The sequence below is a fragment of the Prunus avium genome, chromosome 3, assembly GCF_965620075.1.
Source record: "Prunus avium chromosome 3, drPruAviu1.hap1.1, whole genome shotgun sequence".
NCBI classification, from domain to species: Eukaryota; Viridiplantae; Streptophyta; class Magnoliopsida; order Rosales; family Rosaceae; genus Prunus; species Prunus avium.
Window position 1 is genome coordinate 27,256,572 of NC_142286.1, and position 70,627 is coordinate 27,327,198.

The following is a 70,627-nucleotide window of genomic DNA, read 5'->3' on the forward strand; positions in this document are numbered from 1 at the left end:
AACAGTGCATCAGGGCTTTGTTTAAGGATTCTGCCAAAATTTTGGCAGCATGTACCTAGCACCTACCACAATCTAACCTATTAAAATCTCAAGCAATTCATGCATTTCATTATTCCCAACCAAGCAAAGTGTACAAAACAAGCTGAAACTTATTATCTCAATACATTCCAAATCCCAACAGTTCATGCATAACCATACCACGTTTCAAAGTTCCAACAACATGAGCCTCAGACTATCCAAAAGAAATACAATCCCAGCAAAAAAAATTGGTACACACCAAAGATCAGTACAACCTATGTTTTTTTTATAAAAAAGAAAAAAAAGAAAAAAAAAAGAGGGTATGCAAAGATACCAATATACACTTCTGCCATGCCTTGTCGCTGGAAGACTCTGTAGGTGCTCATGCTCAAGCTTTGATGATGGTCAGGCACAAGGAGAGACTGAGGCAATTATTGAAACATTGTAGATGAACAAGGGGGCTTCTCTTTTAATTGCCTCCTACTTCTTTCATGCAAGCATGAAACTTTCTGAGATGACTTGGGGGCTCCTGCCAAGTGCAAGCCACAGGGGGCTTCATCCTAACCCATCAAATCCATGCCAAGCAAACAAATTTTCTCTTGCATTGACCCAAGCAGACCATTCAAAAAATAAAAATAAAAATAAAAATCCGCATACCTAGCCATTTTTGAAAGAAGTCAAATTTTCAAGTCATTATACTTCCACAACCAAACTCAAGCTTTTGCTCCCAAAACATGCTCATGATAGCAGCCAGAGACAATACTCGAGCTGCTGTAAATGGTACAACCCAAGCCGCTGTAGCTGTTACACCCCAACAACCATAGCTAGCACCCAAGTTGTTATGCAAATAATCTTATAAGGATATATTACTAAATCTGGCTTTAATGCCTCCATCACTTGCTAAGCCTCATCATCAAAGCATCACTATCCAATTTGGCATGCTTTCACTACAAAAGAGCTTAAGGAGGTTCTGCAATAAAGTTTTTGTGGGGAGGACTCTGTACTCTAGCAATATCCACCCACTGAGGCTCACGTAATAAAGAGGAAATTGAAGCATCAATTGTGAAGGTATCTAACTACGCAATTATGAAGAAAACAAGCATCCAAGCCCTTGTACGAATTAGAATTGTTGAGCAAGCAGGAGTGTGCATAACTTCTTCCAGCGCCATAGACACTCATAAGATGCCCATGTTTGTCACTGCCATATCAAGAATGCGCCATACCAGTAAAGCATGCCACATGACATTGAGCCCAAGTTATGGAAAAGCAAGGAGCAATTTCAATAGCTCTCAAGATATGAAAGGAGGATACAACTTCATACCATGCCGCTGGAGGTTGCTGAAGATTTTAGGCCTCTGCAAATTTCATGCTAACTCCATCCAAGCATCGTAAAGTCTCAAGTATCAAGCTACAATAGACATGCTAGCCAAGTTATTTCAAGCAAAGTGAAGCAAAATTTAAGAAAAGAAAGAAAACCAAGCAACAAGCTACAAGCTAACATGCCATGACCTCATTACGAAGCCTATCTACTTAACTCTCTGCATCAATACAAGTACTTCATGCGGCCACAAAAAGACAAGTGTCATGCCCTGCATAACAGAGACTTGACAAATCAACAAACCATGCTTCAAGCACTAACAACGTGCTATTTTCCTCATCTTGTTGTGGGTCTTCTTTATTTCCAAAGTACAAACCAATAAAAACCAAATTCCCTATGTCCTTTGCTAAACCAGCAAACCTGAAATGAAGCCAAGGATCAAACTTCAATAGCCGAAAAACACAAAACACTTTTGTTCAACCTTCCTATCTAGCCTCCCTTATTCAAGCCCATCTTTTACAGTAGAAAAACTTACGAGCTATTGCATCATGCCAAGCAAACTCACTAACCCAAGCCACATGCCAAGCAAATTACAATATGCTGGGAAAGCAATCCAAGAATTATCAAGATCATTCAAATAGGTCAAAGCCATAATAAAATGTTTCAAGCCATTTAGACACATGCCTAAACCCATGCCAAATCATTGCAGTCAATACACTTAAGCAAGGCTACCATGCAAGAAACTGAAAAGGACCATAAAACTTCAATTTCCTTCTTCAAGGAGCTCCCTGCAAACAAAAAGGGAGCGATGCTTACGACAGCTCTCTCTCACGTTTCTCTTCCGGCAGCTCCCAAAAGAAAAAGAAAAAGAAGAAAAAAGGGGGGTACAACTCAAGCCCAAGTGCAGTCAACTGTGCTAAAGATCGATACACCATGCAGTTTCAAAAAGCTACTACGCACCGAACTAGCCAGCCCCTCCACAACAAAGAAATGCGACCTGCAAGGCAAAATAAAGACAGGTGTTGGAGAAGGATGGTGCTGGAAAATATAGCCTTAAAACAAAAATTATGCATATTCACGGTGCAAAGAAGGAGAATTGGGTACCTCAACTAGATCACAGTGCATGACTAAAACAGAATAGAAGAAGCGAGGAGAGATGATCCTTCCAATGTTTCCACCACGCACCAAGCGCCATTATCAGTAGCTCATTTGTCATGGAGAAGGTCTCGTAGCTTATGGCACTGGCTCTCCAATTCGTGTTCCTTAAGGCTCAACGCATTAACAACGACTCTTGCTTCAGGGGATCGGGCATGCATCTTTATGCTACAAGCAGCTCGTGCTCTAAAAACAGCATGTGCTATAGCTTCTTCTAAGTATCAAGCGAGAAGTCCACGAGATGTCCTAATAAGACACACGCTCAAACCCCTTCAGCGCACTACTGTAAGGTCGAAAATGATGTTTCCTTTGCAACCTTCAATCATTCGCAAAACATATTTGGTAGTTGGGTTTGCCCACTCATGATCAAAGCACTTTGACCAGCCCTTAGTGATGCTGCAAGGGTATTGAAAAGAATCGAGAAGCCGCTGGAAACATGCATTTCTTCTATACAGCACCTGGAAATGAGAGTAGCCTCCAAAGCCTACCCAGTGCCTATGATCAAGTCTTGGCAAGTGTTTCTAAGCGATGAAGTCTCTTCTTCAACCCATCGTGCAAGGGGAAATAGGCCATCACTCATCACAGAGCTCATTATGACTTATTATGTAAATCCCTGCAAGAATTGCCAACAAAGAAGGGCAAAGTGTAAAGCTAGTTCTCTGTGTTAAAGCCAAGAAATCTTCACACTAGCATGCAAGCCATATGAACTTTACATGCCAAACAAAGCAAGCTATCTCATGCCAAGCGAAATGCATAAACAAAAAATATTTTTGAAGCATCATGCAATCTATTACTCGAGCCCATGACAAGCAAAGTTCTCATTCCATGCTCAATCAATCATTCCAGCAGACCCTTTCTCGCAAAGCAAGTGTTACAAACTAAACACTATTTACCTCATAGTAACCATTTTCACAAAAACAAAAGAACAAAATCCCTATGAGTTACACAACATCCTTGCAAACCCATCATACACATGTTTGTGTCTACCCCTGTAAAGCCAAAAAAATAAACAGTTATCCATGACCAAGCTCTAAGCTCATAAAAAAGAAACCAATGGTGCTTTCCTCAAGCTTTCAACAGCCTCTGATCTTATGTATTAATCATGCGGTTGTCTGGTGCGCAAATTTCACGGCCTGGAGTTCCGGGCCGAGGGGACGTGCGTTAACACGGGGTTTTCTGCTTTTGGGTGCGGTGCGGTTGTGCGCGGGCGTGCCAGCACGGTTTACCGTGCGTTGATGTTTTGGTGATCCTCATGACTTGGCAGTTTGGCCTGGCCTAGATGGCTTCTCCCTCTCTGCCGTCCACTAATCGTCTTTTATTCTGGAAAGTCGTTGTGGGCCAGGGGCAAAAAACGGCCGAGATTCCTTCTCGCTCGTGGAAGAAGACGACATTTCTTCGTGCGAAGCCGAGGAGGAACTGCAAAGTGATTGATGAAGATGGAACGACCTGGCATGATGACTTCAAAACGGTTGTATTCGTCCGGCTGAGTACCGTGGTTGCGTCTACGGCAGAAGCGACGGCCCCCAATATGGCCGGAGTGACGACCCTTAATTCGGCCAGAATGACGGCCGCTTACCGTGGGCAGAGGGATGGCCGCTTACCATGGCCGAGGTGACGGCCCTTAACGTGGCCGAAGTGCCGGTCCTGGCCACGCCTGGCTGCGCCTATATCCAGAAATACGGCCCGGCCACTGGTCGTAATGACGGCCTTGGGTTTACCCTGCCGCACCTGTATCCTGAGTGACGGCCCTTACGTTTATGAAGGCCGGAGTAAAACCCTGGTTTTTAGGCTAACACATCTGTGTACCGTTTCGGCCTCGACTGGCCGTTCCAACCCTCTGTACAAATGATCTCTCAAAACATGAATATAGGGTGGATCCCCCCTTTTCTGAATGACCGAATGCATGTCTTTTCGCTTTATATTGACCGCACCGTTTATTTGAATCGCTCACCTACCTCCCTCTTTTCTTTTTCTTAACTTTTTTATAATAGGTCCTCGGTGCCATCTTCTTTTGAACTTGCGCCGAGTGGTAGTCGTCGAGCTTCGACCGCCCTGATTTCTTCGATCTCCTGAGCATCATCTGTGAGTGAGCCTTCCCCTTTTGGCCACGTTGCCCGACAGCCCGAAGGACTGGAACCCTTCTCTCTAATAGTTTATTAGGGTCATGGCCGTCGGCCAAGATATAGAGAGGCATGACCATGACCGGATTCTCTGAGGCGCGGCTGGCCCAAAAAACTTTGGGGAACAAGTTGTGCCGCTCGCTAGGTCCCCCTGGTAGGCACGGTCTTGGGTAACCGGGTGCCTCCGGTTCCCCCTGTATCACACTGTCTTTGGTGACAGGCCGGATGTGCTCGGATTGAAGCCTTTGAAGCGGTCTATCCTGTTGCACGCCGTTTTGCGGCCTCACATGCTGGGCCGTTTGAACGTAAAGCTCGGCCGTCATAACCGGGCCGAGTTGTTTTATAGAGACGCCGTGGGTTTGGCCGAGATAATCTCGGTCGGTTAGCCATCGAGGTATGGTCACCTGGTTCTGCTGATCTATACCATGGAGGGAACCTGGGCGCGTTTGTATTGTCGTCTGACTGGCCGAATCGTGCATTTGTAATGATAGTGCAACGGTCATGCCTTTTTGCTCACATTGTTGTGGTGACGCTTCGGTCAAACTGCTCTGGCCGGACCGTGCCTGATCGGCCAAAGTATGGGTTGGGCCGAATTGCTCGGCCGTAGACACCGTAGGACTCCCCCTCAAAGCCTTGGCTAGAGCGTGGAGTGGGCTACATGCCTTCTTTGCCGGTTGGTTTGGCCTGGGGTTCGCCCTTGTAGGCTGGGCCTGCCCCCAGCTGTTGGCCGGTCGTAGAGAGTGCTGGCCGTAACCTAATACCTCAGCATGGTCAGAGACGCCGAGACTGGTGTTTTTGTCACCAGGTTCGACCCTTTCGTGCTCTCGGCCTCTTTCTCCAGCCCCAGGAGACAATGCGGGCTAGGCCGTCGGCATCTCCTCTTGGAAAAGTGTCCGCAACTCGGAGGAGAATCTGTCCATTGCGGCCGTGAAGGATGTTTCTATCCTGTAGGCCTGCTTGGACATCAGTTCTTCCATCACTGCTGGTCTCTGTATGAACCTGGCCATGCGGTCCGTCGTGATTGGAATGCTGGCTTCCATCATAAGTTTTTGACAAGTGTCCCACTGGGCGTGCCAAAAGTGTCTGGTGCGCAAATCTCACGGCCTGGAGTTCCAGGCCGAGGGGACGTGCGTTAACACGGGGTTTCCTGCTTTTGGGTGCGGTGCGGTTGTGCGCGGGCGTGCCAGCACGGTTTACCGTGCGTTGATGTTTTGGTGAGCGTTGGATGGGTGAATGGTGCGCCTGTTTGATCTGTCTTCTTGGTCAAACGATTGTAGCCGAGAGAGGAACTGGTCTCGGCTGTTAGGTTCACGGCCTGAACTACAAGGCCGTTGAGTGGTGGTGTTGGTGGTGGGTTTTGGGCGGTGCTCCGACGCGCTGCTCAGGGAGCGACGGTCGTGTGATATATGGGGTGAGTGAGCGAACAAACAGAGATGGTGCTCCGGCGCCTTAAAATTCAAGGGTCGTATGATATATTGATGAATGGATTCTGCTTACAACCTAACACTACTCCTAGGAAAGCAAGTAAAGATATTGAAAGTGCATTACAGAAGAAAATAAGTTGCTCCGTGGGAGGCTTGTTTTGGTGTTTGAACCCTTTGAAAGTAGCTCGAGTCTTGTATTTATAGGAAGAGTCCCTGGATGAGTAATCGAGGCTGAATTTACGCATAGTGGAGTCTGATTAGCGCAGGTGGGCAATCCAATCGACATTTGGGATCGTGAAGTATGGTGATGAGACCCCAGAAATCCTGGTGAATCTCGGCCGCCGCGCTCAATCGTGGGTTTTGAACCTCTGGCCGTGGAGACGCATTTATTGCCTGGATAGCTGGTGAACCAACATCTCAAGCTGTCATAATCTTTGTGAGAATGTCCACGTCTAATCACTCTGATCTTCATCACCAAATCCTGACTTCAGTCACTTCCCACCTTCCCTCATGCATTAAATGCTACTTTGTGGCCAATGGGTTTCGCTGCATTAAACAGGCACTACTTCATTAAATGAAGCCTGGGACCCTGCTGTCACGTGATGATTTGTCTTTAATGCCTTGGCCGCAAATTTGTTCGGCCTCGGCCTCGGTCTATGCTTGAGGCCGAGATGATCGTGCCTTAGCATTTCCTTCTTTTATTTTTAAGAAGGCGAAGTACCCTGGCGAGACGCTGCGTTTCAGCCTCTGTAACTAAGTGCTAGGGCCGAGATAAAGGGCTCCCTCGGCCTGCTCATGGCCGTGATTTATTAGGCACAAACAGCGGTTACAAGCATATACTTGTGATGCAACAATAAAAAAGGGGCCAAGAACGTAGCACACGCAAAATATGCGCCAAGCACGACAAGCCAAGCTCACGCCAATGGGAACGGTTAAGTAAATGTCCAAGCAGCATGCAATTTATTACTCAAGCCGTTGGCAAGCAAAATTCTCAAGCAATCCCATGGCCAGCAAAATTCTCGTTCCAGGATCGACAAGCAAATTCCCATGGCAAGCGAAATTCTCTCTAAAAAATGCAAAAAATTCAAGCATTGCAAAACATGCAGTTCATCAATTTCTATTTCCCATAAACGAAGGTCCAAGGTTAATCAAGCATGTGTTCACAAGAAGGATGAGCCTAGGCCAAACACCAGTCTATGTCTATTCCTACAAAGCCGAAGAAGGACCTGAGATTCCAGCAAACAAGCAGAGCTACTTACCGAGAGAACAAGATGAAAGTCTAAATGCTCAAGTTACGAAACCGGTGCGCTTAAAGTTTCCAGCAGCGAGGAACGAGACACAAGCTTCTGGCACCTTCCCCTGCCTGTGCCAGAGACGTATACACCTACATAGAAAAAAGCACATCGTGCAAAGTTCAGCCTTTTCACCAGCACAAAGAGGGCCAACACATGATAAAAAGGGGGAAGGAAAATGGAGAAAAGGAAGAGATCCAATCCATACTAGTGATTTCTTCTTGCAAATTTTGGCACTCTTCCAGGAAACTCGCGAAAGGAAGAAATCGAAAAGAAGAGAACCCCCAAAACTAACGCGAGCCCTTCCTTGCTAGCAACTACGCTGTTGGTACTTTCGTCGCGGCAACAACAAAGAATGGATAGGTCGAGAGGTCTCGCGCTTGGCTGCCAAAACAAGAAAAGAAAAAACCCATAAGGATGAAGAACCCAATAAACCCCTCAATAGATTCAAGAAATTGCAAGAGAAAAAGGCATACCTTGTTTCACGAAGGAATCCCCCTCAAATGACGGCCTCAGATGCACCAAGAAAGAAGGAATTGGGAATTTTGGAAGAAGAGTCTGCACATAGACAATCCCTTCCAACAACGGCAAGTGGGTTTCTTCGCGCGGGGAATGATGGAGTCGAGTTTGGCTTGAGCTCCCTTCCAATGGTTGTAGAAGGGCGGCTCTCCTCGATCTCACTCTCCCTCTCGCTCTAAGTTCGCTGGAGAAAGGAAAAGAAAAGAAGAAGAGAGTGGTAGAGAGAGGGATTTACTCTGATGCACATAAAGAGGAAGGAAAAGAAGAACATAATAATAAACGAAAAGGAAAAAGCAGGAAGTTATTATCTGGGACATTGCAAGTAATTGCTGGAAGCCCATCGTGATGCATGCGGGAAGAGAAGGGTCACATCACCATTGTGACTTGATTTTTGGGTCGAGTTTAATTATTCGGCCCATTCCAGCACCTATCCATGGCCCTAATAATTAAGGGGGCTAATGTTGAGGCCCAAAAAATCAAGGGTTGGGCCCAAATAAATTCCCGGCCCAGTGCGACACCTTATTAAGAAGAAATCCGATTCGAAGCATGCGAAATTCTTCATGCACACCTTATTAAAACTAACTCACTTCCCCTTAGGACCTTGTTGTTGATGAACTTTGTGACAAACTCCATGATGGATGAGTCTTACACACACACACATAAATTTAACCAAATAGACAGAAATGACACAAGTGTTTATAGAGGTTCAGCAAATTGCCTACTTCCTCTTTGGTGATCTCCTTGAGAACTTTTACTAATGAAGATAGGTTACAACTTTGGTTTACAAAGAAGGAAACCCCCTTAGAACACTACCCTCACAATCTGTTTCTCTCTCACCCTTGCTCAACAACTTGATACACTTAGAGAACTCTCTTGTTCTCCCCTTGGTATTTTTCTGAACTTACTAGTTTCCAGCTTCTTTACAACTCTCTCTACTTTGCACAAACTTATGCACTTAACAACTTAATGTTCTCTTGCTTCCTCTTCCCTCTTATATAAGCCTTTGGACTCCAAGATAAGGTATCATTATGTTCTGCACGTTCTTGCTTTAGTTATCCAACTTTAGACACCTGTTTTGGCAGCTCACAAAGCAAGTGAACAATGGCTGCTAGCTGCCATCTACCTCTTGAACCAAGAGAGTATTCACTCATTGAAGCAAGTCATCAATTTGCCAAAGTGTTTTCCCCAACTTTGCAGCTGCTATGCCACCTTCTATTACCTCAGAAGTGATCAGAAAAATCCTTGCAAGTCGGTAGAAAGTGATAGCACACAAAGGAAGACTTGAAAACGCGTAGGAAACTAAAACAGCATCGTCGGGGCGACCGGTCGCCAGGACTAGACGACTAGTCGCTTTTACACAGAATCGATTTTTGCTCCAGACTTCGATTCTGCCTGAAACCGACCGGTCGCCCATAACCTGCGACCGGTCGCTGGTCTTGATTTTTGTATCTTTTAATTTAGCCATTTTTCTCAACACACTTAGCCCACTTATTGGATAACTTGGCTTTCCATATTAAAAAGCCCATACAAATTGAATAAGGGAGTCCAAGGCCCTCAGCACTTGGCTGAAGCAGAAAACCACGAAGGGACTAGGAGGATCACATGTGCAGAATTGCTGGAAGGCTCCAGCGCAGGCAAGGGAACAAGTTCCAAGCTGAAACATCCGAAGGACCAAGGGATAGTGGCGCAAAGGGGAAGATGCCATCCTTTGAACCAGCATACATACCCGTTTCCTTTCTCCATTAGATCTGGCCATGGAAAGAAGAGGAAAGGGGAGAAAAGAGATATCTGAAAATAGGCATTCTTCAGAGGCAGCCGCGGGAAAGGGGGCCTTGAGCTCCCAAAATCCCTGATTTTATGCAAAGGAGCAGAGTAAATTTCACCACAAGAAGATGATTGAAAGGATGAGGAGAGAAAGGAAGGGAAAAGCTTGGCAAAATAGGAGGCAAGTCATTAAGGTTTCTTGAAAACAAATGACTTCCAGCGGCTATAAATAGGGCCTCTTCCACCCAACGAGGATCATCCACAACCAGAGAGCAACCTTCCTCTCTTACTTCAAAACCCAGCAATTTTCGTGCTTAGTTCATCTCCTCCCTTAGCTTTCCCCTTTGTCATGCTATTATGACATTTGACAGAGTCACTGTCGAGCCACCGGAAATAGCGCCCAAGCCATCTTTTCCTTTCCTTCCCTCATTCCCAACCAAACCTCTCTTCAAAATCCCTTTTCTTGATACCCATATTTCCCCAGGAACACTTAATTTTCTCTTTAGTACTAAACTCATGGCAACTATGCTCTCATGCCACAAGCTTCTCATGCCAAGCTAAGATTCTATCTGTAAACACCAAGAAATTATCTGTAATTTGTTGTTATTCTCATTGGTGAAGGTAATCAAGGTGTCTCCTAAGGCCTTACTACCCTTTCGAAGCATCCTTGGGGCTTAATTTTCGAACTTAGACACAAAGGGGCAATTTCACACATCTGCTCATCCTTTACAGCAGCCCAAGCTCATTCGTCTGGCTGCTGGAACAAAAAGACCCCCACACTGACATAGCTTCCGGAGCAGGGATTGTTCTAGAGGAACCATTGGGGATCTGACACTGTTATTCTTTCCAGTTAGATTTCCAATGCACCAACAACAGGGCTGAATATGAAGCTCTAATCATCGGCCTCGAAATGTTGGTAGAACTAGGAATCCAGTCTGTAGAAATCCTAGGAGATTCTATGCTTGTGTCGAAACAAATTGCTGGAGAATACAAGTGTTTGAATCCTTCCCTAGTTGTTTATTTAGTGGTAGCCAGGAATCTTCTGACAGAATTCAGGGAAGCTACTTGGGAACATATCCCAAGAGAGGAAAACTTTGCAGCCAATGAACTGGCTCAGATAGCAACAGGGATACAAATGCCTGAGGATTGTGTGCAAAGGATTATCAAGGTAGGAAAGAAAAGTCTGCCATCTGTTCTGACCAGAGGAATGGAGATAGATGTCAATTATGCCATAATCACTGAAGATGACTGGAGAACTCCCATCATAAATTACTTGCAGTATCCAATCCTGCCTTCTAAGAAGAGAGTCAGAATCATGGCTTCAAACTACCTTATGTGGAATGAAGATTTGGTCCGAAAAGGCAAAGATGAGGTATTGCTAAGGTGCCTGGGAAAGAAAGAATACATGAAAGTCATAGGAGAAACCCATGAAGGGATCTGTGGAGCACATCAAGGTGGAAGAAAAATGTGCTGGTTAATTAGAAGATATGGCTACTTCTGGCCAACCATGATGAAAGATTGCATTAACTATTCTAAGGGATGTGAGGCTTGTCAAAGGCATGGCCCAATCCAGCAGGCTCATTCGGTTCCTATGAATCCAGTAGTCTAGCCATGGCCATTCAGAGGATGGGCAATGAATCTCATTGGCAAGATCTATCCAGCCAGTAGTCAGCAGCATTGTTTTATCATTGTGGCTACGGACTATTTTACCAAATGGGTGGAAGCCAAACCCGTTAAATCTACCACATCTCAAGAGATCATCACCTTCATAGAAGAACAGATTATACAGAGGTTTGGCATTCCAGAATCAATCACAACAGACAGGGGATCTTCTTTCATATCTGGAGAACTGCTAGACATGGCAGAAGCATTCAAATTTAAGCTACTTCAATCCACTCCCTATTATGCTCAAGCCTGGACAAGCAGAGTCAAGTAACAAGGTGATCATCAACATTATCAAGAAAATGCTTGAGAAGAACCCAAAGCAGTGGCATGAGAAGTTATCAGAAACTCTATGGGCATATAGGACTTCAAAAAGAGAGGCAACTGGCATGACCCCATATGCTTTAACTTATGGTCATGATGCAATTCTTCCTATGGAGATAGCAGTCCAATCTCTCAGAATTGCCCATCAACACGAACTGATTGGAGAAGACTACTCTCAAGCCATGCTACTAGAACTGGAGGGATTGGATGCAAGTAGGATTGATACCCTCAACAAACTCTTAGCAGGAAAACAGGCTGTGTCAAGAGCCTACAACCAAAGAGTTAAAAACAAAAGTTTGGAAGAAGGAGAAATAGTCTGGAAAGCAGTTCTGCCCCTCGGAACACACATAGCTGCTTATGGAAAGTGGTCACCAACTTGGGAAGGGCCTTTCATAATTAACCAAATCCTCAGATTAGGGGCATACAGATTGTAGGATCGAGATGGAGAGGTTCATGCTGCACCAATCAATGGCAAGTGTTAATGAAATTTTATCCAACTATGTGGGATTCACAAGCTGTGCAGACAGATCCTGGGATAGAGGGGCAACAAATTGAAATTGTTGCTTAAAATTTCTTGTTCAGTTTTGTTTTGTTGTAGTCTTTTAAGTTTTCTTTTAGTTTGTCAAAGGAAACAAAATTCCACAAAATAAATAACCTTTATTTAAATATAGTCACTTTCGTGACTAAGCTGTTTATTACAAGACTGAATTTGATTTTTGTTTAAAATCCTAATTTTTTTGAGTGTCTCCTGCAAACTAGCTTTCTTGATAGAAAGTTCCTTTTGAAGCATCACCCCTTGGTGGATTGAAGCCTCTACAACTTCCAAAGCTGGCCTGGAAGCCAAAACCATGCTCTGCACAAGAAAGGTGGCCTTGGTCTTGGAACTCAGTCCAGCACCCAGCCTGCACTGCACCTCCCCGCGTTCTGCCAACTGTTTTTGACGCTCCTCAATTTGCTTCTCCAACTTGTCTGCAACAGCTTTGGCCTCTTTATATCTTGCAACCATCTGGTCCAGTTCAGCCTTCTAATTTGCATAATCAGCCAAGTTGGCTTCATGAGTGGCCTTGCAGAGCTCAGAGGTTTTGAAGGTGGGCTTGAGATCCTCATAGCGGTCACGGAGGTTGAGCACATCTCTGGCCAAACCGAGGCTTATCTCAAGTATAGGCTTAGGAGCCATGTTCTGTCTGTACAGTAGGTTCAGATCCTTCATCAATTGATCAACAGCTTCTCTATTTTCATCCAGTTCTAGCTCAGTGGATTGCCAGATTTTCACCCTCTCCATTGCCTCATCAACCGCCTTGAGCCTACCCTTGCTAGGGGTGGAACTGAGTTTTTCCAATCTGTCCAGTTGGGCATCTAAGTCCATAGCTTCAAACTCTGCCAATTCTGGATCAACAAAGGAGGCTGTGGTAGATGAACCAGGAAAAGATCGGATGGGCATATGCAAAAAGGAATTACAACTTAGCAACATGCAGAAACAGGAGAAAAGAGAGTCATGACACAGTGATACTTACAGCTGCAATGAGAGGCTTCGGAGGACTAGTCATCACTGCCAATGTTCCCGCAGTTCTGGGCACTTCCACCTAGGAAGATTAAGAGTTAGATAGACAAGGATGGGATAGAACTGCAGGAAATTGACATAAATGAATTGTAATAGGGAATTACCACAAGGTCAGAAACAGCAGCAGTGGCCTCTACTTCAGATTCCAAAGCTGCAACTTCCACCCCAGACTCTGAAGCTGCAACAGGAAGTTCTGCCTGTTCCACAGGCTCTGATTCGAATTGCTCTGATTGTTCATCAACTGCAGTAGATTGTTCTGCCTCTGCATCCTCAAAAAGAGCCAGTTCCGAGCTGGTCAGTTCTGTCCTTGGAATGACCCGTTGCTTCTGCACCAAGGCAATACTTTCTGCTATTACCTCAGCAGGAATCTCCTCCTAACAAATGAACAGAAGTCAGAGGCTGAAAAAGGGAAAAGAAGAAACAAAAATAATCATGCGGCCAGAATGAAGTCTCACCTCTTCTTCGAATTCTTTCCCCTTTTCTTTCAAAGGGATCTTTTTTTCTTTTTCTTCTTCTTGCTCCTTCTCCTGCTCAACAGCTTCGAAAGCTTCTTGCAGCTCATCATCAGTTCCAGAAGTCTCGGTTGGAGCAACCACAGTCTCATCAGATTCAACTCCACTCCTCTTTCTAAGTCTTTTCAACCTAGTAAGAGGAGGAGGAGGACTTTCAGCTGCACAAAAAAAAAAGGGAGGTTAGAATAATGGGCAGAACAAAATAGATTCAAGAAAACAGTGCTAAGTATCAGGATCCTACCAGAGACTTTAGGTTGTGCAGCACTGCCCTAAGAATGAGTGCTTTCTTTTCTTTTTCTTCTAGAAGGAGTGGCCTCAACAGGTGGTTGTTCTGCCAGGTCCTCATCCTCTTCACCAGAGGGAGGCTCCAAGTCTCCAGCAGCAATGACAGAAGAAACTGCATAGGAAATAAACAAAGTCAGAAGTCAATCCAATAAGAGAATAGTCGTCAGAGGCTGATACGGACAGAACAAATTTATTTAGGCATTACAACAAAGGCAGAATAGGAAAAATAGACAGAATCCAGAATCTACCTTCTACGACTTGAGCATTGATATCTTGCATGGTCTGCACCATAAAACTCTTGGCCTCTGCCTTTGCACAAACAATCCCGGAAGACCAGCCATAAAAAAGAATCCTAAATGCGGTAACCGAGGCAGCAGACCATGAAATATGGCTTTCCACCAGGCATCAAAATCGGCAGAACTGCAGGTATTCGGCTCCCGGGATGGAAAAAGGGCGTCTGCACTATTATTAATATTATTTACTGCGCATCTAGCATCCTTATGCACTTCCAGATCATCTGAATTCCTCCAGGAAGTGGCCCGATTGCAGCTTTTGTAGGATTTGAACGGGATAACCTGAGGACAGCCAAGCTGTGTTGTACAGAAGTTAGGATGATATACTTCTGCCCCCAGATGATAATTTGGAGGCTTTCCACCTCCATGGGGAAGGTCCCTCAGAAGGGTCACACTCAGGAATTTCTTCCTAAAATCTATTCTGGCAGTTTCCTCTTCTGGTTCCTTCTCAAAAAGTCAGTGTCCAGGCTGGAACCAAGGATACGTTCTTCTGATCACCACCTGCCACTGAGCTGCAGATCTTTTAGTACAATGCCTGAAGAACATCAGGTACTCTTCAATGGAACGCTTGGGCACTTCTGCCTCCATCAAGGGAAGAGCCAGAACTTGATCTTCAGGCAAAACTATGTCAGGAAACCGGAATTCTGGGAAGTACACCTGCAGCCAGATCTGGATCATCCAGAATGAGCCAGGAGCAGATAAGTTTAGGGGATTCTCCAAGGTGGCAGTATGCAGATTCTTGAAAAGATGCGCCAGAACTGTAGGCCCAAGCCCAACATCAGTATGGTTGTGCAGTGCTTCTGCCAGGTGCCTATATTCCAGCAGAACTGCGGAAGAACGATTCGGAAACACGAATCTGTTCAGCCGGTACAGAAGGAATATCATGTGCTGCTGATCCTTATCTTTCTCCACACTGAATTTTCTCAAATAATTAGAGAACGAGCAGTTCTGGTTGATGGTGGCCAGAGAGATAGTGAAGGGTTTGGCCAACTTCTCTTGGTTCTTCCTTTGATGATAGTCACCAACAGCGTCAGCAGGCCTTCCGTGGGGCCTGAACCCAAAGATCTGGGCCATGTCCAGCAAGGTTGGCGCCATTGGGCCCACACGAAAATCAAAGGTGTTACTGGCAGAATTCCAGAAACACAAAGCGGCAGCAAGCAGGTTCTCATCTCTGTTAATGGACTGTTTGGATAACAGAATTGCGTCATAAATCCCTGCCCTCTTCCAATGAGCTCCATACTTTGGAAGAAGCCTGTCAATCCAGTCTGCACACTTTACAGGACTGTTTCTCACCTCAGTGGATGGGAACGAACGGCTCAAATTCTTGCTGACCCAAGAATAAGAAGCTAGGGCAGAAGTACCTTGAAAACACAAAGGAGCTACGGCATCCTTTTTCATCAGCTTTGCCAGCTCAGTCGGAACATAACCAAACCAGCGAGGCCCCAGGACTAGAGTGTCCTCGAATAGGTGAAGGACATTCTCATCCAGCTTTTTGTTAATAAAAGGATGGAGCCTACTTCTGACCTCCAGCGCATGGTCATCGACTCCAGTCCCAGTGATGTAATCAGGAGGAACTGAAGAAGAGGAACCTTGGGCACGAGTTTTTGGAGAAGACATCTTTCCAGGGGTCTCAAGCTAGGACAAAGGAAAGACTAAGGGGGCCTAAATTTGATGCGCCCAGTCCAAAGCCAAAAAGCCCACGTCATTTTTGACAGCCACCAAATAGTTGGGCCAAGAAAATATACACTCAACCTAAACATTAAAAACCCAAAAACCATCAAACCACAAGGACGACTTGGGCCTCAAAGGAACCCAAATTGGGCTTAAACCAAAATTGGGTTTGGCATGTTTTTAGTTAAGAAAAGAAGCCCAAGGGAGAAACAGACCCACGTGACCCTCTGATTTGGAAAAGTCAACAATGGCAATTGAAGTTGATAGGGAATTAACAGAGTCAGGTATAAAGAAGAACATTTTTTAAGAACTCTGCTGCCAGGAGATCAAATTCCGTGTTATTTATTCAGAAATATCCTTCTACCCCAAAGGAAGGCACCATTTTTAAGGGATACGCAGACTTTGATTGATGAAAAGAAGATAAGCCAGAAACAGGGAGTTGCTCAAAACTGAGAACTAACCATCATAGTTCGAGACTCTTACAGAAGCAGTTAAACTGGAGGAAGGGTATGGTGCCCCATCAAAATACAGGGAAATGATCACTTCAGAAACTGACTACTGAGTGCTTATTTGCCAGGATCGATTTACAGCTGAAGCTTAGCAGTTGAAGTTGTTGAAAGTCCAGTCCAACACAGGCATATCTAATCCAGCCCGGATCAGAAGCATCTACCTAGACAGAAATGGAAGCACAGCCCTCTTTTTGTCTTTTTATAGTCAGTTTTTTCCTTTTGAGCTTTGTAAAGGAGAGTTCTACTTGAAAACAGATCACTTTCTTATCATTTATTCTGGCCAGAACTACCAGTTTTGTACTGTGAAAAATTGTGAAGTCGTCACCAGTCTGAGGCAGGAAAAGAACCTACTTGGGAGATATTCCTCACCCAAATTCACAATCACTTGTTCAGAAATTAGTAACTTGGGGCGCAAGTTATCTATTTTTAAAGAAGTCTGCTAGGATTTTTCATTCCTAGCAGTGGCACGCTCGCACACTAAAGAAAGTTGACTTGTTGACTAGTCAATGGTTTTCAAGGCAATGGGGAACTTTACCCTACCATCACAGGAGACAAATCAAAACGGGTGAACAACGCCCCCTAGGTTCTAGATATTCAAGGTCGAGACAAACACGTCGAGTCATTGCCTGACAGGACCCACCTCGGATTCCCCTTCGAAGTCCATGACAAACCCTACTTCCCGTCTGACATCCACTTGATGTCGGACCCTCTTTACTTTGAAGTCCTTTAGCTCTAATTAAAACTGTATATTTCAAAGCACCTAAATAAACCTGTTTGCATAAAGTATAATCGTCAAAACCCAAAAATCATTTTTCTTGCAACTATACCATTTCTTAGGCGTATGCTTGCAAAACATAGAATGCAAAGCAATTTCCAAATATCCAAACTCATATCCAAATTTCATTTCAAATGCTCATACTTGTGCAGAGTAGTCTCAATGCACGTGCTCAAGAAATCTGAACTTGGAAAGTATCTCCACAAATATACCCACATACATATACATATATACACACCCAAACTCAAAACCTCATCAACATGTACTGGGGAAAACAATCCAACCGGAGGATTGTTTGACTAGACCACATGTGGAATCCTCAATACACATGTGGTTAGGGACGAGCAGTGCAACCAGGGGACTATTGCTCCCCAAACACACACGACAAAATTGTTGGCTTACCAAAATCTTACGGCCTGGTGCTCCAGGCCGTGGGGATTATGCACCAACACAGCTCGTCCTACTTTGTGTTGGATGGGTGTGCGCGGGCGTGCCAGCACGGTCTGCCGTGCATTCAAAGATGATGTGGATGGATTGAGTGTGCCTGTTTGGATCTAACTTAGCTCAAAGCGATTGTGGCCGAGAAAGGAACAGTTCTAGATCGTCAGGTTCACGACTTGAGCTACAAGATGTTGGCGTTTGCGAATCTCACGGCCTGGTTCCCCGGGCCGAATCGATCTGCGTCAACACAGGTCGTCCTTCTTTAGTATGATGTGTGGTTGTATGCGGGCGTGCCAGCACGGTTTACCGTGTACTTGATGATGAGTTGATTGGATAGGTAGATGAGTGACGCACCTGTTTGAGTCTAACTTCCAATCAAATGATTGTGGCCGAGAGAGGAACTGATCTCGGCCGTCAGGTTCACAGCCTGAGCTACAAGGCTGTTAATGGTGATGCTGATGGTGGTTCTTGGGTGGTGCTCCGGCGAGTCGCTGGGTGGCGACGGTTGTATGATATATGGGATGAACGAAAGAGTAACAAAGATGGTGCTCCGGCGCCTTGAAGATCAAGGGTCGTATGATATATTGATGAATGAATTTTTCTACAAACTGCCACTACTCCTAAGAAAGCAAGTAAGAATATTGAAAATGCATTACAAGAAAATAAATGACAGAAAGTAAATGACAGGAAAATATAATCTGCTCCGTGGGAGGCTTGTGTTTGGCGTTGAACCCTTCAAATGTAGTTGGAGCCTGGTATTTATAGGGAAATTCTTGAGAAGACAATGGGGTTAAAAATCTGCATGGTGAGGTTGATCAGAGCTAGTGGGTAGTCGAATCGACATTTGGGAATGTGAAGCATGGTGGTGTAACACCCATAAACCCCCGCCGCCGCCCTGGTGGTGGGCTCTGCATCTCGGGCCTTGGAGGAGCATTTAATGCCCTGGTCTGATGGTTAGTGGCTTAGCCTTACAAAATCATGGGATTTTCGCACCTAATCCCTGATTTTACTCGCCATATCTGACTTCAATCACGTCCCCTCTTTCTTGGCTCATTAAATGATCTTACGTGGATCATGGGCTTTCTGCTCTGATCAGAGGCATTACTTCATTAAATGAAGCGTGAGACCTCAATGCCACGTGGCGATGCCACTTGACTATCCTACTTTGGCCGCATATCTGAGGAGTTTCTCCTCGGCTAGTATTACCGAGGCCGTGATGATCTTACCGTGCCATCTTACTTTTGTTTCCAAAAAGAGAACGAACAATGACTCATAACTTTCGGCCGAGGGTAGGTGCTAGGGCCGAGAGGAAGTTCCTTCGGTTAGTCTCCTTCGGTCAGCTTCCTCGAGCGAGATTTATTTAGGCACAAACACAAGACTGTTGATTCGGGAAAATGGTAGAAGACAGTCGGTGGATTTGGATGGTGCTCCAGCGCCTCACTAGATTGCGAAGGTTGTATGATATATGGGGTGGACGGAAAAGTAACAAGGATAGTGCTTCTGCGCCTTGAATACCAAGGGTCGTATGATATATTTGATGGATGGAATATGTATCATACCCAGTATGTTGCACAAACAGACTTGGATCAGAATGTGAAGATTTAAAACCAAGAGTAGGTAAGTAACCTGTGAATTTGGCATTCCAAGCCCTTGGAGCCTATTTAAGACCGTACAAAGATTTTTTTCACTTTGCATACAAACTGTGGATGAGTAGAATCTTCAAAACCAGGAGGCTGTTTCATAAAAACTTCTTCTTCAAGATCGCCATGTAGAAAGGCGTTCTTGACATCGAGTTGTTGTAGTTTCCACTGGTTCATAACAGCTATGCTTAACACTAACCTCACAGTTGTATGTCTAACAACTGGACTAAAGGTTCCCCCAAAATCAAAACTAGGCTCTTGGCTGAACCCCTGAGCGACAAGTCTGGCCTCATACCTACTTATTGTACCATCTGGATTTCTCTTTATTTTGTAAACCCACTTACTTCCAATAATATTTTTATCACCTAGATTAGGAACTAAGAGCCATGTGCCTTGCATATGAAGAGCATTGATCTCCTCTTTCATTGCTTGTCTCCACTCAAGAGAAAAATAAGCCACCTTAAAACTAGAAGGCTCATCTAATTCAGGAATAGCATGAAGATAGGTAAAATAACCTTGATACTCTGGGAACTGTTGGGTCTGAACTATACCATCTTTGGCCCAAGTAATCATTGGATGATCGTTAATAGGCACTAATGGAACTGATGAGTCTTGAGTACTTATAGACGAGAAAGAAGCATATGAGACCTCAAAAGAAAACATAACTTGTAACTATTGTTCATTCAACATAGGTATAGAACCTGCAGAAGCCACTTGAGTATCATTCAATGAAGCTTAATGTTGAATGTGAGATAAAGACCCATGAGTAGATGAAATAGATTGAGACTGAGAAGTGGATACTTGTGTATTAGAGGCGAGAGACGATGGATCCTGAGAGCTAAGAAGGACTTGAATAGGCCTTGAAGGCAGAGAAACAATGAAAGGAGCCATTGATGCAGGAGAAGGAGACTGAGAAGAATGCACACATATACCAGGATTGATTTGCTTAAAAGGGAATATGGTTTCATCATGAAGAACATGCCGTAAGATCACACATTTAGCAATAATTCTATTGTAGCAGACAACCCCTTTGTATCCAGGTGCATATCCTAAGAACACACACTAAGTGGTTTGAGGTTGTAACTTATGCACATTATAATGTCTCAGATACGGATATACCGCAGTACCAAATATTCTCAAAGAAGCAAGATCAGGATGATGGCCAAATAAACGAAAATAAGGAGACTAATTATGTAATACATAACTAGGCATTCAAATTATAAGATACACAGCATGAGTAGTGGAATGAAGCCAAAACTGACCTGGTAAGGCTGTTGTAGTTAATAGTGTAATGGATGTTTCAATAATGGCTCTACCAGTCCATTCTGCTGTGGAGTATATGGGCAAGACAAACGACGCACAATTCCCTTGGAAGCCAAGAACTCTGTAAAACCCTTGCTAAGAAACTCACCACCACCACCACTCTGAAAACACTTAATGGCAGCACTAAATTGATTTTGTATCAAAGCATGAAACTGTAGGAATTTGGAGAAAACTTCTGATTTATTAAAAAGTGGATAAACCCACAAATATCCAGTACATTCATAAAGGAAAGAAACAAAATATCTGTAACCCGCAACAGATTTGTAATGGGAAGGTCCCCATACATCATTATGAACTGTATGAAAAGGAATTTCAAACCTACTATGTCTAACAGGAAATGGAAGCCGATGCATCTTCTCTTGAAGACAAGCTGAACACAAGGGACTCGAGGAATCACTTGCACACTGCAAATCAGAAGCTTTAAGCATTGATTGCACCACTTCATTTGTTGGATGGCCAAGTCTGTGATGCCATATGGAAGACTTAAAATGTTGACCAATCAAAGCTACTTTCTTGGACAGGCAATGAGAGGAAGCATTAGAGGGAATATGATACAATCCGTTGTTACTCCGACCTTTTAGAAGGATTGTCTTGGTGACTTGATCCTGTATCACAAACAAGAGATTAGCAGATAACTGTGGAACATGAAATACATATGGCATTTTAAGAGAAGTAGAAGCACATGCAAGGGCAGTAGTGCTAATGTGTTTAATTTTCAAACCTTCTCCATTACCAACAATCACTTGCTCTGTAGATTCACAAGGAGCAACGTGATTTAATGAGGAAATATTAGACACCATGTGATGTGAAGCCCCACTATCTGCAATCCAAACCTGATCAGGCACATAGGAAGTTTGTGCAGTCATAGCAGATAGGTTGGAAGGAGGAGCTTGACCCTAATAGACATAGTTGGATCTATGGAAACAATCTAAGGCTCCATGACCCCTTTTACCACAGATTTGGCATTCAATAACCCGAGATCCATGCCTAGAAGAGCTTGCCTCATGGCGAAAATAACAGTTAGCAGCTGTGTGACCCCGTTTGCTGCATATCTGACATTCAAGAACAATTGCAGATTTCTGAGAAGAGTTGGACGCAAATCGATTTCCTGAGAAAGATGAAGCGGAGGCTCTGCTTTGAAATCTGCATCTTCCAGAACCAACATGATTAGTAAAACCAGAAAAACCTCCATGCGGACTATTGCCAATACCATGATTCTGATGATCATTAAAATGACTAAAACCACCATTGTTACCAAGAACAAGTCTTGAACCAGAATTGCGATCCAACAAAGGCAGAACAGAACAATCATAAGAACCCATATAAGCAACCGGCAAAGAAGATGGAGTAGGCAATAAACCCATACCAGAATTAGAAGAGCCCATAGCATTCACAAAAGCATATAACGAAGAAGACAGAGTAACGAACATCGCAGAGTGAGGAACCAATCGAGCCTCTGCAGTTTGCTCTGTAGCCAGCAATTGAGCGCGAAAATCCTTCAAAGAAATTGGAGAATCCCTAGCAATCAAAACCATCTTGATCATGTCAAATTCCTGAGGAAGGCCATTAAGAGTCGCAATCATAAAGTCATCGTCAGACACCTTAATCCCAGCTTGAACTAATTGATCACAGACTGTTTTCAAACGCAAGAGAAAGCGCTCGATCGAATCTCCACCCTTCTATGCTATCTATAATTCAGTCTTCAAATGATTGATTCGTGCCCTAGAAATTGACGCATAATGATCGGAAAGGCTTAACATACTCGATGGCCTCATCAAAGAGAGTGGCAATGAGCAAACTGAGTAAAGCCTTATCGGTGCGAATCCATTCCTGGTAAGCAGCAGTAACTTCAGACGTAACACCCACCTCATCAACAATTGCAAAGCAAGGAGGAGGAATAGTGGTTCCGTCAAAATGCCCAAAAAGATCATAACCCTGAAGAACGGATTCCAATTGAAAACTCCACTTGAGAAAATTATCGTCTTTGAGACGAAGAGTAATCATCCCAAGCAAACCGTCAATTTTGACCGAAGAAGCAGAAGAAGAGATTGCCATTGATGACCAGAAAATAGAGGAAAACATAAATATAAAAATAAATAAAAATAAAAATAAAAGAGGAAAGAGCAATAGAGACAGAGCAAGAGAAGAGCACAGCGAAGAGATAGACCAGAAAATCGGAAGTGGATCGAAAGTGTCAAGCCACGATGGGCTCTGATACCATCTTAACAAGAAGAAGATGATGAGATTTAGGGAGTTCAAAAGAATAAGGAAGAGAGAATGTAAGAAAGAATATAGCCTTGTAATTCTGTATTTTTTATTATGATTAAACGAATAGTAAAAGCTCAGCTTTAGTACAGTTCTTATCTCCTAATATCACGCTAACAAACTTAACAAATACAGCTAACTCTCACTAACAGACTTAACAGAGAGCACGTGAGCTGCACATGATGAACTAACAGTTTCTTAACTGAACGCATGGTTAACAAAATCAGTATGAGATTCTCGAGTAAAATTGGTTCTTCAGTAGACTCCAGTACAATGTTGAACTCATAGGCAACTTTCTAATTCATTTACTAGCCATTTATCGAACAGAATTTATGACTTATATAATCTTGAACACAATTTATTACTTATTGAACTATGATCGAAGTTGTTTCCCATTAAAACTTGCCCTCGAGACACTCATTGTGTGGAAAAACTGAAGTTGGGGTCATTCTTATATTAAAGTTTGAATTGTTCACATGAAGTGTCGAAATGGTAAATTTACCAAATTTGTCAACCAAATCGCTAACTACTTTTCTCACATAAGTAAGATTTACTTGCATAAAATAGGTCATTTTAAAATCTCACATCTCTTGTGCAAATAGATTTATTATTTTTCCTTAAGATGTCTGTGATGTGGTTTAATGTTTGCATATGGTGACCTGAAAAAGAAAAAAGAAACTTGATTCAACTATTGAAAAAGATTGACAACAAGTTGAACTCTTTAGAAATTAATTAAATAATGTTGTTCTTTATTACATCATGTTCACAATATGGCTAGATCAGGAGTAGTATAATAAATATATTTATGTAAAAGAATGGGCATCCCTCTTTAGTGTCTTAAGAGCCATTTTGTGGTGTGTCCCCTTCTTGGTTATATGTTGTGCTTCTGAAGACTCATTATAATTTTACGACCGCCACCTCTGCACCCCTTCTTCTTCTCACAACCTCTGTTATAAGAGTTGGTTGGTGGAGGCATGCACCGTGAACCCCAGCAACGAAACGGCTGATCATGGCGTACAGTCCCATAACCGAGATACTTTGCATTCGTCATTTCACTGCAAATCGAGCACACCAAGAGAGCAACAATGCAAAGTGTAAATGTCTTGGACATGGCCATTTGATCTTCAAAACAAATTACAAATAGCTCTAGACTTGGATGATGAGGACTATGAGAGAGATAGGAATTTGGAGGAGGCGATGATTATGAGACTGAGAAACCTTCTATTTAATGTGATGTTCTTTGCCAATTTTAGGCAATTTTGCTAGGGATTGAACTTGAATTGTTATTTTTTGTTATTGATTATTGGTGTGGCTTAAAGAGACACGGTGCTTGTATAACTTTGATTGGACTTATGGTTTAAAAGTGCCAAATTTAGAAATTCCAAACATGCTAAGAAAGATTCATAGCTAAACTAGGTACATACTAATCAAAAAAGGAAAAGAAAAATATTTTATTTAGTAATCTGACCTGAAAAGAAAAATATTTTGATTGTTATGCGGTTCATGCATAGTCAGACGACAATTTGTCATTACCCGTAAGAAAATATTACATTTACCAAATTACGGGATCTACGTGTTGTGAAGAAAGAGGCAATTACAGCTCCTCACCCGACATTAACAAAGCAATTGGATGGATGGCCTCGCGACATTGAAATTGCACCTCCTCGCCCACAATTTTTTTATTTATTTTTCTGTCAAGATAATACTTCATTAGAAAAACAGCCCAAGCGGGGCAAATGTCAACAGGAAAGCAAACAGGCAACCCAGGGATGAAGGGACCTCCATCAAAAGGAAAACAGGAAAATAACAAAAGGAATTCTTTACACCCTCGGCCGTCACTTGTGAGAACCTGAACTAAAGAGGGAAGGGGCTAATCAGTCCAACTCAGTTGTCTCACCCTCTCAGGCCCGTTTGGTTCACGGAATGAATTTGATGGGAAATCATTTCCCAAGTCATTTCCCAAGGGGTGGGAAATGGTGATTCCTTTCCCATGTTTGGTAATGCCGGGAAAGTGATCCGGAAATATCACTTTATTTCCTTTCCCATGTTTGTTTTGAGTAGGAATGGAAAACAAATTTTGTTTAGTTTCCCAATTGTACCCCTATTAAAATAATAAAAAAATACCAATAATTGTTGGATAAAAATTGTAATTATGAATTGTTAGTAAGGACAAATTAGTCAAAAAAAAAAGTTAGTCTTACTTTCCCATGGGAAGGGAAAGTGAAACCCAAGTAGGAAGGAAGGATTCACTTTCCCTCCTACTTTCCCATGTGCTAGGCAACGCTTTCCCATGCCTGACTTACCAAACATGGGAAAGCAATTGGTTTCCCATCCCCAAGATTCATTTCCCATGAACCAAACGCCCCCTCAGAAGCCAACGATGTTGCCGCATGGGCAGCTCTATTCGCATTATGCGGGACCCAATTTCATGAAGGGGAATACTAGCAACCTTCTCTCTAACATTCTCTTTTGGACTTTCTCCATTTCTCTCATAACATGTGTCATTTTCTTTACACTTAAAACAATGACATTAATACATCAAACAACCTAACTTTTGTTTTCCATATTTACCCTTATTTGATGTATTGACTTTGCTCTAATTTATTAATTTTTTTACAGCTTTCTTAATACTGTGTAAAAAATTATTATATTAATTTATTAAATATTAAAAAAATAAAAATAAAAAACCTATCTCAAGCCGTTCCCACCTTCTTCCCCAAAGCCCAGCACCTCTATCTTCCCCAAGGTCAGTACTTTTTATTTGTTTATTGTTTTCAAACTGCAAAAGGCTTCCAACATTTGCCACGCTGAGTGGCCCTTTCGACGTGTAACGAGCACAGCTGCTTGAGCTTTTTGTTCTGGGGGTGTCAGAAGCTTCTTGAGCTTGTTCAAGTAACTATTTATCCTACTTCACCGTTCCCCTTCTGTCCTCAAGTTCCAAAAGCAACCCACAAGCTCATCAGCCAGTCGATAATGGCGGACCGGTTCTTCCCAAATATAATGCCAGATTTCGTAGCCGAAACTCCAACTTTACCAACCCAAGAAGCAGAACCCGAAATTGGGTCTGGCTCACTCATGAAACTCCTCTCCATGCCTTACCCATCTCTCTCCGAGCGCTTCAAGCGCACAGCTTTGGACCTCAAAGAAACCATACTCATAGAGACATGGGGAGCCACTGGTCAACACGTCCATGACTTCACTCTCTACGCTGGGGCTCTGGGCACTGCCCTTTTGCTCTTCAAATCTTACCAAGTCACCAGCAACACGAATGATCTGAGTCTTTGTTCTCAGATTATCAAGGCCTGTGACTCTGCTTCTCTTGGTTCAAGGGATGTGACATTCATATGTGGCAGAGCAGGTGTTTGTGCTCTTGGGGCTGTTGCAGCAAAGCACCTCGGTGACTCTGCTTCTCTTGATTATTATTTAGCCCAGTTTAGGGAGATTAAGCTGTCAAGAAATCTCCCTGATGAATTGTTGTATGGGAAAGTTGGGTTTTTGTGGGCTTGCTTGTTTTTTAACAAACATCTTGGCGAGGGTACAATTTCTTCAGCATACATGGTAAGGCTAGTTTCTAATTGATTGTATTAATTTGGGTTTCAATTTTAAGGGGTGGTTAGATTTTCATCCTTGGAAAAATATTATTTTGGATAACATAGATTGAATTTTGATTTTAGTCCTTTTGATTAGGTTAATGTTTGGCATGTACTTTGGTTTGTATAATGTAGAGAGCAGTTGTGGATGAAATTATCAAGAACGGCCGAGCATTGGGCAAGAGAGGAAGATGCCCCTTGATGTTTGAATGGTATGGGGAGAAGTATTGGGGAGCTGCACATGGATTGGCAGGGATTATGGATGTTTTGATGGACATGGAATTGAAGCCAGATGAGGTTGAAGATGTCAAGAGTACTCTCAAATACATGATCGATAATCACTTTCCTAGTGGTAACTACCCTGCTAGTGAAGAAGATAAAAACAGAGATGTTCTTGTTCACTGGTGTCATGGAGCTCCTGGAATTGCCCTCACTCTTGCAAAAGCTGCAAAGGTATTAATTTTGATGTTTACAGTTTCACTTGACACCGATTTTATTTGTCTGAAGAAGCCGTTGATATTTTTGGAGAGATGATACTACAAAGTTCAACATTCATTGACTAATTACGATTTACAACACATCAAATAGTTTAATGCATTTGACTTGAAAATAATTTATGTGCCTTTTCTGTTCAAACGATTACGAGATTCTCGAGTAATACTGGTTCTTCAGTACACTCCAGTACAGTGTTGGACTCATTGGCTTGTAATATTTAGGCAGCTTTGTAATTCATTTACTAGCCATTTATCGAACATAATTAAGGAATTCTACAATCTTGGACACAATTCATTACTTACTGAACTACAATTGAAGTTGTTTCCCGCTGAAAGTCACGTCTCCTCAAGATGACATACGGAAGGGGTTTTCATTATTTAATTCTTTATGTTATTCACTGTTAACTTGCATTTTCTTTCCTTTATGAGTTTATCTACTGATAAAGATATGGTAAACCCCAGGTTTTTGGAGATAAAGAATTTATGTAAGCAGCTGTTGATGCAGCAGAGGTGGTGTGGAAACGCGGACTGCTAAAGCGAGTTGGCATTTGCCATGGCATTAGTGGGAATGCATATGTGTTCCTTTCGCTCTACCAACTGACAGGAAATCTAGGGTTCTTATACAGAGCCAAAGCTTTTGCGTGTTTTCTAGTTGATAGAGCTCACAAGCTTATATCAGAGGGAGAGCTCCATAGAGGTGATAGCCCTTACTCCTTGTTTGAAGGGGTTGGCGGTATGGCTTATCTTCTTTTGGACATGATTGAACCTTCTCAGGCAAAGTTTCCTGCTTACGAACAGTAAACTGTGTTTGTAAGAGGGAAGGGGAAGCCTCCTTTTGTAAAATTACCGTCACTCGTTGCAATTTATACTGAGTATATATGACAACTTTTCTGACCAGGTACCAGAAAATGTACATCTCCATTTAGTTAAAACTGCAGTAGTCTCTCTATTATCTGAATTTAAGTTTCACCAGTAGCAGCTAAAACTTTGTTTTGGAGAATATTTAATCTGCTGAAACTTCTCCTTGATCAGTTGGGGGCTGTTTTAATAACTTTCCCCCAATGCGAATGAAGCCACGCATTATTATGCACCCTTCACTTGTTCTTTATTCTTTCGTGTTTTGAATGGCCTTCTCTGTTGCCTAATTTTTAATATGATAACCTACGGCTTTATGCATCCTAGAGAAACCAAATGCCAGATACAGGAAATCAAAGTCCTCTATTACTTATATTGCAACCAAGTTGAAGGTCTCAGAATTCTAACCAACTTGTACTTTAGATGGCGATCTATACTAAAACAATAGAGCAGGACGATATTGCACAAGGTGGACCCTTTTCCTTTTTTTATAGGTTCTCTTTCTTATTGCCTATTTCAGAAAATATATGCATTTATTTTGAACCCATGTATATTTTCATGTAATGTGCATGCATTGGAACAGATCAGTTACATTCTTTTCTTTTCCCTTTTTAGGCACACGATTGGTTTTGTTTTATACACGCATTTCATGTTCTGGTGTAAACCAATGTATATACATGCATCCATACTATTTAATTGTCTTGTATTGTGGAGAAGACAGAACCATAAATCTCATACCATATCTATTGGAGTCACCTTTTCCCCTCCAAACATTGACAGTCTGTTAGGCCAAGTAGATAAGACAATTAGAAACATATGAAAAAAAAATTTGCTCTTGGGACCTCCAGGATCATGCAAAGTCACAATGCTTTTGGCTCTTGTGGAAAAACCTGTCAGCAATATAAAGGTTAGTAGCTTGTGGGTGGTGCAATATTGTTCACAAGTATATGATGTGCATAGATATTCCTATCGTGAAATCCTTTTTTCGTTGTTTATTTTAACTTCAAATTTGCAATTCTACATAGTGGAGTAAGTACTACAGGAAATAGATAAGATGTACAGTCCTTGGAGCCTTTTAATAATGACCTATAGTCACTTTAATGCATCATGTGGGTTGCTTTGTAGTTGCAGTCTAGTATGGCGTAACAGGGAAATAAGTCACTGCTTCCACGGATGAATTTTCTATCTTAGTGTTAATCAAAGAGTACATTTTAATTTTCCTCTTTGATCTTATTTTGCCACCTCAGGGACTAATAGATCATTCGATTCGCACCTGGCAATGTGTTTGTCAAGGAAAGCTTCTGGTCTGGAAATGTGTTTTTTTCTGGAATGGAAGTAGTATCCAGATTTAACACAAACTTCTTCATTGATTCATTCTGTTTGTAGTAATCCTCAGGGTATTTTATAGCATGATGGAGTGGAAGTCAATCTATGAAACAAAAGTATGTAGTAGGATGGACTGTGAACTAAATGTATGAACCAGGATTGTGTCAGGCGCATGCTAAATTTTCTCTTTCGGCAAGGACATACTGCCGATTTTAAATGTTTGCACTGGTAAGTCAGCTCATTATTTTGCTCTAATTTTGGATGCGAGCAATTAAAGTTTTTCTTAGTTTTACTTTTAAACTCATATAGGTTGTTGGCTACATGTACATTGCTGTCACACCTAAATTAAAATGAACTGATTATAAGCAGGGTATCAGAAAACAAAAATATAAGTAGAGAATCCTTATTTGGATGGACCTCATATGTCCATCATAAGCAGTTGAATAGTGGACATTGAAGGTCATAAATACATTTCCAGATTGAGAAGCTAACACAATAGGGGCATGAATTTCTTTATTCCCCAATATGTAATGTAAGGCCCAGCCTTTTTAGCATATGCCATATACGGTATATTATTTCCTCTCCTATATTATATTGTCCTTAGCCACACTGAGAGTATCGATGTTAGATACCATGTTTGTCAAGGAAACTGAGAATTAGCTGATTGACTTGATCCGGCAATTGCTCGTGCACAAAGTGGTTTCCTTCAGCGATGAATATAATGTCCAAATCAGGCACAAAATGCTTCATTGCTGTTCCATTCCGTATGTAGTCCTCCATCCCCGGAAATTTTAAGAAGTAGTCCTTCTCACCCATGATAAGCAGTGACGGAGATGAGATTTTTGGATCAGTTGAACCGTAATCCAGTGCTGAAGTTCTGCATCAATGGAAGGGAACTGTCATTAAATTACAGTTTGGGAGATGTTTTATTTTAAATGGTATTTGGTTATATGGTTTTTTCAATGTTGCAAGGAGAATAAGAATAATATGGCAGACTAGGACACTATGAATTCCCCACTTCACAATCTTACCTTAGCAACCACTCTATATTTCCTTGTGCTGTATTTATTTATTTTATTATTGGGAATCAGGACAGGCAGGTTGGAGCTGTTGGAAAAAATAAGTCATGTCCTGGGAGAACAGAATGCAAAAGTTATCTTTCTTGTTACCTACCTGTATGGAACTTGCAATGGAAAACGGAATCCAGATTTCTCATATAAAGATGAATAGACTGCAAGATCATCCTCGGAGAACCATGGTGGTAGAGGAGTTGCAGGGTCAAACAAGTCCATGATTTCTTGATCAGCAGCTGCTACTGGGACCTCACTTCTGGAGAAGAGAATGTAGATGTTCCTTATCACAGTATTAACATCAAAGCGGCCAAAATCTGCTTCTGCTCGCCCTGGTTCCTGGAATTAGTTAAGAATAACGGTATCATTAGTACAGAGTTAAACCTTGTGATGATTAGAACAGGTCCAATGAAAAATTTTGTTGACAAAATAAAGATCTTAATAAAATGAATATACCTGCCACCTTGTTATGTAGAAGCCATCGGGGAATAGATGATTTTGGACACCAGAGAGACCTGGTTGAATGAAAGGAATACCTAGTGTTATGATGCCAGATACCCGCTCTGGGTAGAGAGCAGGTACTAGGTATGCAGGCAGAGCTCCGAAATCCTTCCCAACAAGAAAAGTCTGGTTTCCATATTCAAAAATTATAAATGTTTAGTCTATAAGCATAAAATGAAGTTCAAAGTTCATATATATTCACAGAGACAAATATATGTCTAATACTTCTCATGTCTGGATGTATTGGTGGTCTTAAGCTTACGACCCCTCATCCATGTATCAACCGGGTCAAATATAGTGGAATTTTGTAGCCTAGATTGATTGGAAACCCGAATTTTGGTGTTCTTTTTGTAATTTTTATTCCAATGGCAGAGTTCATTGTTTTAACGTGTAGAATCATTGTTTCAGAAATGTTTAGGGTTTAGCTCTCCGCCCAAAACTTTGAGAGCTAAACATTATGCGCCAGCTGATAAACAGGTACCACCTGCCCTGCAGATGGTGGAAAAAAGAAGCAGCAAAATCTTTAAGAAGAATGGATCTACCTTGTTAATCCCCAAAGAATCCAAAAGGGCAACAACATCATCAGCGAGGTCTTTGAAGGTTCCCTTTTCGGGTTCAGCTGGCTGCTCCGAAAGTCCATAGCCCCTGAAATCAATGGCTATTGCCCTGTACCCTTTGTTTGCCACAGCAAGCATTTGATGCCTCCATGTGTACCATATTTCTGGAAACCCATGCAAGAAAAGCACCACTTTCGGACCTGCACAAATACTCACTACTGTAAGTGCAAGCAGGGAAACAAAAAAATTGAAGAAAACAGTTGTTATCCGGTGGTTATCAGAATTTTGGATCTCACCGTGTCCAATTTCCGCTACATGAAGCTTTAGTCCTCTTACTTCCACATTTCTGTGTTGTATCTGTTCCATGAGAGCAAGAAAGAGAGACTCTTGAGTGAGAGGAGAAAATTAAATAAGAGAGGATGGCAGACAGAATAAGTAAATAGATAATGTCAAGAAGTCAAGCGTTTGTTTCTTGTCATTGTTGTCAAGCATTTGTTTTAATTCCGCCTTTCATTGTTTTAAGCGTATGTCAACAAAACCATGTACTACTTTGAGGATTGTGAAAAATTCCAGGGTTTGCAATGACTGCCACTCAATGTTCAAGTTGATAGCTAAAATTACCAAAGGAAAAATTTTAGTCTTTGGATTTGACAAGGGATTTTCACTGTTTTGTCGATTTCTGGCTTTGTAAATTGTTTATATATTTTTTCTTTAGATTAATTACATAAAAGTACTCAACCTTTAGGGGTCGTTTCAAAAAAGTACCAAACCTTAAAATGGTGGCCGGGTGGCAATAACATAATTCTTGGAGTCCATGCAAGAACAAAACTTTAGGGCCTGGACAGAAATCTGAAATCTTTTTTTCTTTTTTTTTTTGTGGGTCTGAAATCTGAAATCTTAATCACAGAAAAATCTGCCATACTTTCCAATATATTGATTCGAACAAGGTGGCCTGTGAAATATGTAATGTAGGGGCCCAACTTTTTAGCTAAAGTAACATAGAGGACAATTTTTACTCTTCGGGAATACGTTCTCCTCAGGCATATTGAGCATCTTTATTAGATGCTATGTTTGTCAAGGAAACTGATAATTAGCTCATTAACTTGCTCTGGAAGTTGCTCCTGCACAAAGTGGCTCCCTTCTTCAATGAATATAAATATCCAAATCGGGCACAATATGCTTCACTGCCCCAGTTCGTATGTAGTCCTCGATCCCCGGAAATTTTAATAAGTAGTCCTTCTCACCCATGAATCCATGATAAGCGCAATGGTGGAGCTGAGACTTTTGGATAAGTAGTCCTCCTCGCTCCGGGCCTACAGTTCTGCATCAATGTAAGGGAACTCTAATGAAATTATTACTTTTTGGGAGAATTTTTTTTTTCTTTCTCTAAATTGATTTACACTGTTTGGTTTGTTGGGTATGTTGAGGAGAATAAGCATCATATGTCACACTAGGACAATATGAATTTGTATGGAGTTTTGGTGTGGGAAGTGAAAAATATAGCCAGGTATTTATAGAAAAAAATTTCTGAATTTTTTTGTCTTTTTTTTATTTAATTTATTTAAATTTCTTTTCCTCAGGCTAGCCTTTGTTGATGTGGGTATTAATACAAGACTAAGCTGCCTTTGGCAAAAGGCAACATAGGGAACATCATCAGGTCAGCCCTAAATTTTTGGGCTCGAGCTGGGCTTTTTCAGGCTTTTTATTTTTTTGGGCCAGATTGGGCCGAGGTTTGAAAGGGATAGGCCCGAGCCCGCCCATAAGACCGGGGCTAAGTGGGCTTTTTGGGTTGGGTTAGGCCACCCATTGCCTTTTTTTTTGCCTTATATTGCCTTTAATGCCTTGCCTTATTTCCATTCCAAACATTTGAGTGAATGTCTTGTCTTTTTATATTACTCCATTTACTTAAATTTACAATATAAATAGGAAAATAATTTTCCCACTCCCCTTTTATCCACCTACACTCCTTTTTGTTTAGAAAAATGGAGTGTGAGTGGATAATAAGGGAGTGGGAAAATCAGTGCCCTAGAAATACGGAAGTACCCCCATTTGGATTCAATTAAAAATACTAGAAAATAAAATTCCCAACAAATCAAAATATGAAAATCCAATTTAAGTATAAGATACAATTTATATCAATATTGATACCTCAATAAGTAAATGTATACTTTATACTAAAATCTCATAAATCGTGTTTGCTTATTTAAGATGTAAGGAATATAAACCGCCAAAATATCATTGAAAACATTAGTATTTCAAAAGTCCATTTTTCATACTTAGTCAAATTTTGAGAGAAAACAGTTTTTCAAGTAGATGTGTGTTGGGGTCTTTTTCCGTCGGAAGGCTTGTCCGGGCTTGTTGATTCTCGAACCGCCGTAGAGTGGTGGATTAAGCCTTCGTTGCCCCTTTTTCTGAGTTAGCGAGGACTAGGCCCAAAGCATCCCGAGGAAAAAGCATGTCCCAGGGGGTACTCTGTTCTTCTTCCAGCGGCTGCGTGTTTGATGTTGACGTTTCCAGCAGCTTGACGAAAAGTTGAAGATGACTTGCTGATGTAGATCTAAGATTATATTAGCTTGGCATGAGAGCTTGGAGTGTGGGAGCTAAAGATTCACAAGTTTAGCAAATGAGAATGCATGTGCTTGGCTTGGTGTTGGATATACTTGAGTTTGAGGTGTTGATGATTTGTTATTTGTGGCTATGGCTATGGCTATGGTTATGGGGATTTAAGAGTTTCAAGAGGAGGATGGGAGGAAAAGCTTGAGGCTTGAAGGCTATGGTATTTATAGCTTGGAAGGGTATGAGGAGGAAGGAAAATCTTGGTTGGGATGGTTGAGGAATAGCTGGGATGACTGCTGGAATGCTTGCAACAGCCAAAGGGAGAAAGGAAAGTGGTTCGATGGTTGCTGGGGGCTTAAGCAACCAAGAGATGTTGGTTGACAGCTGCTGGGATGCTTGCAGCAGTCAAAAGATGGAGGTTGATGGCTGGGATGGCTGCTGGAATGCTTGCAGTAGCCAAAAAGAGAAAAGAAGATGAGTTCTCCTGGTTGTTGAGAAGCTTGCAACAACCAAGAGAGGCTGGTTTTGGCTGGGCAAATGCCTCCCAATTTATAGAGGGGAAAGACTCTCTTTGGTTTCCAATAGGTAAAATGAAGTGTTGGAACTAGTTTATTTCCTATGGGTAAAAGGGAGCATTGGGACTTTCTTATTTCCAACGAGTAAAGCTAAGCATTGGAAAATGACTATTTCCAACGGGTAAAGGGAAGTGTCAGAATTGGCTTGTTTCCAATGGGTAATAAGGAGTGCTGGAAAAGGCTTATTTTCAACGGGTAAAGCTAGGCATTTGGAAAATGACTATTTCCTATGGATAAAAGGAAATGCTTGGAAAATATCTCATTTGCTTACCAACATTGGAGAACTCTAAGTAATGGGCTTGGACTTTGGTGCTCCCAAGTAGCTAACCCAAAGTCTCTATTATCCAAGAGCTTCCGTGGGCCTTGTGGACCTCCGTAACCTTCCACACCACAATCTCTCATGCAAGCCCCGTAACCACATGACTTGGGTTCATGTAAGCTTGATAGGTGATTGACATATGAAAAATGTATTATTGGCTTTGCATGGCATGGACACTATTATTCATTTAATGAATTAATTCCCAAAATATAGCTTGGATTAACGCATGACCAAAATTATATGTTATATCGGGCCTTAAATGTCTTTGGGTTTCTCGTGACTTTTTTGGGCCTCAACATTAGCCCCCTTGATTATTGGGGCCATGAAGTGGCAGCGAGATGGGCCAAATAATCAATTTCAGCCCAGAATAATTGGCAGTGGCATGGCATGGACACTATTATTTATTTAATGAATTAATTCCCAAAATATAGCTTGGATTAACGCATGACCAAAATTATATGTTATATCGGGCCTTAAATGTCTTTGAGTTTCTCGTGACTTTTTTGGGCCTCAACAATGTGTAGTAAATGGGTGGGCCTACTCGGGTTGGGCCATGAGTGGGCCTACTAGGGTCGGGCCGCGCCATGAGTGGACTTACTCGGGTCGGACTGGAAATTTCAAATCCTAAGTCCAAACCTTACCCAACCTTAAAACGGACCGGGCCAAACGAGCCTAACCATCATACCATACTAGGTTTTGACCCATCAAGTCTCATGACAGGACCCGCCTCGAATTCCTCAGAATCCGTGACAGATCCTGTGGTATTTCTGACATCAAACTGATGCCGGGCCCACTTACAAACATCATAGCCTCTTTTCTAAATCAAGGAAAAGAGTGACGAAACTTTCTTCTGAAATTTCGGCAGAATTTCCCCTAAAAAACGGAATTTTTCCAAATTTTTAACCTGTCAAATCACAGTTAAATAGTCCCAACAACAACATGCACAATGTAGAAACACACAATTTACATATTAGGCCTCCGGCCTTACATTCAACCCTAACATGGGCGATCGATAACATAGCAATTCTAAAGGAATTCAATTTACAAAAGAAAGTAAAGTTCAACGGAATAGAAACAAGTAAAAAAAATTGTCCTACAAAAGCTCGAGGCTAGGAAGTTCAAGACTTGGTTTGGCCGCTCAACTCAGCTCAAGTTACTGCCTGGGGGGCACAAAACAGAAAACTTGTGAGTGGACAAAAACAAAGTTTTATTATATCTGAAAACAACATACTAATCCCACCATTTGGAAAATGATGCAGAAAACATGCAATTGAAACCCAATGTATTCGTATATAGTCCAATAAAACTAAGGTAATCCCCATATCCCATAATAGTATACTAATACACAAACACACTCTACACCCTTCCCGCGAGCGAGGAAGGATCCTCACAGATAAACAAGAACGAAGGTATATGTACATATATATATATATATATATATATATATAACCAATACCAAACTTGTACCGGGGAAACAATCCAACCAGAAGATTGTTTAACTAGACCACATGGAAAAATCCTCAATTGACCATGTGGCTACGAAGCCGTCCAACCGGGGTACTGGGCTCACCAGCACGTACAGTAGAATCCTCAATACTCATACACCTCAGACAAGTCCTACGCACGCAGACTAACCCCGTTAAGGGTCTATGAAACATCTCGTCAAGGGTGCCCAGGTTCTAACATATCCGAGTATCCCATAATTCCAAGTATCCAATTCAAGTATTCCAAATCCGGGGAGGTACATAGGGTAGTGCCTAAAGCACTCGATACTAGTATAGACCACAACCCCAATCCCATTCCATAATCTCTTTCTAACAATCCCATGTACCCATCCCATATCTAAGTCTAAATAGTAACTCTCAAAAATAGCATATATCAATTCAAAATAATCACAGTCTGTAAATATACAAATATACTTCCAATACTCCCATAACAATATTATATTCAAACATTGAAATAATATAATGAACTCATTATGCATAGCTTTTCATCTTTGAAAATAATGATTATTATTTAAAAACAAAGTCCACTCACAGATAATCCAAAGCTGCTTGACCCCGAGAGGATCCCGCCTGTTGAGTACGCTAAACTGGAGTACCTATTGAAGAACACGAGGACTATAAAGCGTTTCAAACGAGAACTTTAAATATAAACTCTTAGTTTTCTAGGGATTCAAAGTGTGTATGACGAACGGGAAGTTTCTAAGGTTCAACTACGCGTTTCAAATGGTGGAATAACCTCGGAAGACTCTCGGTCAACCGGGCCCACAGAGCCCACAACCTCCGATTTTCGATCCGAAAGTTCCTATGGGTTCAACAAAGTTTACCAAACACGTCCTACAAGTTTGGTCCAGATCGAGCGGTCGGATCGCTCACGATCACACGATCCGACGGTCACCATTTTACGTAATCTTTGAATTATTGATTCGGAGTATCCGAGACTCCGATTCTTGATCCGCGAGTCCTACACAATCCTAGAGGTATCTAGATCAACATATTTGGAAATGGAGTCGATCAAACTGTCCAAACATATCGAACCCGGATAACGCCTAATATGCGTAAATCTGATCGACCGTCAAACGATAACCAAATTCAAATCTGAGCATACCTTCATGCTCAGGACAACATGGGGAACATTTCATAACCAAATGGGCCACCCAATCATGGCCCACGCGCCCCCACATGCTCGGGCAGCGTGTGATGGCTTGAGTAAATTCCGACGACTGGAAATTTCTCAAAACACCCATCAATACCTATACCTACGTGATCAGGAGAACTAGTGGAGCAACTTTTGTTCTTGAGCCATGGCCAAAAAATGGCCGGAACTTGCCGGAATTTTGGAGCTGAAAACCGGCCAAAACTTAGATCGTAAAATGAGTTTCAAAACTTCAAAATCTATCATAACCAACCCAGCCATTAGCTAGATCATGTTGAAAGGATGAGAAAGCATACCTGGATCGACAAAAATGGTGGTCGAAATCTTCGAAAACGACACCGAAAATTTCGACTAAAAATCAGCATGTTTCGAGCTTTTTCCGGCGACTGGGGCTGCCGGCTGCAGTGGGGATGGGGCGGGATGAAGGGAGGGAAGTGGGCCGATTCGTTTGGGACCAATCCCGTCGCAATTGGTGGCCAGACATGGGTGTTGCCTGCCAAAACAGTGGCCGGCTGGAGGGGGGTTTTGCGCGAAGAAAGAGAGAGGTGAGGTCGGGGAGAGAGAGAGAAGAATCTTGTGGTTTTAAAATTCCAATTTTGAAATATTTACGGTTGTGTCACTGCACTTCCGTTAATCGTAACTTTCTTCGTTACAACTCCGATTTGAGCCCACTACATGTCTACGAACTAGTATTGACGCGCTCTACGTAACAGTGCCATTCAATTCCCCAAAATCTTACCAGATTAAAAAATTAACCAAAATAACCATATCCCAAAGACAAAATTGTAATTTCATAATTAAATAAATTAAATTATTTAAATAAATAGTTAAAATTGGGTCAGGTTGTTACATCTTAGGCTACCCATTTCGGCCCGCGAGCCGCGAGCCAAATTGATACTCCCTAAGGCAATCGGTGGGTTACATGAGAAATTTAAGCTTCGGAGTTTAAAAAAGTGTGACTCCAATTGGATTAAAGTTGGTCACTTCGAGATTCTGATTATGATGCCACACCAATAAAATATTGGAGAATTGTTCGTTTGCTGGTGTGTTTTATTGTTGGATTTATTGGTGTCATTTGTGCCTTGGATATGCAGGCTGGGTTTTGGTCAGCATCCTTCTTCTTTCTTTCCTTTTATTTTAATAAATTTGATTGACCCAAAAAAATTACAAACATTTGTCTCCACAATTATGCACGCTGCAATGGGAATATGCTCCATGTAGAATCGCCCTGATTTTATACTTCAATTGGACCCTTTTGTTGTTTATAGAAGAACAGGGGCAGGAGTATATTTATTCCTCTATATGTCTTGTAAGGCGTAGCCTTTTCAGCATATGTCGCATTATTTGCTGCCCTAGAAAATATTGCTCTTAGGCACATTGAGCATCTACATTAGATGCCATGTTTGTCAAGGAAGCTGGTGATTAGCTGATTAACTTGCTCTGGAAATTGTTCCGGCACAAAATGAGTCCCTTCTGCAATGAAATTAATGTCCAAATCAGGCACAAAATGCTTCACTGCACCAGTGCGCATGTAGTCCTCGACCCCCGGAAACTTTAAGAAGTAGTCCTTCTCACCCATGATAAGCAGCGATGGAGCTGAGATTTTCGGATCAGTTAAATGGTAATCCTCGGATGAACGTCTGGATCTGTGGAAAGAAACACTTATGAAATCATATGTTCGGAGATGTGTTATTTATGGAATTAGATTATATTGTTTTTGGATGTTTTATCTTAGGAACCGCACTATTTTCTGTCTCTATTTCTCCTTAGAACTGTTTTGGAGAAAGAAGGTCATGTCCTGTGGAAACAGAATGCAAAGGTTTCTCGGCTTTTACTTACCTGTATGGAATTTGCAATGGAAAATGGAGTCCGGATTTCTCATATAAAGATGCATAGGCGGCAAGATCTTCCTCAGAGAACCATGGTGGTAGAGGAGTTGCAGGGTCAACCAAGTCCATGATTTCTTGATCATCAGCAGCTACTTGGAGCTCACTTCCGGAGAAGAGAATGTAGATGTTCCGTATCACTGTCTTCACATCAAAGCGGCCAAAATCTGCTTCTGCCCGCCCTGGCTCCTAGAATTAGGTAAGAATAGCAATGTCAGTACATAGGTCATGAACCTTGTAATACGACAAATACAGATCGATGCGGTGAAACATTTGACAACAAAATCAAGATGCTGATGGGAAAATGCATGTACCTTGAACCTTGACATGTAGAATCCTTTTGGGATGAGATGAAATTGGACAGGAGAGGCATCTGGTTGCATGAAAGGAACACCTACTGTTATCATGCCAGAGACCCGCTGTGGGTGGACAGCAGGTATTACGTATGCAGGGAAAGCTCCAAAATCCTTCCCAACAAGGACAGCCTGGTTTCAACAATTACAGGTTAAAAATTTTGAGGCAACATGAATTGTATGAGTTCAAAGTTTTGTGTAGAGACTTCTAAAGTTCGTGAAGTAACGATTGATCGGCTAGGAAAAATTTGGTGACATTTTGCAGCCCAAATTGGTCGGCTGCCGGGTTTTGTGTTTGTTTTGTAATTTTACTCCAATTTGGACATAATTAGATTACATTATGGTGCAGAATAGCCAGTTTAAAGAGAATGCAGAGCTTAGCTCTATGCCCAAAACTTAGTATGCTAAAAACAACTCCTGCAAGGGACTTGTAGCTCAAGTAGTTATGAGCATTTATCCCTGCATCCATAGTCCTAGGTTCGATTCCCCCCTCCCCCAATATCGCTTGTATCAAAAACAAATCTCTACTACCATGACACCATCTTATTTGTTTATATATCTACGCTGACTTTATTTGAGCCTCATTTATTTATGTCACATAGTTGGTATTGAAAAGTTCATGTAGTACTATTCTTAAAAATATCGACACAAATTATAACTACAAAAGTAATGATATCATAGATCTCTATTGCTTTTTCCTAACCAAAAAAAAAAAAACAAATATATAGGCCCTGCAGTCTAATTACTTCTGATGAATATTTACCTTGTCAATGCTCAAAGAATCCAAAAGGGCAACAACATCGTCAACAAGGTCTTTGAGGGTTGCCTTTTCTGGTTCAGCTGGCTGCTCAGAAAGTCCATAGCCCCTGAAATCAATGGCTATGGCACGGTGGCCTTTGTTTGCCACAGCAACCATTTGATGCCTCCATGTGTACCATATTTCCGGAAACCCATGTAAGAAAAGCACCACTTTTGGACCTGCAGAAGCAGAAGCAGAAACAGAAACTAGTGTAAGAAGTCAAAACAATGATGGATGTAAAAATATTAAAGAAAACAGTGAAATGGGGTAAGGTGACTTTAGAAATTTGGATCTTGCCGCTTCCAATTTCAGCTACATGAAGCTTTACACCTCTCACTTGCACATGTCTATGCTGGATCTGTTCCATGAGAGCCAGAGAGATTCTTGGTGAGCTAGAGCACTCAGAGAAGAGACAATGAAACAAGAGGGAATGAATTAGAAAATGATTCGCCAAGCGTTTGCTTTAACTTTTAATGGTCATCTCTCGTTGTTTTCTATTTTTGTTGAATTCATGCTGTTTTTCAATTGGAGAAGGCAATTAAATGTGGTATTAAATTATATTGTTCCAATCAGTCAATCTTTTTGTATGTCTATTTTACCCTCTTAATTGTTGCACATGAGTTATGAATTTTAGTACAAGCAAAGGGCAAAATTGGCACTCACATGCAAAATTGGCACATGAGTTATATGTATCTTAATTTTGTGCATTATATAGTGTCAAATTTTGTGCATCTGAGTTATGATTTTTCTTTTTTGGTCATAAATGTTCAAAATTTAGGAGTAACAAATGCATCAAAGAATCAAATGCAGTCTTCTTCTTATTCCACACTGGAAAGAACGTTACTTAATTAATAAAATTAACAAATTCCATTTTCAAGAAGTATATTGGGCTGAACAAGCTCGCATTAATTGGCTCAAATTAGGAGATTCTAATAATAAATATTTTCATGTTGGTGTTACTGTTGGACGAAATAATAATCTTATTACTAAAATTAAATCAAATTTAGATATTTGGATTACTAATCCTACGGAAATTGTTTACGGTTTTGTCAATGAATATCAATCTTGTTTTTGGTATGAGTACTATCTTTCTATTTTTTGGCGTTATTAAAAAAAATTTGGAACTTTTACACCACGACCCCATGATGTAACAATCATGGTTCCATCTTTGCAAATGAAAGAGATAAACAACATATTAAGAAAGAAAAAAAAATCTCTTGAAATATTAATACACAAATATAATTAACAAACAATTGATATATGAGTTCACATTTGTATATCCAAAGAGGGATGGCAATTTTCCCTACGGGTAAGGGTCTTCGTGGGGATTCGACCCTAATGGGTCAGGTATGAAGGACAAAAAACGGGTATGGGGACGGGTACGGGGAATTCTTTGGGTATCGTGTTTGGGGAGGGGCGGGAATGGTATTTTAATCCCCAACCCGAACCCTCCCCGTTTTGATGAGGTATATATATATATATATATGCTATTAAAGTGATTGTACTGATTAAGTTTTATATTTTATATTATTATATTATATACTTGTATAATTTAGACAAATCTTAAGCCACACTACTTATTTGCTCTTGTTTGTTCTTATTTGTTTAGTTAACTTCCAATATATATATATATAAATATTCTACTTATTTGCTCTTGTTTGTTCTTATTTGTTTAGTTAACTTCCAATATATATATATAAATATTCTTATATTGTCTTGTAAGTATGTATTATATATATATATACAGAAATTCTCTTATGTGGACATCCGGACATTATTATCGTGCGGACGCCGTGTATTTTGTATTACCCCTCTCTGTTTTCCTGCCTGTTTACAATAGGATCCACACGATAATAACGTGCGAACATCCGGATAAGAGAATAACTGTATATATATATATTCATTATCTTGCTTTAGTATTTTGTTTTCTTCAACAAAGTAGTTATATATTGATTTTTTCTTCCTTGTTGGGGCAGGTCAGGGAATCCATTCCCTAACGAAGGTGGAGATGAGGAATCCCCGATATGAATATTGAGGATATGAAGGTGGGGATGGGGGAAAAAGCTTAAGAGGGATGGGGATGGGAATAGCATACCCACCCCCGATTCGACCCATTGTCATCCCTACCAAAGAGCAGAGTTAGAATGTAATACAAAGGGAGTTGTATACTATTGATACCCAATACGACCAGTGCCTGATAAAAAGAGCCCAATAGCCAGCCCTCGCCACTTAAGAACGTGAAAAGGCCCAAAAGGCTAAAACAAGGCCCAAAAAGCCCATTATTGTACGCTAAGGAGGCCCAATGAATAATGGGGCAGACTAGGCCTGTCTAATTCATGGGTTCGGTCCTATAGGTACAAAGCGTGGAACACACCACCCTTAGCGTGCCCCAGTGCCCACGCGCTTCGCCTAAAAGCCCACGCACTGCTTACTCAAAAGGACCAATTAGCCCACAAATATTCCACCAGCACATAATTCCCTCAAAATGAGGGACACATGTTTGCCTACAAGTACAACTGACCTGTTAAACCATATAGGCTGCATATATTAAAATATTAACCTTGAATATAAGCCATTGATCCTGCCAAGATAGATGAACCAGTTTGTCGCCAAGATCTTCTTCTCAAAACTGATTCCTTGTGCATGAATTCTAGATGGGGTTTGAATACTTTAGAGCTTGTTTTTATCGGCTGACAAGGAGAAATTTTTAAATGTTCCAGGTACACCACGTGTCTGGTGTACCATCCAATAAACATAGAACATGTGGAATTGTTATCCAACTTACTGCATTTCTTCTTATGACATGTGGCAGACTGCATTGAACATATTCCATATGTCTTCCGTCTATTGGATGGTACACCAACCACGTGGTGTACCGGGAACACTCAAAAATTACTCACAAACAAGGGACTTGGTATTTATAAGCAAAAGCTCAAGTCTCCTTGCCCACTATCAAGGGTTCAAAACCAGTTGGGAGCACTTTATGGTCAGAGGCAAGCCAATACCGAGCATGAATTAATCTCACCCTTCGAATGTGGGGACACATCATGGTATTTACTGAAGAAAAAAAAAAGCATGTCATGTTATGATTTTAGCATATGCTATTATTGCTGCAGAGAGTTTTTCTCGTGAGAGGGAGAGAGAAGGGTCGGGGTAGGGATAGGAAAGACAAAAAGGAAAGAGGAGATGTGTCCTAGGTTGTGGGCCCTTTTTTATTTTATATTTTATTTTGACATAAATGTTAATTAAGGTTAACAATGGGACAAGTGTCACTGTTTAAGGGTGGTGATGAGCATACATCTTTGATTAAAGCGGTGAGCAAAAATGCTCCAATTCAATAGATGCCAAAATATTTCAATTAATTGAACTTTTGCATTCAACTATTGAACAACCATGCTCTTAGGATAATGGAGCACAACTTCTCATTTCACAATTAATTGTAGGCTATTTTAACAGATTAAGTTTGGGATCTGTATTATGGGTGGTTAATATTTTCTCCAATGAAAAGCATACGTCATGTAATTTATTATAGCAAAATAGTTAAGCACATCAAATTTGTGGGGCAAATATGTAATGCAACACCCAGCCAGTTAAACAGTACATATTGTTTCTCTCATGGATTATTTATTCCCTTACACATTGCGCATCTACATCAGATGCCATGTTTGTCAAGGAAGGAGATGATTAGCTGATTGACTTGCTCTGGAAACTGTTCATGCACAAAATGATTTCCTTCTGCCATATATCTAATTTCCAGATCAGGCACGAAATGCTTCACCGCCCCAGTCCGTATGTAGTCTTCGATCCCCGGAAATTTTAAGACGTAGTCCTTCTCACCCACGATAAGCAGTGATGGAGCTGAGACTTTTGGATCAGTTAAACCGCAATCTACTGCCAAAGTTCTGCAACAATAAAGGACCTCTAGTGAAATGATATTTAGGCATATATTGCATTTTAGATAGAACTAGATTATATGCTTCCTCTAGCGAAACGTTTTATTTCTTGTTACCTACCTGTAAGGAACTCGCAAAGGATAACGGAATCCAGATTTCTCATACAAAGATGCATAGACTGAGAGATCTTCCTCAGAAAACCATGGTGGTAGAGGAGTTGCAGGGTCAAACAAATCCATGATTTCTTGATCAGCAGCAGCTATTGGAATCTCACTTCTAGAGAACAGAATGTAGATGTTCCTTATCACCGTCTTAACATCAAAGCGGCTGAAATCTGCTTCTGCGCGCCCCACCGGCTCCTGGAGTTAGGTAAGAATTTAATTAGCAGTATTATCGTAGTCAAACCTTGTAATGATTAGAACAGAGTTGGGAAAAAGCTTTGTCCTGAAACTGAAGATGTTGATGGCAAAATGAATGTACCTGCCACCTTGATATGTAGAAGCCTTCAGGGAGGAGATGATTTTGGACAGCAGAGGGGCCTGGTTGGATGAAAGGAATACCTAGGGTTATGACGCCGGATACCCGCTCTGGGTGGAGAGCAGCTACTAGGTATGCAGGCAAAGCTCCAAAATCTTTCCCAACAAGAAAGGCCTGGTTCCAATAATCAGATATTGAATCTTTTTAGGGTATACAATACAAGTAGCTTCAAGTTCGTATACTAAATAAGTATAGAGTAGTATTATAAACGAACCATGTGAGTTGAAAGATTTATGTATTTTGTATTGTCCTGAAATTTAATATACATAGCCTTATCATCAAGAAGAGCTGAGGGTAATTTTTGAGGTATCTTTCACAGTTAGAGGAAGTAATGATATTATATTGTTTATATGAGTCAAGGTTTCTAACAATTGTAAACAATTTGCAATTGCAGACTGTCTTGATTCTCATGAATTTGTTCTATATAATTATGTGAAAAGTTTTTTCTTGAGTTCTTCAGAAAACAATAAATAAATAAACAAACCACTATATTTTTCTTGAAAACCAGGGTTGGAGAATGAGATTGGTAAGTGGAAGCTAGAAGAAACATTTCTGATTTAAAAGGTCGGGTCAGAAATATTTGAAGTTTGTAGCCTTTTTATTTTTTGTGTGACAATCAACTGCAAGTTTGTAGGCATTGAAATATTTATTTTTTGGAGTTGATGTCGAAGGTTTTGGAGAAATCTCTCAAAACCAACAAGGGTTGGTTGAGTTAGTAAGGATTGTTCTCTTTGCTATCCAGGCCTAGGTTTGAGTCCCATTACCAACAATCCCTCTTAGAGTACTTCCACCGCTGAGGGGGAGCCCTGGCAAGAAGGGGCCCAAGCAACCAAAGGCAGCTCCAACGCAAGAGTTCCAGCCAGGGCAAACAGTGGGCCCTAGCAACTTGGGCAAGTTTAGCCTGAGCAGCCTAGGCAAAATGACACAATGCTAACGTCATAATGACGTCAGTAACCAAAAAAAATTGAAAAAAATACCAAAATTTTCAGAATTTATTTTCTATAAATACCTAGCCATATTATTTACTTCTCACACCAAAAACTCTATATAAATTCATTTCCTTATATCTCATGTGAATAGTAATTGCCCTTGCCTTGCCCTTGCCTTGCCCTTGCCCATAGATGTGGAAGTGCTCTTAGTGGGTAATCTGTAAAAACCAAAAAAAGGACTAAGGCCCCGTTTGGGATTACTTTTTTTCACCAAAAACTTGTTTCACTTTAAAGTTAAGTAGTTTAAGGTGTTTGGTAAAAATAAAATATTCCAATTATTTTAAAAGCAGTGGCCCTTTGATAGCAACTTTTAAAAGCAAGCTCTGTGTTGCTTTTCTTCTTTCAAAAGAAGCACATATGAGTCTTTAATACTTTTTTTTTAATCCCAAAATACCATCATTAATTTTTAAAAATGACACCACCTCCACCACCACCCCCAACCGTCACTGCCGCCGCCACCACCACATCCTCCTCCTCCACCACCATCACCACCACAAACACCACCTCCTCGTCCACCTCCACTACCACTACCATCACCACGTCGCCACCACCACTACCACCTCCTCCTCCTTAACCTCCACCATCCCCACCACCACCACTACCACTACCACAACCACCACCTCCACCTTCATCACCACCACCACCACCACCACCACCACCACCACCACCTCAAACACTACCACCACATGATTAGCGCATATATAACACTTTCAACATCATGTCTATTTTAGTCATTATTCACAGTTACAACTGTTTTATATTAAAATTTGCCAAACAGTTTTGACAATACTTTTTGTACTAACAGCACTTTAAAAATATTGTTTACCAAACATGAAGCTATTTTACTTTACAGCTAATTATTTTCAAAGCACAACAGAAGAAACTTTTTTTAAAAGTGACAGCAATCCCAAACTGGAACCCCTCCTTTGTAAGTCTTCAAAGAGGCCTTGGTATGCTCTAGCCCTGGGATGGGTAGCCTCCCCTTCCCTTAAACTTTTGCTCATTAAAAAATATTTATTTATTTATTTTTGTTAATTTTTAATAGGATAGATGCATCCAGACAAGTTTCTAACTCTTGATGGGATGTCTCTATCAATAAGTCAAGAAGTTGAAAGATTCCCTAAGAAAAATGGGGACCAAAAAAAGATAGTTCACTCATTCCCAACCCAAAAACCAAAAAAAAAAACGATTGAACACTAGAGCAATAATCTTCTTAGTTAATTCAACATAAACCACCACATAATTGGGATTAAGAAATTAAACTGCCTAAAAACAGGTACATATTCTGGCAAAAGAATACTTTAATTAGTGAATTAATTAATTAGATATTACCTTATCAATGGCCAAAGAATCCAAAAGGGCAACCACATCGTGGACAAGCTCGATGAAGGTTTCATTTTCTGGTTCAGCTGGCTGCTCTGAAAGACCATAGCCCCTGAAATCAATGGCTATTGCCCTGTAGCCTTTGCTTGCCACAGAAACCAATTGATGCCTCCAAGTGTACCATATTTCTGGAAATCCATGGAGGAAAACCACCGCCTTTGGTCCTGCACAAAAAAGTCAAAGTTGTCACAAGGAAAAAGCACTTCTGAAAAGTAGTTGAGAAATCAGAATTTGGGATGATCATACCGCTTCCGATTTCAGCTACATGAAGCTTCAGTCCTCTTACTTCTACATGCTTATGCTGGATGTTTTCCATTGAGAAGCGATGGAGAGACTCTTGACTCGTAGGTGGACGGAGAAAACTAAACAAGCTAGAGAGAATTGGACAGGGAAATAAATAGATATATATATATATATATATGGATGATGTCAAGCTTAAAGCGTTTATTGGATTGCCACTGCTGTCTTTATGTTTTGACTTTTCGGTGAAATAAGCGTCATTTATTTCTATTAGCTTACCAACATTTGAAAATAACAAAACAAAAATTGGATAGTATTTAAGCAATTAGTTAGCAATCAAGTCCTATTAGTTTAACATTGTTAAGAAATAGATGACCATAGAAGGTACATGGAATGACCTATATATAATAAAACTTTCGGGGAAAAAAAAACAAGAAGAAGAAGAACAACAAACAATTGTTTTGCTTTATGTCCTATTTTTCATCAATTATCTTTTCACATTCATCTCATTCTCCAAATTGTTCCATATCTTTTTATTTTCTTTTAATATTATCAAAATACGTTCTTGGGTGTTAGTTGGATTGGCTATGACCTTTGGTGTGATCCGAAGTTATCTTGAGCATGGCCCCGTGTGTGTGAGTCTTCCCTCTCCTCCTTCCTAACTTTGGGGAAAAAAAAAATTGGCAGGGGCTTAGTCAGCAACACTAACTGATGTGTTGATTAAAATTATCTTTTATTTATAATTTTGATAGTCGCAGTAAAAGAGTGTTATAAGTACTTTATTTTATTTGGTAATGAGAGTTTAATGAGTATTTGGGCTACAATTTATTTCCTTTTGTATAGATATTATGTAATTAGGATTCCACTTATTTCCTAGTTTAACCCTACTAGGGTTTGTAACCTTGTATTATAAATACCTCTTTTCGGAGAATGAAATATATCAGAAAATATTTTACCATATTATTTGACTTAAATTAATAAGATATATATAGGTATTGACTTTTTAGTAACATAATCGTCATTTCCTCCTAACTCACCTAATTCACATTTAAAGAGAATAGCCCAAGTGGAAAATAGTGATTTATGGACCAAGTGATCTCAGGTTCGAATTGCCATGACACCTTAGCAGTGTGTGTGTGAGAAACTCATTCCCTCGCCCCTCACATCGCGCCTCCTTTTATAGTTTAGACTATCACTTCTATTAAAAATAATAATAATAATAATAATAATAATAATAAAATTGGATAGTATTTAGCAAATATGTATGTTTTTTTTTCTTTCAAATTACATTTTTTGTTATTGTGATTTGACACATTTTCTACTCTAGTCCGCGTCATTTTATTTTTGGCAATTTAATTAGCAATCAAGTCCTATAAATCTCTCTCTCAAAAAAGTCCTACAAATCTCAGATTGTTAAGAAAAATAGACGACATTATAATGTTTTGAGTTGATATCCATGTTTCAAAGAGACAAAAGTGCAGGTGGCTAGTTCCCCCCCCATCTTCCGTCTGGAGCTTTGGTATGTGTTATTACCAGTTAATCCTTCTCGGTGATTGTGGATTTGCGATGGTGTTGCGGCAGGTGGTCTCTGAGTGGCGTGGTTGTCGTTTATGATCAAATCTAGGTTTTTCTGTCTTTTTCTTCAATTATGAATTTTGTATTTGGGCCTTCACTTTGCCTGTTATGTGCTTTACTGTTTGGGCCTTTGTTTTTAGTTTTGTTAGTGTTAGGTTATCTTTAGCTTGTGGTTCTCCACTCTATTGTAATACTTTTCAATTTATTTGAATAGAATTACATTGACACAACAAAAAAAACAAAAAAAAAGTATCTTCACATGTGATGGTTGCATATTGCCATATTTACAAAATTGTCAAACTAAGAGGACCACAGATATAAGAAAAAAACAAAAACAAAAAGGACCAAATGTATCATTTAGCATTTTGTGTGTGTGTATTTAAAGAGGAGTGAGAGAAAGATAATATAAGGGGGAATTTTTTGTGTGTATTTAATCACCTCAGGCTTCCTGATACATTGAGTTAAGTGTCTGCGTTGTGGGATTTGCTTTCGACCTGGTCATTATTAGGCAAACTCAACCTAACCCAACGCTTTTGTGATCGAGTTAGGCGATTCGGTTGGGTTAACGCAAACTTAAGCCTACTTTTAAGTTGTGGTTAACCCAACCCATACACAACGATTTATGATTTTTTTAAATCCAAGACCCACTCATTATTAGGCTAGCCCAACCTAACTCTCTAATGATCAGGTTGAGCGGTTCAGTTGAATTAACTTGAAATTGTGCCCACCTACCAGGGGTGCCTAGTATCACGGGATGACTTTTTCGGAGTCTTCCTTCCGTGCGGCCTTAGACTTGATCACCTCTCGAACAAGCTAAGTCAGCCTTCCTTCCTACAAAATAAGATCGAATCAAGCAAGAACACGAAAACAAGAGCAAGAACGATAAGAACGCACAAGAGAGTTTGGGAGAATATATGCTTGTATTGCTACTCAATGCTTTACAAGTTGAGGGGTAAGGATACACAATGAGACATCTTCCTTATATAGTGATCCTATCCCACCTACCACCACAATATAGGGCTAGGATCAACTGCTACCTAACCATCCGGAATCTACCTACTACTGTACATTGAATCTAGACATGTGGGCTAAAAGATCTAGAGTGATCCATCCGAAGGGCCGGGCCTTGAGCTTCTCTTGTGGGGCTTAACCTTCACACATAGATCCTCTAGGTTGGCCCAATAGTTGTTGGGTTGAGCCTTCAACATGCGGGCCATGACATTCTACACCACCTAATCCGGTGACGTCCGCGTAGCCACGGTAGTTCCTTCTCCATTTGACAAAGTACTCCAAGTACCTCGGTACACCTTGGCGTTGCACTTCACGTTTGGCCATGATGCACTCGACCTCCCTATCAAATGAAGTCACCATTAAAGGCGGAGCTCGTTGAGACTCCCCACGACTTGGCTCCTCTAGGTCAGCATGATAGGGCTTAAGATTGCTCACATGAAACACCAGATGAATCTTCAATCGTGGCGGTAGTTCCACGCGATAAACAACTCTTCCCACTGTTCGGATGATAAGAAATGGACCCTCATATCTCCTTTCTAGTAGACTTGTGTTAAGAGGGGTTGAGCTTCACAAAGACCAAATCGCCTGGTTGGAATACAACATCTTGTCGATGTTTGTCCGCCCATTTCTTCATCTTCCGAGTTGCCTTCTCCAATTGAGCCCGAGCTAGCTCATTAGTCACCTGCCAGTCCTTGGCAGTATTGTATGCAGCAGGGCTGCTCTCCGTGTAGCCTGACACCACTGTGTTCGATGTCATAGGTTGTTGTCCCATTGCCAACTCAAAAGGACTTGACCCTGTCGACTCCAATCCCTGCAAGTTGTACGAGAACTGAACAACATCCAACAACTTTGCCCAATCTTATTGGTTGGCACTCACATAGTGCCTCAAGTATAACTACAACAATGTATTCACCCATTCTGACTGATCATCTGTATATGGGTGAAAGCTGGTAGATAAGTTCAGTTGTGAGCCAAGTAGCCTGAAGAGCAACGTCCAAAGTTTACTAGAGAAGCGAGTGTCACAGTCACTGATAATACTCTTGCGGATCCCCCAACACTTCACCACATGCTTCAGAAACAAGCATGCAGCTTTCTCTGCGTTGCAACCCGTCGGTGCTGGGATGAAGGTAGCATACTTGGTGAACCTGTCGACCACCACCAAAATAGAGCCACACCCTTCTAACTTGGGTAAACTCATGATAAAGTCCATGGACAAACTCTCACATGGTCTAGTTGGAATAGGAAGTGGCTCTAGCAACCCACCCAGCTGCTTTTGCAAGGTCTTGTCTTGTTGGGCATACAAGGCAAGTCTGCACGAACGAGTCTACATCTTCCCGCATCTATGGCCAACAGTAAGCTTCTCTCATCAATCCTAAAGTTCGATGAGTGCCTGGATGTCCCACCCACCACTTCGAGTCGTGACACTCCTTCAGTAGCTCTCACCTCATATTGTCCCATCTTGGAACATAGATTCTCTTCCCTGTTGCATAGAGAACACCATCATTAAGCCAAAATCTTCTTGTCTTCCCATCTTTGACAAGCTCCAACTGACTTTTGGCTTGGGGATCATGCAACAAACCCTTTTGTATCCTCTGCATGAGAGAACTTTGGGGTTGTACAATAGCTGCTAGTGTGGCCTTCCGGCTTAAGGCATCGGCAACGACATTCGTCTTCCCTTGCTTGTACTCCAATTTGTAGTCGAACTCCGCCAAGAAGTCTTGCCACCTAGCTTGCTTGGGTGACAACTTTTGTTGGGACTAAAAGTAGCTTATGGCAACATTGTCAGTCTTGACCACGAACTGAGAACCAAGTAGGTAGTGCATCCAAATCCGCAAGCAGTGCACTACGGCTGTCATCTCCTTCTCTTGAACGGTATACCTCCGCTCGATGTCATTGAGCTTTCTACTCTCAAAAGCCAATGGGTGTCCATCCTGCATGAATACACCACCAATAGCAAAATTTGATGCATCAATGTGTACCTCAAAAGGTTTGCTAAGATCGAGTAGTCTCAGCACTGGTTCCTCCATCTCAGGAGGTGCCATCTAGTACGGCACTTTGGCAGGGGGTTTGGCACCCGGTTCCAACTCAATGGCATGATCCACCTCTCTCCTAGGTGGTAAGGTGTTGGGCAGCTCCTTGGGCATGACATCTGCAAACTCCTTAGGGACTGCTTCCACAGCTTTTGGGACTGGTTGAACTTCTTTCTCAACTGTATCCATCTTCATAGTTGCAAGGAACATCGGCTCACCCTTCTTTCAAGACTTGGAAAATTGCATGGCTGACAAATGCTTTGACTCGCCTTGTTGCCTCACCACTGGCACCATGCATGGCATTCCTCCACCCTGTGCTATGCACATAGTATTGTAAAATGGAATAGGAAATACTTTTACCTTGTCCATGAACTCCATTCCTAGCACGACATCATAGTCATCCATCGAGATCACAGAGAAGTCAGCTACTCCCTTCCAAGTAGCAATATGTAGCTCCACACCACGAGCTACTCCATCAATTGGTTTGGCAGTCGAATTCACCGTCTTCATACTGCCTGCTTCCTTCGAGACTCGACACCCAAGTCTCTTTGCTTCCTGCACTAACATAAAGTTGTGCGAGGCACCCACCAGACAACGGGTTGTCTTGCCATTCACCATGGCGTTGACGAACATCACTCATTTAGCTTGAACCTGTGGGTGAGCGACTTTGGCTTGTAGGGCATTGAAGCGGTGAATGGCCCCCATTTCTGCTTCCCTGTCGGCCTCATCTTCCTTCTCTTGGTTCATAGCATTCAAGGCTTTCTTCTGCAAACAATCCCGCATCATGTGCGATCCATCGCACAAGTAGCAAGCTAACTTCGACTTGTCCTTCCCCTTGTCACCTTTGTCATTCTTTCTCGCGGATGACTTGTGACTGTCGAACTTGTCTCCTGACTTGCTACCCTCTTTTGACTTGTTGTCTCCCCACTGGATCCACTGCTACCTTTCTTTTCTTTGAACTACCGTTCAAGAAGTCTTGCCACCTAGCTTGCTTGGGTGACAACTTTTGTTGGGACTAAAAGTAGCTTATGGCAACATTGTCAGTCTTGACCATGAACTGAGAACCAAGTAGGTAGTGCATCCAAATTCGCAAGCAGTGCACTATGGCTATCATCTCCTTCTCTTGAACGGTATACCTCCGCTCGATGTCATTGAGCTTTCTACTCTCAAAAGCCAATGGGTGTCCATCCTGCATGAATACACCACCAATAGCAAAATTTGATGCATCAATGTGTACCTCAAAAGGTTTGCTAATATCGAGTAGTCTCAGCACTGGTTCCTCCATCTCAGGAGGTGCCATCTAGTACGGCACTTTGGCAGGGGGTTTGGCACCCGGTTCCAACTCAATGGCATGATCCACCTCTCTCCTAGGTGGTAAGGTGTTGGGCAGCTCCTTGGGCATGACATCTGCAAACTCCTTAGGGACTGCTTCCACAGCTTTTGGGACTGGTTGAACTTCTTTCTCAACTGTATCCATCTTCATAGTTGCAAGGAACGTCGGCTCACCCTTCTTTCAAGACTTGGAAAATTGCATGGCTGACAAATGCTTTGACTCGCCTTGTTGCCTCACCACTGGCACCATGCATGGCATTCCTCCACCCTGTGCTATGCACATAGTATTGTAAAATGGAATAGGAAATGCTTTTACCTTGTCCATGAACTCCATTCCTAGCACGACATCATAGTCATCCATCGAGATCACAGAGAAGTCAGCTACTCCCTTCCAAGTAGCAATATGTAGCTCCACACCACGAGCTACTCCATCAATTGGTTTGGCAGTCGAATTCACCGTCTTCATACTGCCTGCTTCCTTCGAGACTCGACACCCAAGTCTCTTTGCTTCCTGCACTAACATAAAGTTGTGCGAGGCACCCACCAGACAACGGGTTGTCTTGCCATTCACCATGGCGTTGACGAACATCACTCATTTAGCTTGAACCTGTGGGTGAGTGACTTTGGCTTGTAGGGCATTGAAGCGGTGAATGGCCCCCATTTCTGCTTCCCTGTCGGCCTCATCTTCCTTCTCTTAGTTCATAGCATTCAAGGCTTTCTTCTGCAAACAATCCCGCATCATGTGCAATCCATCGCACAAGTAGCAAGCTAACTTCGACTTGTCCTTCCCCTTGTCACCTTTGTCATTCTTTCTCGCGGATGACTTGTGACTGTCGAACTTGTCTCCTGACTTGCTACCCTCTTTTGACTTGTTGTCTCCCCACTGGATCCACTGCTACCTTTCTTTTCTTTGAACTTGGAGTCGCTTTGATCATTCTTCTTGAACTCCACAAGAGACTCGGCTGTAGCAATTGCCTCTGATAAGGTTTGGACGTGTCTCCGTTATAACTCCAGCTTGGCCCAATTCTGTAGGCCACTCATGAACTACATTAGCTTGTCTTCATCTGTCATGCTAGGCACCTCGAACAACAGGTTGGTGAATGTGGCGACATAGTCCTTCACGCTCCCCGTTTGCTTTAGCCATCTCAGCTTCTCCTTTGCCTCATACTTGACATTCTCTGGATAGAAATGCAACATAATATCCTTCTTAAATTCATCCCAAGTCTCAAGTGTAAACGCAACTTGGTCGATCTCCATGGATCGACGGCGCCACCATATGAGAGCATTGTCGATGAGAAACAACATTGCTGTAGTAATCTTAGGCTCATCATCCTCCATCTTGAGATACTTGAAATACCTTTCGATATTCCACAAAAACGTGTCTAGCTCCTTCGCCTCCCTCTTCCCATTATAGGATTTGGGCTTAAAAGAATTTAACACCTTGGGTTCCTTCGGAGTCCGGGTCTTGTTCAAGACAGCTTCTTTGCACAAGGCCCAATCTCCCTTCACATCCTTCACTTCATCACGAAGTGCAGTAAGCTCTGCCATGAAATGATCTAGTTGGGTTTGGACATCCAACTTGATTGTGTCCAGCATGGAGTTGAGGGCTCCCTGAAATTGGCCTTGAAGCTCTTCCACCACAGTTCCAAAGCCTTCCTTCGTAAGGACATCCTCCTCGAGTCACTGATCGAACTCGACCACAGCATTCTCCATCTTTGAAAGCCGCTTCTCCATCGCTGCTACCACATCTTTGGATCAATCCTTCTTTGATTTGCCCCTACGATCCAAGTTGTCTTGGACATATCAATCTCAACATCATATCCGCTATTCGACATGCTTCTTAGAATGATTCAAGCTTTAGATCTGATACCAACTATCACAGGATGACTTTTTCGGAGTCTTCCTTCCATGTGGCCTTAGACTTGATCGCCTCTCAAACAAGCTAAGTCAGCCTTCCTTCCTACAAAATACATCGAACCAAGCAAGAACACAAAAACAAGAGCAAGAACGATAAGAACACACAAGAGAGTTTGGGAGAATATATGCTTGTATTGCTACTCAATGCTTTACAAGTTGAGGGGTAAGGATATACAATGAGACATCCTCCTTATATAGTGATCCTATCCCACCTACCACCACAATAGAGGGCTAGGATCGACTGCTACCTAACCATCTGGAATATACCTACTACTGTAAATTGAATCTAGACATATGGGCTAAGAGATCTAGAGTGATCCATCTGACTGGCCGGACCTTGAGCTTCTCTTGTGGGGCTTGACCTTCACACATGGATCCTCTAGGTTGGCCCAATAATTGTTGGGTTGAGCCTTCAACATGCGGACCGTGACACTAGTTAGGAAAATTAATTTATGTGTTGAGTAAAATTATCTTTTGTTTATAATTTTGTAGTCATGGAAAAGAAAGTGGTGAATTTTTTTTGTTTTTTATGAGAGTTTGAAAATAATAAGAACGACGTAAAATTTTGGGTTAACTACATAAGTGCACAATCTTTGAGGGTCGTTTCAAATTAATACCCAACTTTAAAAATCTTCCATGTAGATACCCAACCTCATAAAAAAAACATGCAAATTAGACATTTCGTTAGTTAGATTGTTAGTCAAGCTGCTAAGTGCTGACGTGGCCTTTCCCACATGATTTAACTAACAGTCAGCACTTAGCAACTTGACTAATAGTCTAACTAACAAAGTGTCTAATTTGCATGTTTTTCGTGAGAATTGGGTATCTATGTGCAAGATTTTTAAGGTTGGGTATTAATTTGAAACGACCCCCAAAGATTGTGTACTTTTATCTATTTAACCCTAAATTTTATATTGGGATAAAAAGTTATGACAATTTTAAAACAATTAATAATCGCTATGGCTAGTGTGTGACCGAAAATTTTCATGGCATGAGAGTTTGGTTTACATGATTGCAATTACAATATTTGGGTGCACCATGAGAACTGAAAAATATGAGGTTTGCATAATTCCAATTATAATATTTGGGTGGTGCACTCATTGAAGTTCAAAAGAGTTTTGAGAAATATAAAATAAATAAATTCACGCGTGGAGATTTCACAAAATTTAATACCAAAAAAATTTAATAAATTAACAATTCGCTGTGGACAATTTAAGCCCGTTGGGGCCTCGCCTGAATCTGGATGGGAGGATGCCCCGTGTGAAATCCAAGTAAACATTACAGAATAAGTAATTTGTTAATTCCAAACATGAAAGAAAAAACTAATCTTCCTTCTTTCCTTTGCCAGTGAGATTCTAGAAACCAAAAGTTAATAAGGCCCAGTCTTTTTAGCATATACCATGCATACATGACATTATTCTTCTCTCATGGATTATTATTGTTCCTCAGGCACACTAAGCATCTGCATCATGCACCATGTTTGCCAAGGAAGGCAATGATTAGCTGATTAACTTGATCCGGATATTGTTCATGCATAAAATGAGTCCCTTCTTCAATGAATTTAACGTCCAAATCGGGCACAAGATGCTTCATTGCCCCGGTCCGTATGTAGTTGTTCACTCCCGGCATCTTTAAGCTGTAATCCTTCTCACCCACGATAAGCAGTGATGGAGCTGACACTTTCGGATCAATCAAACTGCGATCCACTTTTAGTTTTCTGCACCATTGAGGAAAATTCTAATGAAATTACTAGCTAGGATCATCTGAATTGAGTTCTTAATTCATATTTATGGTCTTAATTTATTTTTATTTTACCTACCTATAGGGAACGTGCAGTGCAAAACTGAATCCAGATTTCTCATATAAAGATGCATAGACAGAGAGATCTTCCTCGGAAAACCATGGTGGCAGATGAGTAGCAGGGTCAATCAAGTCCATGATTTCTTGATCAGCAGCAGCTATTGGGATCTCACTTCTAGAGAAGAGAATGTAAATGTTCCTTATCACTGTCTTCACATCAAAGCGGCCAAAATCTGCTTCTGCCCGCCCCGGCTCCTATAATTAGGCAAGAAATTATCGCCTCGTTTTGCTACTAGTGCGCTTTTGTAGGAAACACTTTTGCTCATAAGCGCGGGTTTTAGATATATATACCTGCCACCTTGATATGTAGAAACCTTCGGGGAGGAGATGATTTTGGACAACAGAGGGACCTGGTTGAATGAAAGGTGTTCCTAGTGTTATGATTGCAGATACCCGCTCTGGGTGGAGGACACCTATTCGGTATGCAGACAGAGCTCCAAAATCCTTCCCTACAATAAAAGCCTGGTACAAATAATCAAGGTTGAACTTTGAGTTCTTGTACTAAATAATTATAGAGTATTTATACACACACAACACAATGCAAGTTGTTAAATGTGTCAATTTATTGGTCTAGTTCTTCAAAAATATATATAACCAACTGAACAAACAAATAAAGTTGAAAATGGTTTATACATAGGAAAAATAGGATTAAAGTGAACTATGATATGCTTTTTTTCTTTTATTTTCTGCGTAGTTCGATCATTCTAGGCTATTTGTCAGGTAAGATCCACCCTAAAGCCTCACAGTTTACTTGGTAATGGTCTCTAATTTAAACCTCCTGAATAAAAATAAAAAAAACTCACAAATCCACCAAAGACTAACTATCGCGGTTTGGTAGCTCAGCTTGGATTGGATTGAAGTTGAGTCCAAGCCAACCTTATCAGTCTCACCGCTTTAAATGAGACTTGTAAGACACAATATATTGGACTGTGATTCATTTTAACAAGTCCAGTCTCAACTCACCAAACAACGCTCAAAACTCTTGTCCATTTTAATTGATATAGTCAATCCAGTCCCTCCCACCAAACATAGTTACAAGCCAATTATAATGCATCAAATTGATCAGATACGACAACAAAACACAAGACCGAAAATTGAAATTAATCAATCCAAAGTACATCATTTGAACCACATTTTCTCAAATTGGTTTCGCTGGGTGTAGTGAGGAATTAATAAGATGTTGGGTTGTGGGTTCTTCATGAATCATGACTGAGGGTATTTTAGAAAGTTGCAGTTGGTGATCAAGAGAGTAAAATGTCTTTTACTAAAATATTATGTGGTTGTAGTGATGTTTGGTCCCAATAAATTTTCCTAGGATAACTCGCTATGAGAAGAAAGTCCATTAAAAGATTGCATGAGAAGGTAAAGTGAGGACAAAAGAAGTGTGCTTGATTCCTGGAATAATCAATTTGCCAAAAGAAAATTCAATTTATTCTTAATCAAGAGTTTTGCTGTGAGCTGTTGAACTGTCGCTAGCTATTTGCTAATACACCATTAATCTAACCAAACGTGTAATCACCTCTAATTCAATCAACACGCATAGTCTTTTCTTTTTCTCTTGAAAAGTAAACAAAGGTGAATTCGATGTCAAAGTAATTGTATTCTCTCTACCATTCCAATCAACAAAGTCGAAACCTATTACTCACATTTTGCTTTCCAGTAGTAGTGTTGTACTGCCACTTGGCACTTGCCAGGTGGTGGTATGCACTTATAGTATGACGCCAGCTGGACAACAGCTATTGATATTGGCGACTAGAAACTGCAACTTTCCTCCTCACCGACCAAAGTTGTGCAAGTTTGTCCCCTTTTTTTTTCTTTTTTTTGGCTTTTTTTCCTACTTTTTCCTCTTGGAATCTCTCAGAGAAGCCATGTGTTTTCGTTCAATTCACCGGGTACTGTTTTTATATCAACTATCATAATTTCTTTTCTTTTTTGGTCAAGAACTATCATAATTTCTTGACACCAAAAAAATCATCAAAATCTCTTTTGGGTTGTTAATTATACAATAAACCCCACATAAAATCAATAAACGCCTATTTAACAAAATCAATTTTTTTTTATTACAAGCGATAGTCTGAATTTATAGAGAGGAGATTGAAACATGGTTGAAATAGAGCAAGTTCACTGGTCTAACCCAAGTCAATATAACTTACACACGTGTTATAACATGAGTGAACGATAGGGTTCATATTTAGTCAAGTCAGGCCAAACAATATGTTGAGGCCAAATCAGGCCAAACAATATGTTGAGGCCAAATCAGGCCAAACAAGCATCCAATGGATGTTCCCAATTTTTCCCACTCCTGCCATAAAAATCATATGATAGTTTTTGTCTCTGTGGAAAATCACATCATAATTTTAATTGGTGGATGACTTTTTTCCCACACCTGCCCTACAATTGCGGGGAAAGAATAGAAAAATAGGAGACCTGTAATTGCTCCAAGCTGGCCTAGCAAAGAAGCATTAGCAACCAGAACCAGCTCATAACCAAAAATCTACATACAATAAGACTGCTTAAGAGATACCATCTAGGGTTGAGAGCTGACATTCTCACTTCGATACCCAAAAGCTTAAGAGATACCATAAAACTAGTATCATTTATAAGTGTTAATATCGTTCAGTGATCTGAAATATTATGCAGCAGCTAGGTAATAATGATCGTGAACAAATGAATTTGATTCCGCTTTCTAGTAGTTGTAAACGTAATACAAGTATCTCATTGTGAAACCTATAAGGCAACTCAAGAGATAGCTCTTTACTTAACAAGAACACAACTCAAACATTTAATGTGCTCCCTTTGGTATCTACCTTATTTATTTGGCTGAAGAGAACTGTCTGTACAAGCGCAAGGTTCTCTTCAGAAATCCACATCCTGCAAGCTCATACTCAAGATAGTCCCATCAGTGACGTGAATGCTATGAATTATGAATTGTTCGTATCCTCTATCAAACCAATTGAACGGTAGTAAGAACTGGAAGGTTTCTGTTCATCGAACGAGCTTTCCTGATCAATCATCCTTTCTGCACAAGATGCTCAACATCTCCTAGTTCCACTTGACCCCCTTCCCCTTCCCATTGTTCAGTCTGAAAAAGCAACTCGATCTGCTCCAATGACTTTCCTTTGGTTTCTGGAACAAAGATGTAGACAAATGCAACAGAAACAGCCGAAACTACAGAAAAGATGAAGAATGTTCCACCAAATGAAATTGCATTGGAAACTGAGAGAAAAGACATGGCAACTAGGCCACTGCACACCCTATTGCCCACCGCCCCGAGTGCTCCTGCCTGAGCACGCAGCCTTAGAGGAAAGATTTCGGATGTCAAAACCCAGCAAACAGGACCAATTCCAACAGAGAAGAAGGCTACATTCCCGCAAACTGACAAAATTGCCATTGCAATCCCAATCTGCCCTTTCCCAAGAAAAGTGAGAGTAAAGGACAAACTGAATAAACAAGCAGTCATTCCAATAGTGCTGACATAAAGCAAGGGCTTTCTTCCAAGCTTGTCAATAAGGAGAATAGCAACCATTATAAATACAGTCTTTGTGACACCCACAGCAACAGTTGCGGCAAGTAGATTTGTTTTATCCTCAATTCCAGCTTCTCTGAAGATTTCAGGGCTGTAATACACAGTCGCGTCTATTCCTGTTATCTGTTGGAAACACTGAATTCCAAACCCAGTGATAAGCATTCGGCGAAGTGCAGGAGATGGACTCAATAGTTCACGTGTCACACTTTTCTCCTCGTATTTCCCTCCACTGGACGTGTCAGCAGCTACTAGTATTTCATTCAGTCTGTCCTCCACCTCACTTTCATTTTCATTTGTTTTCAACAACACTGATCTTGCCTCATCAACACGGTTCTGAATGACCAACCACCTTGGGGACTCAGGGATTACGAAAAGTGCAAAACCAATGAACACCGAAGGCAGAATTCCTACTCCAAGCATTATCCTCCAGTTTATATGTGCTGGAAGACCAGAAAATGCATAGTTTGAGACGTAGCCTAGTAAAATTCCAAGATTTATAAAAATTTCAGGGAAGGAGGTCAGTGAGCCTCTGGCAATGGTGGGTGATATCTCAGCAATGTAAACAGGGGCAATCATGACACCGAAGCCAATTCCAATGCCGGCCAGGAGTCTTCCAATCATCAGTATTTCAAATGAAGGAGCAAATACCATTACACCTGCACCAGCTTGAAAGACAACAGCAGCCAAGGCCATGGTCCACTTTCTACCAATCATATCGGATGTTTTACCACCAGCTAAACTACCAAAGAGCGAAACAATGCTCAGAATCCCAACAAGTACTTCTTCTTGTACCTCGGTGATCTTTAAATCTTCCTGAATGAATATGATCGCTCCACTCATGACACCTACATCTGCCAATTGAGAAAATTCAAACACTTATCTTCAGATTCAGATTGATCAAACAAAAAACGAGGCACATTTAGAACAAGTATAAACCTGATTACTTTTCTTTACTGAAAGTGATCAAGGCGTTATTTGCAAACAGCATTAAACATATAGCCAAAGTTCCTCCGTAGGGGGGGAATATTTATCAAAGATACCAAATATGAGCATAAAAAAACACAGAAAGTTCCTAATGTTGGAAGAAAACTGGATGATCCACATTTTCTCCAAGGCCTCGTTTGGTGACTAGTATTGGATTGGATAACTAAAGCATGTTTAAGGAAGAAATGAAAAAAAATTACCAAGTTGAAGGTAGAAGATGGATTACTCAGACGAAAACTTATCCCATCTAATCCCCACAAAATGGTAGGATAGCAACAGCTTATAACTAATCCCTCCTAATCTTCCCCTCCCCCCCTCCCCCCAAATTTAAAATCATTCACTTCTACCTTCACTTCCTCCTTCAACATACCTTAGATTTAGTGACTTATCCAATCCAATCCAATCCTAGGCACCAAACAAGCCTAAGTTTTAAGTATCACATCACTTGAAAGCATAACTATAAATAACTATACCTTTCACTTCATGGCGGAGGTATACATTTTGTTATAAAATCACTCAGAAACATAATAATAATAATAATAACTAGCTCTTTGATCTTTTACTTCCAATTTTATGAACTGATATCCCGGAAAAATAAAAGGCCAATGGTTTATTTCACTTTAGGTACATGAACTTTGACGTGTCCAATTCCTAAACTTTAATTTGTCCCATTTTACACCCTCAATTAATTTTTTGGGTCTATCAAACTTAGTTTGAATAATTAATAGATATCATGGAAAATTTTGGCACTTGCACATTGTAAGTCCTATATGTACACAAAATTGCCGACGAGATGTGAAAACTTTGTCAATAAAGTTTGATTTCGTACGTATTAGATCCAAAGAATTAATTTAGGGATTAAATGTTGGACATTAATGTTGAGCACTAAAATCGAAAAATAAAAAAACCAGAAAAGAAGAAAGAAACAATATTTGGAACGCTCAACAGGCTGAATTTAAATTGGATGTCTTATATACAATTCCCAGTTTACTTTCCTTTGCTGCTAAATTAGACAATCCAATAAAGCACATAGGATTATTAGCAAGTTTTGGTATTAATCAGAAAGGAATAAGAGATTCTTTAAGCAATTAAGCACAACAATTAACTACACAAAGCAGATCATAAAATGCCACCGACAAACTTATAACATACAAAGCTCACCATTTTCACACACAAACAAACATCAACAAAAATTCAGGCATACATACATTTACAGATGCATCCATTAACACATCCTACATAATAAGGACCTTAAAAACTGAAAAGTAGTAAAGAAAAGCATGTACCATAGCCGAGAAGAACAGAGTTGAGAGAAGCAAAAATGGCACAAGCAAGGACATATTTCCTGGTTTTTTTGCTCCTTTTTTCTTGTAGCTGGTGCTGTGAAGCACCTTCATCTTCATCTGGGAGCTGAGAATCCATCCTCTTGTATTTGTTCTTGGTTCCCAATGCAACACTAGACAAACCCATTTCTCCATTTCCAGTTTCTCCAACACCCACCAACCCCATCTCACTTTTCTCTGTAAATCTCTCTGTTTCCAATCATAAAACTGAAGAACAGGAGCAGACCCGGATGGTTGTTTTTGGGGGTTTGGTTTTTGTTTGACTGCTCAATACTTTAGACTATTAGAGACCGTGTAATATGTTGTAGATCTGAAACAAAGACAGGAGAATGAGGAAAAAAAAAAATTTCAACCCGCAAGTGGGGACCTTTCTTTTTGTCTAGCAAGAAACCCACTTGAGATTTTTTCATGTGCGGAGGATTTAACGTCACAAGACCTCGACCTCTTACTTAATTGGCTCAAATGGCGCTTTCTAGGTAACAGCTGTGGAGCTGTCTGTAAAATAAAATGAGACCTCTTTTTTGTCAACATTATTTATGTACAAGCATCCTTTTTATGTTTTTTTTTTTATAAATGAAAAAAAAGTTTAGGGTGAGAATCGCTACTCTCATCTTTTATGTTGTTAGTTAATAAAAGAGAGTCATTTATTTATATATTGGTAAAATTTCTTTAATTTTTGTGTTTGGATGTAAATATTATGTTGAAAAGAAAAGTCGTACCCAAAGAACAAATGTTGAGTTTGTCTTAAAGATCTTGGAAGAAAAATAAAAAGGGTTTGGAGGAGTCGTCAATGGAGAATGAGTCAAAAGTGTATGTTACGCGTGTGAGAAGGTTATAGGATTATTTGCTTCCATGTCTCCTCATAAGTTGGAAATTTCTATTTATGATAATTAATTCTTTGAATTTCTTTGTGTATGTGTGTCTACGAGACAAGACAAGACAATATTCATACAGATATTTCTTTTATTTAAAAAGACAAGGCAATATTCATAGATTGTATATATTTTAAGTGGCTTAGTGGCATGCACTTCTTTTCGGGTAAAAGAGTTGAAGTATGAGACCTCTCTCTCTCAATCTTTAAATAATGGGACGAAAAGGATCTAGAGTGCGCTTCTAGATCTTCTTATTTTGTGGCTTACTATTATCTTTTAGAAAAAGATAAATGGACCAAAGGATTCACTAATGTAATGATTTTGATCAATTGATTCTTCAAAAAAAGTTCTTGATTCGACTCCTAGCATTTATATAGTATGTGTGAGTTTAATATGTTATTTGACTTAAAACTTGGGATAATTAATGTGTATGAGCATGATATTTGGAATATTACTCATATAACAGTAATCGTGGCATGTCATTGGGGAATTTCAAGCCTCCTGCATTTAGAATCCACACATTTTTCCACATTTGGCTTCATCTCAACTGTTATAATAATCCAATGCTCTACAACATGATAGGCAACTACCATAAGTTTAATTTAATTTTAAGAGTCTAAAAGTCCGATTTTGACCTTCCAATAAAATTAAGAAAGAAAGAAAAACAAAACAAGAAACCAAACCCACCCCCTCCCAGCATCGGCGTTGTCGCACTCGCACCACCACCCCCAACCTCCCTTATTTTTATATTGGGGAATGATGGACTCCCCTGCTCTCCAAGTGTATAGGCTTTCAAAAGGCTAGAGGTCCCAAAGTGCTCTGCTGCTGAGACGTCAGTTATGTTACTTTATGGTGTTTCGACTATTGCTGTTTCTCAGTCTTTCATATTTTTATGTTTGTTTGTGGCACTTTGTTGCTTGAGTTGTTTCTCTTAGAGAAGTTCTAGTATGATGTATGTTCTTCTCCTTTATGTTGCTTGTTGCTGTAACCTTTCTGGCTTTTTAATGAAAGCATTTTTTTTTTTTAAAGGGAATGTAGCGTATACTTTAGCTCCTCAACTCTATGATTTAGGTTTTGATTTCTACTTGAATTGGCTAATGAATTGGATCCATGCAAACTTTTCTTGTCAAAATTCTTTCTGAATTGCGATTCCTTTCTAAATTGGGTGTTGATTTAGTCATTTTATGTGTTTATGGGTATGTGAATTAGGTTGTTTTATTGTGAGAAATTTTCTGGGTATGGTTTCTACAGGTTATGGGGTTGTGTTGATAGAAAAGAAAAAGGAGGTTGTGACAAAGAGAAGACGATAGAAAGAAAGGAAGAGACGGGTAGGGCCACAGGTGACCAATGTCGGTGGCGAGAGGAGGGTGGTGGTGGTGGGTCGCATATGGGGGAAGTTTGTGTTGGGTTTGGTTTTTCTTTTTTTTCTTTTTTTTTTTAAAGTTTCAAATATTGAATTTTTTTATTTTTATTATAAGGGCAAAATTGAACTTTAGGTTGTTAAAAAAAAATATGGCGATTCTCATAAAATACAACTACATTTATAGTTGCTGATGTGTCATGTTATAGGTCATTAGATTTACAACGACAACTAAAATCAAGCGAAATGCAAGAAAATGTGTAAATTCTAAATGCAAAGGCTCAAGATCCATCATTGGGCATGATTAGAAGGGTGACATTAAACCAAGCGTTAACCCTGCTGATTCTTCTTTATTTGGCCATGATGGACTTTAGAGGTTTTGGACCTCTGCGTGACCCAAGTTCTCAATTACCTTGGAAGAGGAAGTGTCCTCGTTGATGGCTTGATGCAGAATGCGTATGACCTAAATTGATTAGTTTTCTAATTTATTTTTTTTGTTTCCTAGATTCTCTAGTTTTCCAAATTCTAGTAGGATTTCTATTTTATTTGGGTTAGGATTTCTGTTTTAGCAAGGAATTTCTATCCTATTGTCTCTAGGTTATAGTTTGTTATAAATACCCCATGTTGTTCTTTAAAATTCAGATTTGAAGATTTGTAGTTCTTTTTTATATTCTTTTTTGTTCTATTGTTTCTGTCCTTTCTTTCATCTTTTCGATCTATATTTTCTTCTTTTGGGTCTTATATTCTTCTCTATAAGTGCTTAATCTAATACTTACGGGCTATATTACATCATGGCTGGTTGTAGTACTTGTCGAAGGGAGGGAATTACTTTGTGACAAAAAAAAAGGGTTTAATTGCTACAATACACCCTGAAACATTGGTCAAATCCTACTTTACCCCTTTCAAGTCAAAGTGTCCCACTTACCCCTTGACCAAGATTTAATGTTCCACATTGCCTTACTGTCAACTTCATCCAAAAATCCGTTAAGTTTGATAACGTGGTCTGATTGTTTTAGTAATTTTGTGCATCTAGGTCATTTACTCACCAATTTGAGTTGGTGATATGGTAAAATGGAGCCCATCTCTAGCATAGATAAAAATATATATATATAAAATATAAATAATTTTTGTTAAATCATTAAAAATATATATTATTTTATAAACAATTGAAGGAAAAAAAAATGCTAATTTTCAAAAAACAAAAACAAAAAACCTAGAACCCATTTACCCAAATCCAGCCCCCATTTCTTCTCTAGTATTCCCCCATTACCCCCTCCTTGCGCAGAACCTAGAAATCCAGCCCCCATTGCAATAGGCCTGAATTTGGACTTTGGGTGCCATTTGTTTGAGACGGCCCCTGTTGATCTAGGCCGACATCTAAACTCGAATTTAGGCCCATCGTCCCTAACCGACTTAACTCGGAGTTCTCCCAACTCTCTGTTTAATTACCGATTTATTCAATATCGGCTGCCTTTCTTCTAACAGAGAAAAATCATTAACGGTTTCTTTCACAGAACCAGACGTCATGGTGTTCATCACATCCCCCAACCACAAAACCCTAACCCTAAATCTAAACCCGAAGACCACCACCCTCCAAACCCTAAAGCTCCAAATCGAACAAAAATCCCAAATACCCATCTCAGAGCAGCGCCTATTCATCTCCCAAAGCCTCCAATTACTGACCCAAACCGGCTCCACCCTCCTCTCCGACCTCGGCATCAGACCCTTCTCAACCCTAACCCTCCATATCCCCTTGTTCGGCGGCACCCAACCCCCCAACGTCCCCAAACCCCGCCTCGAGTTTCTCAACTCCAAGCCTCCCCCAAATTATGTCGCTGGGCTCGGCCGTGGTGCCACTGGGTTCACCACACGATCCGATATCGGGCCCGCCCGGGCCGCCCCCGACCTGCCAGATAGGTCGGCCACGACAATCGGTGGCGCTGCTACTGCTGCTGCCCCGCCCGGGGTTGGCCGCGGTCGTGGGAAGCCTGAGGAAGAGGAAGAAGATGAAGGAGAGGATAAAGGGTATGATGAGAATCAGAAGTTTGATGAATTCGAAGGGAATGATGTTGGGTTGTTTGCATCGGCTGAGTACGATGATGAGGATAAGGAGGCTGATGCGGTTTGGGAAGCTATTGATACGAGAATGGATTCGAGGAGAAAGGACCGGAGAGAAGCTCGGTTGAAAGAAGAGATTGAGAAGTACAGAGCTTCGAACCCGAAGATCACGGAGCAGTTTGCGAATTTGAAGAGAAAGTTGTACACTGTGTCTGCTCAGGAATGGGAGAGCATACCCGAAATTGGAGACTATTCATTGAGGAACAAGAAGAAGAGGTTCGAGAGCTTTGTGCCGGTGCCCGACACGCTTTTAGAGAAGGCGAGACAGGAGAAGGAGCATGTTACGGCTTTGGACCCCAAGAGTAGGTCAGCTGGTGGTACGGAGACGCCATGGTCTCAAACTCCGGTTACAGATTTGACCGCTGTAGGTGAGGGTAGAGGTACTGTGTTGTCATTGAAATTAGATAGGCTTTCTGATTCTGTTTCTGGGCTGACGGTTGTGGACCCAAAAGGGTACCTTACTGATCTTAAGAGTATGAAGATTACTAGTGATGCTGAGATTTCTGATATTAAAAAGGCCAGATTGTTGCTCAAGAGTGTAACGCAGACGAATCCGAAGCACCCACCTGGTTGGATTGCGGCTGCAAGGCTAGAGGAGGTGGCTGGGAAGATTCAAGCAGCCAGGCAGTTGATTCAGAAAGGGTGTGAGGAGTGTCCCAAGAGTGAGGATGTGTGGTTAGAGGCGTGTAGGCTTGCTAACCCGGATGAAGCTAAGGCTGTGATTGCCAAGGGAGTCAAGACGATACCCAATTCGGTGAAGTTGTGGATGCAGGCTGCAAAACTAGAGCATGATGATTTGAATAGGAGCAGAGTGTTGAGGAAAGGGTTGGAACACATTCCTGATTCTGTTAGGCTGTGGAAGGCGGTTGTGGAGCTGGCAAATGAGGAAGATGCAAGACTTCTGCTTCACAGGGCCGTGGAGTGTTGTCCCTTGCACATTGAATTGTGGCTTGCACTTGCAAGATTGGAAACTTATGATAATGCTAAGAAGGTCCTCAATAAGGCAAGAGAAAAGCTATCAAAGGAGCCAGCCATTTGGATCACTGCGGCCAAGTTGGAAGAAGCTAACGGAAATACGTCCATGGTTGGGAAGATTATTGAAAGAGGTATAAGGGCCTTGCAAAGGGAAGGATTAGCAATTGATAGAGAAGCGTGGATGAGGGAGGCTGAAGCTGCTGAGCGTGCAGGGTCTGTTGCAACTTGCCAAGCAATTATTCGGAACACAATTGGGATTGGTGTGGAGGAAGAGGATAGAAAGCGCACATGGGTTGCTGATGCAGAGGAATGCAAGAAAAGGGGTTCGATTGAGACAGCCAGAGCTATTTATGCCCACGCACTTACTGTGTTCTTAACCAAGAAGAGCATATGGCTCAAAGCAGCACAACTTGAAAAGAGCCATGGGACTCGGGAATCTCTTGATGCTTTGCTTCGTAAAGCGGTGACATATCGACCACAAGCTGAAGTCTTGTGGCTTATGGGAGCTAAGGAGAAGTGGCTTGCTGGGGATGTGCCTGCTGCCCGTGCCATCCTCCAAGAAGCTTATGCTGCTATACCCAATAATGAAGAAATTTGGCTTGCTGCATTTAAACTTGAATTCGAGAACAATGAACCTGAGAGAGCTAGAATGCTTCTTGCCAAAGCCCGGGAAAGGGGAGGCACAGAAAAAGTGTGGATGAAATCAGCAATTGTTGAGAGAGAGTTAGGGAACCTCGATGAGGAGAGGAAGTTACTTGATGAGGGATTGAAGCGGTATGCTAGCTTCTTTAAATTGTGGTTGATGCTTGGACAACTAGAGGAACGGCTTGGTCATTTGGAAAAAGCCAAGGAGGCTTATGACACAGGTCTGAAGCACTGCTCCAATTCTATTCCACTCTGGCTTTCTCGTGCTAATCTGGAAGAGAAGATGGTTGGTCTGAGTAAAGCTCGTGCAGTTCTCACGATGGGTAGGAAGAAGAATCCTCAGAATCCTGAATTGTGGCTTGCTGCTGTTCGAGCTGAATTGAGGCATGGCAATAAGAAGGAAGCTGATATCTTGATGGCAAAGGCTTTGCAGGAGTGTCCCAATAGTGGTATCTTGTGGGCCGCATCTATTGATATGGTACCCCGTCCCCAACGGAAGACCAAGAGTATGGATGCCCTCAAGAAATGTGATCATGATCCCCATGTTATTGCTGCTGTGGCTAAGTTATTTTGGCATGATAGGAAGGTTGACAAAGCTAGGAATTGGCTAAACAGGGCAGTGACACTTGCTCCAGATATTGGGGATTTCTGGGCTTTATACTACAAATTTGAACTTCAACATGGGACTGAGGAGAACCAAAAGGATGTACTGAAAAGGTGCGAAGCTGCAGAACCAAAGCATGGTGAAAAATGGCAACCTATTTCAAAGGCTGTGGAGAACTCTCACCAACCACCTGAAGCTATCTTGAAGAAAGTGGTGGTTGCTCTTGGGAAGGAAGAGAGTGCAGCCGAAAGTAATAAACACTAGTTCTGGCTTGTCTTTTCCAGGTTATGTTGGAAAACATTGTAGTACAGAAAGAAAATCGATGTCTAGTGTCACTTGTCATCCGGTTGGCAAACGTTGCTATAATTTTAGCTTTGCTCATTTGATATATTTCCTAGCTGATGAAGCATGGCTTAATTGATTGTTCGAATTACGATGGTATGTCTTGACATATAAATTTTCATCTGTGTTCTTGTGCGTTTTCCTTTTGGATTTTACAGACTCCCTTGTAGATTAATTTGATTCATATCTGACTGCATTTGGTTATGACAATTGCCCTTCTTTATGATTTCCCTTTTGCGATTTTCTGCAGTTCCGCTATTTGGTCATCTATCTTTAAGCATCCTCTGAGCATAGAAACTGCTTGCCTGCTTGGACTTGAACACTATGTTACTGTGCCTTATTCTTTTATCCTAAGATGCACCCGTTACTTTTGGATTTCCTACTTGAGTTTTGTATGTGAATTGACAAAATAATTTATGCAAATGTTTTTCTCATATTGCTCGACCCTGAATTCATCTGTAAAATCGATGGCAACATATAGTTTTCATTCTTTCCTTTTTTAGACTACTGTCATGTGAGGCTCTGTAATCTATGGTTATGGAAACAAAATGTTGACATGTCAATGAACTGGGGTTCTTCAATTTAAAGGGGAAATGAGACTGTATTTGGCTTACTCTTTGTTACATAGCCTTCCAAGTCCATTACTTTTCTGTCATATTATATGCATTTTCTTTTATATCC

At 41.0% G+C, this 70,627-nt stretch overlaps 6 protein-coding genes and 2 pseudogenes across 7 annotated transcripts; 2 read left to right on the top strand and 6 right to left on the bottom strand.

The window, feature by feature from the left end:
* The first annotated feature begins 25,583 nt into the window (after positions 1-25,583).
* Positions 25,584-27,864, top strand: LOC110770173 (lanC-like protein GCL2; annotated as a pseudogene). Its single transcript, XR_015834601.1, has 3 exons — positions 25,584-26,429; positions 26,597-26,914; positions 27,418-27,864. The product of XR_015834601.1 is annotated as a lanC-like protein GCL2 (transcript).
* Positions 27,865-29,511: 1,647 nt separating this feature from the next.
* LOC110770174 (epoxide hydrolase 3-like) lies at positions 29,512-31,739 on the bottom strand. The gene is made up of 5 exons (XM_021974259.2): positions 31,561-31,739; positions 31,250-31,464; positions 30,663-30,833; positions 30,310-30,545; positions 29,512-30,013 (listed from the first exon to the last, which is right to left on the bottom strand). Exons 1-5 carry the CDS (start codon positions 31,628-31,630, stop codon positions 29,761-29,763), a joined length of 945 nt encoding a protein of 314 aa, XP_021829951.2. The 5' UTR covers positions 31,631-31,739; the 3' UTR covers positions 29,512-29,760.
* A 6,773-nt stretch (positions 31,740-38,512) lies between these two features.
* On the bottom strand, positions 38,513-40,863 carry LOC110770175 (epoxide hydrolase 2-like). Its single transcript, XM_021974260.2, has 5 exons — positions 40,708-40,863; positions 40,375-40,589; positions 39,573-39,743; positions 39,212-39,447; positions 38,513-39,018 (listed from the first exon to the last, which is right to left on the bottom strand). The coding sequence occupies exons 1-5, from the start codon at positions 40,775-40,777 to the stop codon at positions 38,763-38,765; spliced, it is 948 nt and encodes a 315-aa protein (XP_021829952.2). The 5' UTR covers positions 40,778-40,863; the 3' UTR covers positions 38,513-38,762.
* Positions 40,864-43,901: 3,038 nt separating this feature from the next.
* LOC110774228 (epoxide hydrolase 2) lies at positions 43,902-47,618 on the bottom strand. Its single transcript, XM_088251112.1, has 5 exons — positions 47,459-47,618; positions 47,162-47,376; positions 44,784-44,954; positions 44,424-44,662; positions 43,902-44,312 (listed from the first exon to the last, which is right to left on the bottom strand). The coding sequence occupies exons 1-5, from the start codon at positions 47,526-47,528 to the stop codon at positions 44,063-44,065; spliced, it is 945 nt and encodes a 314-aa protein (XP_088107238.1). The 5' UTR covers positions 47,529-47,618; the 3' UTR covers positions 43,902-44,062.
* Positions 47,619-50,173: 2,555 nt separating this feature from the next.
* LOC148295847 (uncharacterized) lies at positions 50,174-55,134 on the bottom strand (annotated as a pseudogene).
* A 1,650-nt stretch (positions 55,135-56,784) lies between these two features.
* LOC110768321 (epoxide hydrolase 3-like) lies at positions 56,785-58,167 on the bottom strand. Its single transcript, XM_021972033.2, has 4 exons — positions 58,141-58,167; positions 57,469-57,639; positions 57,137-57,372; positions 56,785-57,034 (listed from the first exon to the last, which is right to left on the bottom strand). Exons 1-4 carry the CDS (start codon positions 58,165-58,167, stop codon positions 56,785-56,787), a joined length of 684 nt encoding a protein of 227 aa, XP_021827725.1.
* Positions 58,168-59,831: 1,664 nt separating this feature from the next.
* Positions 59,832-63,429, bottom strand: LOC110768329 (putative polyol transporter 4). Its single transcript, XM_021972049.2, has 2 exons — positions 62,974-63,429; positions 59,832-61,554 (listed from the first exon to the last, which is right to left on the bottom strand). The coding sequence occupies exons 1-2, from the start codon at positions 63,194-63,196 to the stop codon at positions 60,188-60,190; spliced, it is 1,590 nt and encodes a 529-aa protein (XP_021827741.2). The 5' UTR covers positions 63,197-63,429; the 3' UTR covers positions 59,832-60,187.
* A 3,216-nt stretch (positions 63,430-66,645) lies between these two features.
* On the top strand, positions 66,646-70,096 carry EMB2770 (pre-mRNA splicing factor-like protein). Its single transcript, XM_021972036.2, has one exon. It carries the CDS (start codon positions 66,788-66,790, stop codon positions 69,866-69,868), a length of 3,081 nt encoding a protein of 1,026 aa, XP_021827728.2. The 5' UTR covers positions 66,646-66,787; the 3' UTR covers positions 69,869-70,096.
* Positions 70,097-70,627: the final 531 nt, after the last annotated feature.

Bases quoted from the DNA above. Each gene is read 5' to 3' on its own strand.
- LOC110770174 (XM_021974259.2), bottom strand. From the start codon at position 31,630: ATGGAACAGATACAACACAGAAATGTGGAAGTAAGAGGACTAAAGCTT. The intron at 31,465-31,560 runs GTGAGATCCAAA...GTATTTGTGCAG, and splicing joins TGTAGCGGAAATTGGACACG to GTCCGAAAGTGGTGCTTTTC. The intron at 30,014-30,309 runs GTAGGTAACAAG...CCATTGATGCAG, and splicing joins CCATTGCAAGTTCCATACAG to AACTTCAGCACTGGATTACG.
- LOC110770175 (XM_021974260.2), bottom strand. From the start codon at position 40,777: ATGGAACAGATCCAGCATAGACATGTGCAAGTGAGAGGTGTAAAGCTT. The intron at 39,448-39,572 runs GTACATGCATTT...ACCTAATTCTAG, and splicing joins TCTACATGTCAAGGTTCAAG to GAGCCAGGGCGGGCAGAAGC. The intron at 39,019-39,211 runs GTAAGTAAAAGC...TTCTTTCCACAG, and splicing joins CCATTGCAAATTCCATACAG to ATCCAGACGTTCATCCGAGG.
- LOC110774228 (XM_088251112.1), bottom strand. From the start codon at position 47,528: ATGGAAAACATCCAGCATAAGCATGTAGAAGTAAGAGGACTGAAGCTT. The intron at 47,377-47,458 runs GTATGATCATCC...TTTTTTGTGCAG, and splicing joins TGTAGCTGAAATCGGAAGCG to GACCAAAGGCGGTGGTTTTC. The intron at 44,955-47,161 runs GTAATATCTAAT...TATTGGAACCAG, and splicing joins ATTCTTTGGCCATTGATAAG to GCCTTTCTTGTTGGGAAAGA.
- LOC110768321 (XM_021972033.2), bottom strand. From the start codon at position 58,167: ATGGACAAGAGTTTTGAGCGTTGTTTG. The intron at 57,640-58,140 runs GTGAGTTGAGAC...TATTTGTACCAG, and splicing joins AGAGTTTTGAGCGTTGTTTG to GCTTTTATTGTAGGGAAGGA. The intron at 57,373-57,468 runs GTATATATATCT...GCCTAATTATAG, and splicing joins TCTACATATCAAGGTGGCAG to GAGCCGGGGCGGGCAGAAGC.
- LOC110768329 (XM_021972049.2), bottom strand. From the start codon at position 63,196: ATGGGGTTGGTGGGTGTTGGAGAAACTGGAAATGGAGAAATGGGTTTG. The intron at 61,555-62,973 runs GTACATGCTTTT...CTCAATTGGCAG, and splicing joins CTCTGTTCTTCTCGGCTATG to ATGTAGGTGTCATGAGTGGA.
- EMB2770 (XM_021972036.2), top strand. From the start codon at position 66,788: ATGGTGTTCATCACATCCCCCAACCACAAAACCCTAACCCTAAATCTA.